Source organism: Herpailurus yagouaroundi, unplaced genomic scaffold, assembly GCF_014898765.1.
Source record: "Herpailurus yagouaroundi ecotype Mexico unplaced genomic scaffold, PumYag 29, whole genome shotgun sequence".
NCBI classification, from domain to species: Eukaryota; Metazoa; Chordata; class Mammalia; order Carnivora; family Felidae; genus Herpailurus; species Herpailurus yagouaroundi.
In genome coordinates, this window is record NW_024412377.1 from 111,014,787 (window position 1) to 111,086,640 (window position 71,854).

General features: G+C 42.6%; 4 long non-coding RNA genes across 7 annotated transcripts in view; 1 reads left to right on the top strand and 3 right to left on the bottom strand.

Annotated features, from left to right (window-relative positions):
• Positions 1-6,842: 6,842 nt before the first annotated feature.
• On the bottom strand, positions 6,843-38,534 carry LOC121015447 (uncharacterized). Of its 2 annotated transcripts, none has more exons than XR_005783834.1 (5): positions 37,414-38,534; positions 33,670-33,859; positions 31,283-31,446; positions 20,067-20,185; positions 6,843-7,032 (listed from the first exon to the last, which is right to left on the bottom strand). It is a non-coding gene; the product is annotated as an uncharacterized LOC121015447 (long non-coding RNA). The 2 variants fall into 2 exon arrangements; XR_005783833.1 differs by having other exon boundaries at positions 20,067-20,188.
• A 7,690-nt stretch (positions 38,535-46,224) lies between these two features.
• On the bottom strand, positions 46,225-59,875 carry LOC121015505 (uncharacterized). Of its 2 annotated transcripts, none has more exons than XR_005783843.1 (6): positions 59,827-59,875; positions 57,260-57,740; positions 56,313-56,524; positions 50,276-50,447; positions 48,202-49,144; positions 46,225-47,139 (listed from the first exon to the last, which is right to left on the bottom strand). It is a non-coding gene; the product is annotated as an uncharacterized LOC121015505 (long non-coding RNA). The 2 variants fall into 2 exon arrangements; XR_005783842.1 differs by lacking the exon at positions 46,225-47,139 and having other exon boundaries at positions 47,947-48,365; positions 49,012-49,144.
• On the top strand, positions 53,297-69,558 carry LOC121015522 (uncharacterized). The gene is made up of 3 exons (XR_005783849.1): positions 53,297-53,466; positions 63,661-63,735; positions 69,283-69,558. It is a non-coding gene; the product is annotated as an uncharacterized LOC121015522 (long non-coding RNA).
• The window catches only part of LOC121015513 (uncharacterized), an 89,740-nt gene continuing 83,934 nt past the window's right edge, over positions 66,049-71,854 (bottom strand). For both annotated transcript variants that reach the window (XR_005783848.1, XR_005783847.1), the window contains exons 3-5: positions 71,623-71,765; positions 70,826-71,070; positions 66,049-67,786 (exon numbers count right to left, since the gene is read on the bottom strand). This is a non-coding gene — a long non-coding RNA (uncharacterized LOC121015513). The remainder of the gene's footprint in view (positions 67,787-70,825; positions 71,071-71,622; positions 71,766-71,854) is intronic.

Sequence of the window (71,854 nt, forward strand, 5' to 3'; positions counted from 1 at the left end):
CTTGTTTTTACTGTAAATCGTGATACTGATACGGTCGCTATTGTGGGAGATAAACCGTATCTCCTTTGACACTTTCACGTCTTTTAAGGTTATTGGCTGGTGTTACCCACCTGCCTGCTTCATTGCCTGGGTTAAAATGAAAGGAAATAGAGTGGGTCTGAATTTTAAAGAAAATCGCCCACCAAAGGCCAAGGCCCAGGGGACCTCGAACTGCCGGTCTTGGCTCTTAAGTGTGGTCAGGCCTTGAGAAGACCCAGGCTGCAGGTCCCTGGGGGATGGGATGCTGGCAGACTGTCCATCGCTACCTTACTTGTTAGGAAAATTTTGATGACATAATATTTCTGTATATCTGTCTGGTATTTGGGGTGCACCTCTCAATGCTTAGGTAAAGGCCTGAGAAAAAAGCTGGAAGAGAATCTTTATAGGCAAATGGGAGGGGAGGGCTCTTTCCTCTAGTTATTACATTTCTGGATCTATTAAAAATAAAAATAATGTTTAAACTTTTGAAAAACATAGGTGATAGGAAAAAAAGTCGAAAAGTAAAATACAATTTGAGCTCTTCTCAAATACAGTCATGATAAGTCTCAGGCATGTGTAATATTGTGTACATTACCAAGTATTTTCATATGATACACACAGAATCGCTTATCTGGAAAGTAAAAGATGACAAAACAGGTGCCCCTAGACAGGGTAAGTGATTTATTCAGGGTCATAGGATGTGTTAGTGGAAGACATTAATTTATATTGAACAGAAAAATAGACACTTTGGAGGTGCCTAACTTTAGAGATCTCGATTTTGTAATGAACCGAAGAGACTAGATTTCAGGCATCATCCTACGTTGGAGGGATCTAGTTTAATTTAAAAAAAGAATCCAGAGCCACCAGCTCCTCTCAGTTTTCCCTTCTGCAGTAGCTTAAGCTGAAACCACTCTCCCTCTTGAATTGCTCTCCCCTGGTTTCCCTGACACTTTACTGTGGCTCCATCATCTCCAACTTATCTTTCTCTGCTTTGTCTTTGGTTTTCTCCTTCTCCAAACTCTTTAACGTATAATACCCTTCCTTACAGCCTATCCTCGTCCTCTTCTGCATTTTTGGTGACCTACCCCTCGTAGAGTTTCCACCATTCCCATCCCCTAGTAACGGTCTCTGCTTCAGCTCACTTCTTTCTTCCTGGTGCCCGTGGCCACCTCAAATCCAGAGTACCACCTTTCCCTGGAAACCAGGATCTCTTCCTTCCCCTAGACTGGCATTACTGTTGCCGCCTGTTACAGGCCCCCAAGCTTTATGTCTCTTTTCCTTTTCCTGCGACTCCCATGTAGGCTTACTTGCTGTGTTGTCTATCCCAGTCCCTCTTGCTGCTCAATTATTCCGCCTCTTCACTCTGCAGGGCCTCCTCACTGGTATGTCTGTATAACCTTTCCTCCCCCAAATCCTCCTCCACCCAGCTGTTGTGCTTCCTCAAGTACAGTTCTGACTGTGTCACCCTCCTGCTCAAGTTCTTTTAAATGGCTCCGTGCTGCCTATTGGCAAAAGACCAAACTCAGATACGATCTTGACCAAACCCAGCTTTCCAGCCTTATCTCCCATAAAAGCCAATAGCACTTCGAGCTTCCCAACAGGATTTTTCTTATGCTCCAACAGGACTTCTCCCAGTTCCCCCAGAAGTCCTCCTCATTTTCCCACTCCCCACATTTGCTCAGGACAAGTCTACTGCCTATAATGTCTCTCTCTTCCCTTGCAACTTGCCAAATTCCTACCCTTCTTTCAAGGACTTGCTCAAATGCCGCTTCCTCTGGGAAAACCCACCTAGAAGTGTGATCTCTCTCTTCAAGCCCTTCTAACACTTTGGATCTTTCCTATAGCATCTATACCATTCTACCTGGCATCACAGTTATGTTTACACTTGCCTGAGCCATTCACATTCTCTCCCTTCCCTGGTTAGAAATCCTCTGAGGATTGGGATTATGCCTCAGCCATTTCTGTGGCCCCAAGTGCCCAGCACCATACTGCAAGGCTTCTGCCTCCCCAGAGGTTAGCTTTACCCCTGAGCCAAGGAAGAAGTAAGTCACCATATGTTATGATTGGTTGGTACTGTGCCAGCTCTAGTTGTGGGGATATTTACAGTGTTTTCCTGGTGTTCATAGAATTCGTTACTAAATTACTTATAATTACCCTTTTCAAACAGGACCCTACCCCAGGGACTAAATCAGGACTAGAGGCCCCTGATTATGCTCCAATATTTGCCATTAGGCAATGGTAAGAAATAAAAGTACAAAACGTCTACAGCTTCCCAAATGATGTGACTCATCATATCACATCACATATCACATCAGCCACTGTGGTCAGGGGCTAGGCTGACAGGCAAACTTCATTAACAGGACTCCCAGGAACTAAACTGAGAGCCTCAGGGAAGAGGCACTCCCTCCCCCAGCACCAAATCTAGCACCTGCTCTGTGTACTTGGATCCCTACATGGATGTATGGCAAAGGAATTTATTTGAAAGGGGCAGTAGAGTCCTATCCAGAGACCTAGCATGGCACCCTTACCCAGGTAAATTTCTAATTTAAAAATGAAAAATTTGAGGTGCCTGGGGGTTCAGTCGGTTAAGCATCTGACTCTTGATTTCGGCTCAGGTCACACTCTCACAGTTCGTGAGAGCAAGCACCTTGTCAGGCTCTGCACTGACTGTGTGGAGCCTGCTTGAGATTCTCTCTCTCTGCCCCTCCCCTGCTTGCTCAAGTGCACTCTTACACTCGCGCTCTATCTCTCAAAATAAACATTTTAAAAAGTGAAAAAATTGAGTTAAATTCAATAGAGATTTATCAAATTCCTGGAGCAGTGGTTTTCAAAGAGAGAACACTTAGAGTGCACCTGAACATAATGCTGGAGCTGGGAACCATAAATTGACCATCAGTCACTCCCCACATAAGGCTTCTTTACACCCAAGTTTGAAAACTACTCTTTAGTGGCAAGAACTTCACACAGTCCAGTGCTTAGAAGGAAGACTCCAGAAAGAAAAAATGACATTGCCTCATCATTATTGCTAGTCATCTCAGCTAATCGAGGGAATAAGTTACAATCTGGAATTTTGAAAAATAAATCATTACATCTCGACATACACAAAATGATCAGGTTAACAATTTGCTTACAAATAAATTTGCTTTATATTTTATAATTTGGAGAGGTGCCTGGTGGCTTAATCAGTAGAACATGTGACTTGATTTTGGGGTTGTGAGTTTAAGCCACTTGTTGGGTGTGGAGATTACTTAAAAATTAAAGTCTAAAAAAATAAATTTTGTATTTGAACAATAATTTCTCTCTCAATAGGTAAATGTTTGCTTTTGTTAAATATTAGGTAAGCTATTATTTTTATTTATATTATGTTAATTTTGAGCAAAAACATTTTAGTGTAAATACAGACTGTATACAATTTTGGTATTGTGAAAACTGACCAGACTGGTATCATTCTGCTATTCATTCCACTCTGAAGATCCGTGGTGAGTCTCATCATATAAAAGCCATCTCAGAACCGGAATGTTTTACTGGCCTCCAACCAGGCCTAGAACCTAGTTGATAGCCAGAAGAAATAGGAAATGCCACATTTAATTAGAGCATTTAGTCTTTCCCCTTTGTAACAGCTGTAACGTTTTACTAGGTCTTTTGTAAAGCTTGTCACAAGATAGACCCAAGAATATGTTTAATTGGATAATGTGAAAATATTTACTTCCATATTTATTTACCTCTGTCAACTGGAGGAAAAAAGAAAACAAACAAAAACTCCTGCTGTTAAACACTGAAAAAGTAGCAATATAGAAGAATTGTCATTTAGAAAATTAATGATTTCTTCAAAATTCCATCACTCTTTTGCAGATGGGTCTGATAAGTGAGATAGCATAAGAAAAACACAATTAAAACATCAACTACTACAGTGTGAACATATTCTCTAGGGAGACAGAAAATGCCCTGACATGTACGGAGGATTTATTTGCAACGCATAATGTCATCCCCCAAATCATTCCATAAACATATAGCATGAGCATTCTCCAAAGTGTTCGGACTGTTTTTTATTCATTCTCATTCCCATCTGGAGGAAGTGAAAACATACAATTCAGACAACCACATAACTTTTGAGAGCACCTTATGCCTGGAGAAAGATTATTTGCATTTAAGAGGTAGCATGAAAATTAAAGTTAAAAATGTGAAAGCCAAACTTTAAGATGTATTTATGGAGCACATTGTATCACCTACAATATTTTTAAATATTCAAGAACTCATTCACTGTCAAGAATAGCACCATGACAATTCACATATGAAAAGCGTCACTTCCAATGATTTTCTTCAAACCCAGATTTCGAGGGCTTGTGAAAATGAAGCAGTTTCAGCAAGAGCTGGTATGTCACATATTTTCTCAGCCCAAAATCTGTATTTTTTTTTTTAATTTTTTTTTCAACATTTATTTTTTTTGGGACAGAGAGAGACAGAGCATGAACGGGGGAGGGGCAGAGAGAGAGGGAGACACAGAGTCGGAAACAGGCTCCAGGCTCTGAGCCATCAGCCCAGAGCCCGACACGGGGCTCGAACTCACGGACCGCGAGATCGTGACCTGGCTGAAGTCGGACGCCTAACCGACTGCGCCACCCAGGCGCCCCCCAAAATCTGTATTAACACATCCACAGAACCATACTACAGTAAACCCGTGGTTACACAGAACCTTGGTAAGAACCATCCTCAACAATTTCCCCAATGACTGAAGATCTACTTAAGTACCAACACCCTTTTTAAGAGCTTGACTCTGTGGCCCAGAAATCCTTCTAAAATATGACTGACTTCTTAAGCATTAAGTCTTATTATAAACACAACAATGCCCTCAAGATCTTAAGGCATGCAAGAAGATTTGTCTGTAATTAAAGCCCCAGTTTGCTTTTAGTCTTTCTCTTTCTTCCTTGCTTTTTTTTTTTTTTAATATAGTTTTCAATTCTTATGGGTTTTTTGTCTCAGGAGTTTTGTTTTGTTTGGGGGGGGCGTTCTTTTTTGGTCTCCTCTACATTTGTACTGCTCCCTGTTACTTTTAATTATTTACATATACCACCCCATCCCTTCTCCCTTTCTAAATTATTGCTCCCTATCTGCTGTGCCCTTGGAACCCAAAAAACCCACTCGTTAGAACTGTGTGTACAATGGAATTAAGTTCTTAATGAGGACCTACCCTCTGGTAAAAATATGTATTTAAAATTTGTTACATTTTTTTGGCTTCTTGCAAACTTCCCAGATTCCAGGTGGGTCACAGATACAGGGGAAGTTATTAGATGGTCAAACTCTGGCTTCTGAGCGGTTAATATATGATGATGAGTGAAATTCATGGTGATGGCTCCAAAGTGCCTGAGTCTTCATACATAAAATATCTTGAATGTGATTTAGGTTTAAAGTATTTCATAAAATTATAATCCTTTGAAACTTGGTGGTTCACATCTGGAATGTATGGCAATATTCTGACGGATTTCAGATAAACCAGAAGCTGCCATTCCCAGATCACACACAAGAAGGGCCTGTCATACATTCCTGTTACAGCTTGAGTTCACCCTGGAATGAGGAGAGATAGACACCAAAGTCCCTAACAAACCCACCCTGCAAGACTAGGCTCTGCACTGAAAATGACCTGGCTCCTGCTCACATCTCCAACTGGCCTTGCCCCAAGTTCATTCCCCTCACGCTCTGGGGTTCTGCCAACACAGGCTGCTCAGGCCTGCTTTCAGTTCCTCGAACACTTGAGGCTCACTTCCTCCAAAGGGCCTTTGCCCAAGAGTTCCCACTGCCTGGAATGTTCTCCCTCCCCAGGCCCTGCAACCACGGCCCAGTTTCCTCCTACTCAGCTTAATCATACTTCCTTAGGAGGGCCTGGCCGCTTTAACAGGTCAGCTCTGCTTACTACACACTCTAGTAGTTACAGGGACTTCTCCTAGGAGCCCTTATCAGAGTTGTAAGTTTTCATTTCGTTGTGTGTGGAATAGATTACCTAGAAAATAGAAGGTGCTCAATAAATATTTGTTCACTCCATGGAAGAAAGGGAACAAGGGCACTGTAGCCAGACTGGCCTCCTCATTGAGGTTAACATCAAGGCTTGCCAGGAGAGCAATTTCCAACAGCTTACTTTCACTTAATTGCTGCCAAGGCCCATGGGTCCCTCCACTCCTTTCAAGAAAAGAATAAAACGAAGTACTCAATGAACATTTAGCAGCACAGCAAGAAGCTCCACTGCTACATTCTGGACAGCATTGCATTCTTCCAAGGAAAGAAATAAGAAAATCTCCCCAAATTTCGGAAACCTGGCCACACTGTCATCCATGCTGTCTGTAACATGTCTCTTGTTAATTTTCTTTTTTCTGGCTTTCATCTGAAGTAGCTCTCCGGTTTTGGCCATTTTGCGTCTTCTGGTTGCCATGGAAATAGCAAACACTGATCTCTTGGGGATTAAGAGGAGAAAAATGGGTTTCTCTTGGGGTTCTAGGGTTTTCCTCCTTTGATAGTATCTGTGAATTGAGAGAAGGTCGATTTGGAGGCAGTGGTTCTGGGTCACCAACAAATATTTTGTGCCTAGAATGTGCCAGCCGACTGTTGCAGGAATGCCTCCACCTCCAAACTGCTGCACTAAAGATAAACATGCCTTGTCCCAGTTGCAGGCTCTTGGTTTATCCTCAAGTCAAATTCAAACTGTTGAGCATCAACTATCCACTCTAAGTGAGAACCTTTACCTCTTCCCTCCAGGCACCTTCATGAAGCTTCAGGTATTTTATACGGCTCTTTCTGACCCCCCGGAAAGTTGGGTTACAAAGAACCATATTATATACATTGTCAATTTTATTTTGTCTTTCTCTGTTTCACAAGTAAGACAAGATTTCTGAACTTCCAGAGCAAGAAGTAAACATTTGATGTGACTTTTTGTTGTTGTTGTTGTTGTTCCATAGTCTTCGTAGTTGATAGTTGCTCATACCCACCGAAAACTTGACCAGTAATAACTGACAAACTTCTAAAAATCTGGGAAAGGAAGAAAATTGTTTGATTCCTCAATAGACAATGCCCACAATTTTACTTCCTTTCAGAATGGCTTCATTTCTTTCAGAAACCGAGAACTATGTGCATGTATATGGCTACATAAGGTTTGGTTTTTAACACAATGTGTGGTATCCTTTATTATAATTTTCTTTCTTTAAAAAAATTTTTTTAATGTTTATCATTTATTTTTGAGAGAGAGAGACATGGAGTGTGAACGGGGGAGGGGCGGATAGAGAGGGAGACACAATCTGAAGCAGGCTCCAGGCTCTGAGCTGTCAGCACAGAGCCAGATGCAGGGCTCAAACTCACAAATCGAATCGCAAGATCATGACCTGAGCCAAAGCCGGATGCCCAACCTACTGAGCCACCCAGGCACCCCTGTAATTTTCCATATCTCAAGTCACCAGAAAGTTTCCAAGTTCCCTGAAGGACGGACATGGAATATTCTAACAACTCCTGGTTTGTTCCTGTGTGTAAGTCTGGCCTGCTGCTTTTCCTCTGCCATCTGACACCATGTTCTGTAGAGCATCCATCTGATGGTTGGCTCACCTCTGCACTCCCCACCCTCCCCAGCCTTCTTTGTAAGGCTTCTACCTTACAAATGTGTTTGAGCAAGGCCACATCTCCACACTAAAGATATTCCTCTCAATTTACAATTCAACCATTAGAGATTTGGTTCTTTGGACCTTAATGAGCCCCCTTTGAAAAATATCACTATCCCCTGAAAGGCTAAGACTTGAAGCCATTACCATTTTATAATCCCAAGGAATTCGTTAAACTGACTGCTACCCCCTCCCCCCAGCCCCCATGGAAAATTAAATTCAGACAGGCACTGTAGGGTGGTCCTAATAGAGGGTGTCTGGGGTGTGGGTGGGGAGCATTGAATGAACGTCACTAATTTCAAAATGTTACCTTGGGTTTCCCATTCTTCAATTCATGTCTGTCCTTGAAGTTTCCCTTTCCTTTCTTTTCCCCATCTTGTACCCCAGGTTGTTCTACCTCTGTTCCTCTTACCTAGGTTTATCTCTGTGTGTGCATTATATCTGTGTGTGCAAATGCCTCTGTGTCCCCCAGGTCTTTGTCTTGACACCGACTTGTCTTGCAGTGTAACCAAAAAAAAAATTAATTCAGATTACTTCTTGGATGATTTAGGTATTTTCAGCTTCATTAACAGCTAATCACCACACAATGAATTACTCAACCAGGGTTTGAAATATGCCTCCAAGGTGGCTAGACTAACTGGAATGATCGTGTAAGGGGACTTCAGGAGGGTATCATATACACACAGCTATTATGTCTTTGTGGGAACATGTGTTTGCGTATGAATTGTCTGTGCATGTTTTTGGCAGGCCCCCTTTCTTATTCTCCATTCCCTGCCCCCTCCCCCACCCTAGCCTCTGCCAGGTCTGCCTACAGATCCCTCAGTCATGAAGCCTCCCGGAGAGCAGTGAGAGCTCATTAGGTCTAGCAGCCTTCTGAGAGGAGTGTCCCAATGTGCCCGCAGGTGAGCCAGACAGGCCAACTGCACCCTAACAGGGTTCAGAGGCTGGCTGGGAAGTGAAAGATGTGTAGCCAGAAGGCTTGGAAAAGTGCCACTGGGGACACAGCCAGGTATCTTGCCGCCCTCAGAAAATGTTCCTCTTGCCTTACCCTAAGGAACAAATTACCATCCAACAAAGAAGTGTGACCTTGGAGCCGAAGTTTTACGTGGACTTCTTCTCCAACCACTGAAAATATTCTGTTTGGTGATGAGGGTTTGGTCGGTGTGGGAGAAGATGAGACCCACCCCTACGTACACACATATAACAGATCGCTGACTCCAACAATGGCTTTGACCAAAGCCAGCTCAGCCTAAGTGGTAGCATACTGAGGTAGGCATCCACATGCAGGTTCTGTTTTTACAGATCTGGCACCAAACACCAAGTCCTCTGGCCACACAAAGTGCTCTGTGGGCAGGACTAGCTGTTTGCCCTCGCCAGAAACCACTTTCATGGCTGGTTGGATTTGTGAGGGATTTTTCTGCTAACATTTGTCAATGACCATTGTCAGGTGTTGCTAGGGTTGCAGGAGAAAGGTTTCACTTGATTGGCTGAGCAACTGTATTCTGTAACCAATCCAAATGCTGTGCCTGGGGGAGGGGAACTCAACATGATAGAACAATATCAAGCATAAGCAGACACATTCCGGGTACTAATAAGGCGTCTGGAAAAATGGAATTATAGTGTGCAGGAATCCCTTGCCCTTCTATAGTTCCAGCCATGGCTTGGTTGCTGTTCAAACTGTTCCAGCCTAAGTTAAAGTCATTCCCACTGATTGGAGGATATCAAGATTTCAAAACCGGGAGTAGCAATTGTGAGGAGGAAGTAAAACTCCTTGCTCATTGTGTTTTACAGCCTTCCTTAGTAAAACTGCTGAATTGTAATTTAAAATATTCCACCCTTTCAAATAAATTAAGTGCAGCCCTTAAAAACAGGAAATGAGAGAGGCGCACACGTATTGTCAACTAAACATTCACAGACCTCGTATCACAGAGCAAAGTTGAAAGTCACAGAACAGTCCTGTGAATTCACTTTAGAAGAATGACAACAAGGGTCACCACCAAGGGAGACGTTCTGCCTCTGGCAGTGCACTCTAGGGCTGAAAACCTGAATGCTAATTAGAAAACAAATGAAAGACAAACATCAGCTTGAAGGGAAATTTGGAACTCAGAAGATCACAGATATTGTGAGATTCAGATAAACCTTATGGTACTAAGGAAAAGTTAGAGGATACTTGACGGTAGCAATGGCTGCCCCCTCCCTTCAGAAAATATAACTGCTAGTCAGCCAGATGTTCCTGCCGAACTCTGGTAAATATATCAAAAGAATTATCTTGCCTAAAAAGTAAGTGAAGCTTCTGTACAGTACTGATTTCCCATTCAGTTATCAGTATAATCACCAAACTTTGGCATTTTTATTGTCAGTTTTTATTCAGTCACAAGAAAAGTTTCTTTAGTCTTCTTCCTTACCATGTCTCTCCCTTTGTTCTCAGACCAGTTCCTTAGAAGATGGAGCGGCAGAATATAAGAATACAGAGAGGGGCGCCTGGGTGGCTCAGTCGGTTAAGCGTCCGACTTCGGCTTAGGTCATGATCTCACAGTTTGTGAGTTCGAGCCCCGCGTCGAGCTCTGTGCTGACAGCTCAGAGCCTGGAGCCTGTTTCAGATTCTGTGTCTCCCTCTCTCTCTCTGACCCTCCCCCGTTCATGCTCTGTCTCTCTCTGTCTCAAAAGTAAATAAACGTTAAAAAAAAAATTAAAAAAAAAAAACACAAGAATACAAAGAGGAAGAGAGGAAGGGCACAAAAGAGAAGGGGGGTGGTGGTGGGAAGGAGGAAGGAAGGAACAGGAGAGAGAGGGAGAAAAGGAGGGAGGAAATAAAGAAGGAAGAAAGAAAGGAAGAGTCAGAGGAAAGAATCAGTGTATGCTTCCCATGGGTCCCATCCAGAATTATCCATTTCTCTTATCCAACCCAGGCTCTTCTGCTTGTAAAGGACCCTGCAGCCTAGCCAATCCAACTGAGCCAAGTGAGTTTCAGGCTGAAACAGGGTTTCAAGGTTCTGCATTTTACTTTATATACATTTTCAAGTAGCTCAAAGTGAAAAAAAGAAAAAAAAAGATTCCAAGACTGGGTTTTGGATACTTTCACCTCCCACTCCCATTGGTATAAAGAAAAATATGCAGGAGCAGAAAATGGTCTTGGGGAGGGTTGGCAACAGGACAGCTTCACAACCCTCCCCACCACTTTCGGGTACCCACTTAAGTCCACCCACATGGCTGGCCAGGGGGACCGACCTAGCTGACTTCACCCAAGATCCCTGAGTGCCTCAATGGAGACAGTAAAATAGCAGGAATCACTATTCCAAAGAAGAAGAAACTTGGGGAGTATTTTTGGTTCCCTTTTTGGTTGCATGTGTTGCTAAATGCAGATATTTGTGCTGTTGGCAACATCTTAGGAAATGATTTAACCTACTTGCATAGCCAGGCATAATTTATCATGTGGCCCTGTGACTCTAACCCCATTCATTTCTCCCTTCTGATTACTTCAATCATGTTTGTGTATGAATTACTCAGGACATATCTTTGTTTCAGAGACCCTGAAATCGTACTTGATTTTTCTAACTCAGAACCTAGACTTCCCTCATCCTGACCTTATCTGCTCTCTTCAGGAATAGATCCAGGAGGCCAGGAAATCTTACCACCCACATCTAATCTTCATACTCCAGCAACTGGACAAGGACTGGTGGGTTAGGAAACTCATCGTTAGCCTAGATCCTCTCCAGGCCTGGCAGGCACACCCACATAGTCATTGGGGAATATTCTCCAGGGTTAAAACCACCTAGAGCTTTGCTAATTGGTGCTCTCTCTCCATAGTTCATATTTCCAGATAATTTCCAGTGAGAATCATACAATCAGTAACCAAAGGAATTGGTTATAAAAACCTAGAGGATCAATGAAACCCAAAAATCCAACTGCTCGTTTCAACCTGTAGTCAAACAGCAAAAATCATCCACTCAAGTCTCACCCCTTTTCTTTCCTGAATCAGTCTCTAATAAAGAAGGAAATCATTTCAGTGATTTAAAAAAAAAAAAAATAGAGGACAGAAGACACAGAAGGCCCAGGGTAACCCACAACTAAATAAGCAGTTTCAGAACATTAATGATCCCAGGAAAAGATGGAATCAGAGAGGGAAAGACACGTAAGGGAGTTGGCATGAAAGTTTGAAAGACCACATTCAGCCCACACCCTCAAGAAAGTGTCTAAGAGAAAGTAGGCCAGAACAACAATGAAGATAGGGTGAAAAAGATGTGAGTTTAGTTTTCAAAATGTCATGTCCGTATTGAGTGTCCCTTAGGTCCCAAAAGGAAACAAAGGGAGAAATCAAACAGCTTTAGTGACAACACAGCATTTGGCAAAGAGTCTGGGGTGCAATCTTGGGAAGATGTGGAGCCCAGTAACAGGTTGAAAGAATCACAACAGGTTGAATGTCTCTTCAGCTGGTTTCTATTTTTCCAAGTTCTGCTTTTCTCATTGTCGACCATTCCCCTCTTCAATCTGCTCTTAATTTTGCCCCATGCTGTCACTAACACCTGGGTCTCTCTGTAGATTTCTTTCCTTTAGTTCAATTCCTTGAAGACTTTGTGGGGAAGACTTCATCCATTCATGCCATACATTCAAACTGTTTATAATATGATTTCTCGGGGCGCCTGGGTGGCACAGTCGGTTAAGCGTCCGACTTCAGCCAGGTCACGATCGCACGGTCCGTGAGTTCGAGCCCCGCGTCAGGCTCTGGGCTGATGGCTCGGAGCCTGGAGCCTGTTTCCGATTCTGTGTCTCCCTCTCTCTCTGCCCCTCCCCCGTTCATGCTCTGTCTCTCTCTGTCCCAAAAATAAATAAAAAACGTTGAAAAAAAATTTAAAAAAATAATATGATTTCTCAATAACATATGATTAATTAATTAAAAAAAAAAAAACATTTGTGATGCCCATAAGCCAAAGGACTGACTTGATACCATAACATGACTTTGACCAGGTGGTGACTCTTTCCACCAATAAAACAGAAGACTCAGTCTATGGAGCATGCGACTCTTGATCCCAGGGTTGTGAGTTTGAGCCACATGTTGGGTGGAAAGATTACTTAAAAATAAAAAATAAAAATCTTCGCAACGAAACAAACCGAAAACAGAAGTCTTGTTATTGTAGTGCAAAGTAGCAAGGGAGGTCTAGAATTTGTTTCATCGTCTGGGATACTGAGAGTGAGTGTTTACAAGTCACCAGGTTTTCCTCAGTTGTTCCCAAAAATGCATGTAAATAGATGTTTTTTTTCAGGAAGACACATCTATTGCAATTAAGCCAGTGAAGCTTTGAGTGTTTTTGAGGCTACAATAGATTTTTGGGTACACCATTTATTGAGATCAATGTGCTTTGTTTAGGTCACAATAACCATAAAAGAAAACACTGATAAATCAGACTTCATCAAAATAAAAAAACTTTCCATCACTAGAGACCATTAAGCAAATGAATAGGCAAGGGGCGCCTGGGTGGCTCAGTTGGTTGGGCACCAGACTTCAGGTCACGGTCTAGCGGTTTGTGGGTCTGAGCCCCGCATCGGGCTCTGTGCTGACAGCTCGGAGCCTGGAGCCTGCTTCAGATTTTGTGTCTCCCTCTCTCTCTGCCCCTCCCCCACTCACATTCTGTTACTCTGTCTCAAAAATGAATAAACATTAAAAAAAAATTTTTTTTTTAAGAAAATGAATAGGCAAGGGACTCCTGGGTGGCTCAGTCTGCTAAGTGTCTGTCTCTTTGACTCCAGCTCAGGTCTTGATCTTGCAGTTTGTGATATGGAGCCCCTGTCAGGCTCCGTGCTGAGAGCAGGGAGCCTGCATGGGATTCTCTCTCTCTGCCCTTCCCCCGCTGGCAATCTCGTTTTCTCTAAAAAATAAATAAATAAACATTTAAAAAATAAAATGAGGAGTACCCGGGTGGCTCCCTCAGGTAAGTGTCTGACTCTTGGCTTCCGCTCAGGTCATGATCTCATAGTTTGTGTGTTGGAGCCTCCTATGGGGCTCTGCACTGACAGACCTGAGCCTGCTTGGAATTTCTCCCTGTGTCTCTGACCCTCCCCAGCTTGCTGGCTCTAAATAAATAAATAAATAAATAAATATTTTAAAAAATTTAAAGGAAAATTAATAGGCAAGTCATGGACTGAAAGAAAATATTTGTGAAACATAAACTCCACAGAGGACATCAGTCCAGAATGTATAAAGGACTCCCACTGAACAATAAAGACAAAGAAAATTTTGAATGAACAGAAGTTTTGAACAGATACTTCACAAAAGAAGATGTATGAATGACAAATAAGCACATGACAACGTGTTCAATGCCCTTATTCATTGGGAAACGGCAAATTAAAACCACAATGAGGCATTACTACACCCTCACCAAAATGGTTTAAAAGTAAATAGGCTGACAACATTAAATGTCAGCAAAGATGGGAAGCAACTGGAACTCTCCTACATTGTTGGTGGGAGTACAAAATGGTGCACCCACTTTAGAAAGAGGAATGGCAGTTTCTTTGAAACAAAACACACATTCATCCTGTGATTCAGCAGTCAACACCAATGGGTCTTTTCCCACAAATGGGAAACGAAAACATAAATCTTTAAAAAGACTTTTATAAAAATGTTCCCAACAGCTTTAGGCACAATAGCCAAAAACTGAGTATGGCCCAGGTATCTATGAGCAGGGAATAGCTACACACACTGTGGTATAGTCATATAATGGAATACTACTCAGCAACACAATGGAACAGATGAATTAGTGTTACACGATAACATGACTGAATTTCAAAAACAGTAGGCTCAGTGAAAGAAGTCTTACATTAAAAAGTTCATCCTATGTGATCCCACTTACATGAAATTCTAGAATAGGCAAAACTAATCTGCAGTGACAAAACTCAAAACAGCAGTTGCCTCTGGGAAGGGAAGTAAGGGTGAGGATTGACGGGAAGTGGCACGAGGGAACTTTCTGGGATGATGGTAATGTTCTATGTGTTTACAGAAGCTTGGGAACACAGGTATACATTTGTCCAAACTCAGAAAATGTACACTTAAGATTGTACATTTCATTGTATATAAATTTCACAACAGAAAAAAAGAAAGGAAATATTGAAGTTTTTAAGTGGAAATTGATTGATGCTTACAATCTACTTTGAAAGGATTAATAGAGGAGGGATGTACAGATATGTGATAAAATAAAAATGGTTAAATGTTAAGGGTAGAATCTATGACTAGATGGTGGGGCATATGGGTATTCACTGTAAAATTCTTTCAACTTTGTTTGGAAACACTCATAATAATGTGCTGGGGAGAGACATCGATATGCTAGTCTGACCTGTGGATTCTCCTCAGTTGTTTGTCAGATCTGAATGCTCTCTCTCTTAATATTCATATTAAATTATAAATAGGGTAGATAAAGGCTTGGATTTGGAAGAATCTCACATCTGAGCTCTCTTCCTTTTCAAATCTAGTCTTTCGTACCTTTTTATTTTAGCAGACAAAAGAAGCCAGGAAATGGTTATTATGAGAGGAAGGGAGGGGGAGAGACCTGTGACCCTAAAAAAAACCCCACAAAAAACTCCTACTGCAAAATATTGAATATCAAGAGCAGGCACGCACTCCAGACTAGCAGAATCAAGAAATTAATGAAAACACCCAGACTGCATCCTCAGAACCACTGAGGAATGATAATTACAGACAGTATTTCTGGAGCAATACATAACCTTGATTCCCAGGACACCCCCTAAAGCAGTCTAATAGTATGCTATTTGTGGAAGGTTTTTCCACCTTTAATAACAGAGAAATAATGTTAGAAGGAAAGAAATCCCTTATTTAGCCACTGGGGTACCATTACTAAGCCCCAGCTGAAGGCCCCCTTAAAAGCATCCATATGGTAAAAGAACATGTTTCCCAACGAAATCAAAACTGAGTACATCTGAGACTTCTGAACATCTTTTTCCTTGGATCTTAAAATGGATTTGTGCATATTTGTGAAAAAAAATTTTATGATGTGCTATCTTCCAAAGTGAATGGTTATTTATAATTCATAAAAGACCTGAGCACAGGAAAATTCTTCCCTTTTATTAGCCCTGTAAAGTTAGACCAGCTGATCTTTTAGTGCATATTACAGACATCAAATTCTCCGTCTGGTTGAAGTTTCTCTCTTCGCACTAAATGCAAAGAGGCAGGGCTACTGAAGCTGTTGTTCAAAAGCTGGCAGGGTCCAAATCTCTTTTGATTAAATGTTAAGTAAACAAAAAATCACCCTCAGAGCTAGTCTCTAAAGACACAAAAGGGAAAATACTTGGAATGCTAAACATGCTTTTTAAATCTTGCACAGCCTTTATAAAATACAACGGCATACTTTTTTAATGGATTTTCTTTTCTATTTTCAACATTTAGCCATCATCTTTGGACACAGTTGCCACATCATTTCCTCTCAGCTGCTGCTGGCTGCCTGTGAGTCATAGTACAGGTCCATGAGCAGAAGTGACTTGAGCAGGAGAGCACGGGCACCAGGGATTTGGACCCATTACAGGGAGCCCTGCTGCCAAGGGCTCCCACCCAACTGCACCTGCACATCCCCATCATGATATCATAGAAAGTTATTTCCTTAGAAGAATCCAGCTTTCTTAGCTCACCCAGCCAGGACCACGTCCACCTCAATTACTAGCATGCCATGGACCCACATAAGAGGGTTTCACAGAATTCTTAGAGATCTACGTTCATTCTGATAATAACACATGGTTTTGCTTTCTTTGAAGTTCCCTGCCCTCTAATATTCCAGATGAGCCTTTTGAGCTCCATGATAGAATTATCTGGAGATAGAAACTCTTTCTGTATTCTGACTTTTAAGTACCTTGACTTTAAATTTAGATTTCTAACTGCCAAATACAAAAAGCCAACTCACTTATAGGACAGGATCCTTGGCCAGAAAGGATCACCTTGGCTTGAAGGGACAGGGGTAAATGATACAAATGCTTTTTGAGGAAGTTTTTCACCATCTCGTGCTGCCTGACTCAGAAGATAAGAATGAGGAGATCTCAGCCTTTCGAGGATACGTCAGCTTGCACTATGTAGAACCAGCGGTGGGAATGGAAAAGGCAATATTTATTCTGAGGGCCCTGACAACATCATCATTAATTCATTTGTCCACTCCTCAGTGGTTTGCATTTTACAAGATCCAGAATGAGAGAGGCCCATGAGCTATAATTCTAGTCCTCCTTTCCCCCTTCTACCCTCACGCTCATTCAGCATTAAGCACTGCTCAAAAAAAGCTAGAAAGATGACAAAACTAAATATGCAATCATACTAGTTTTAACTTAACACTTCCAGAATTTATTTGCCTATCACATAAATGAAATCTTTCTCCAGCCTTTCCTTGCCATCACCCACCCCCGCAAAACATCATTACATAACCCAATGTTAATTAATTATCTCCTGTGTCCTGTGCCTCTCACCTGCCCTCCATTCATCCACCCATGCTACAAATATTCCTGGAGTACTCACCACCCTCCAGGCCCTATTGTGGACATGAGAGGCAAATAATTTCTAATCCTTGCTTTTAGGGAGCTTACAGTCATATAGAAGATGGTCTCGTCTGTGTCTCCTCTGCCTTCATTGACTTTCATTAACTTTCTGCTGCTACTCCATCAGGACAAGAAAACAGGAGATCTTACTTTGCTCAGACAATGCCCCTAGGTTCACGAAATTTGCCTACCCGGTTTTCTTTGCTTGCGACCCACCGGGTCTGTGGAAACCTGATATGCAGTCGTCATGAAAAAAAGTAAAGTTTACTGCAGTGGGAGCAAATGTCAGGACATATTTTGGACAGGGCACACAATAGTGCCAAATACTCACTCTACACCGAGTACAGTGTATTTGGTTTTCTCTCCCCTTTCTAGGCTACTCACCTCTCCTCCAGAACTAGGCCTTTGGGGTTGCAGTTCATTTGGCCAATCACCCCTTTGCGTCCTTCAGTCCCATTATCTCTCTCGTCTCCAGAGATGAGCCATGGGATCCTTTCTCTGTGGAGGCCCTAAAAGTGTAGCTTCCTTATCCAACATCCACTGAGCTGTGTTCTTTGACATAGTGTTATACGTTTTTGGGAATGGGTGTGTAACTGAGTCAGAAAGAAACCTCACTGAAGGAGAGGATGCCAAGAAGGTACCCAAGGCTTCCCCTTCTGCTACAATCAGCAAAACCTCTAACACTAGGGTTTGTTTATCACGTTTCACAAACAGACCAGAAAAACTCCCTTGGCTAGTACTCCTTGAAGAAGTTTCCAAGCTTTCACCCCCCTGGGTAAGGCTGGAGGTCCCCACCTGCTGTCTGCATCTCACGGAGGCTGGGTTCCAGGTATGCAAATATGTTACTGGTGAGTCAAGCCCTGGCTCCTCTCAGCCCCAGAGGTTGGAGAACAGAGCCTGAGGCAGCTGGGGCAGCCACTTGAGAAAGATAACTCAGTGTTGCTCACGGCTGGGCTGATAAGAGTCTTCCGGGGAGGTGACTAAAGACAGCGCCCCCTGTTTGCCTAGAGACCAAAAATTCTGGTCTGCTCCTCAGCCCCGCGTGCTGGTACTTGGTGCAGAGGCCTGTCCCAGTCCTCGAGTTTTACCCTTATCCTCAAAACCCCCAACCTTCCAAGTCAGGTTCTCCCTCACCCCTCATTCCTGCTCACCCTGCACCAAAGGTGAACCTTTCTGTCAGGTCCTCTGCCCTGTGTTTATGACTTTCACTTTGGGCAGCACTAGCCCTAGATTTCCATAGCCGCTTCACCCTTGGTTGCTTAGCCCACAGGCTTCAACAGAATATACTGCCATCCACTTAAGTAATTTTAAATTTTCTGGCAGCTCATTGTTAAAAGTTTAAAATAAACAGGTAAAATTAGCTCTTTTGCCTCCAAAATTTTTAAATTATTTTAAATGGCTTTATTGAAATATAATTCACATACCATATGATTAACCCATTTCAAAATGTACAACTGAGGGGTGCCTGACTGGCTCAGTTGGTGGAGCATGTGACTCTTGATCTCAGGGACGTGAGTTCAAGCCCCACGTTGGGTGTAGAGCTTACTTTTAAAAAATTAAAAATTAAAAATTAAAAAAATAAAATAAAATAAAATAGAGTGTACAACTAAACAAAAATTTAAAGATAAAAATAAATAAGTAAAAAAGAAATAAAATATACAACTGAATATATTCACTGAGCTGTGCAACATTGCCAAAATCAATTTTAGAACATTTTCGTCACTTCGTGAAAAAAAAAAACAAACAAACATACCCATTAGCACTCACTTCCCATTTCCCTCCAAACCACTCCCCTCCCCCCAGCCCTAAGCAACCACTCCTGTACCTTTTGTCTATGGATTTGCCTATTGGCCACTTCATACAAGTGCGATCACAAAATGTGTGGGTTTTTTGCATCTGGCTTCTTTCATTTAGCATGTTTTCAAGGTTCATCCCTGTTGAAGCATTCACTGTAATAATATATTTTGTTTAACTGAATCTATCCGAAATATCATTTCAACATGTAGTCAATCTTAAGAGCAATTAATGATGTTTTTGGCATCCTTTTTTTACTATAAACTCTTTTGAACTTTAGTGTGTATTTTACACTTACAGCCATCTCGTCAGACCAGCCACAATGCACCCTCTCAATAGCCTCCTGTAGCTGGTGGCTACGGTATTGAACAGCACAACCCTAGCTAGATACCTCTCTGTTACTCCTTTTGTATTTTTATTTTATTAAAAAAAATTTTTTTAACATTTATTCATTTTTGAGAGACACAGAGAGACAGAGCATGAATGGGGGAAGGGCAGAGAGAGAGGGAGACACAGAATCCAAAGCAGGCTCCAGGCTCTGAGTTGTCAGCACAGAGCCCGACATGGGGCTGGAACTCATGAACCTTGACATCATGACCTGAGCCGAAGTCGAATGCTTAACCAAGTGAGCCATCCAGGCGCTCCTGCATTTTTATTTATTAAGTTTATTTATTTGAGAAAGTTTATTTATTTTGAGAGAGAGAAAGAGAGAGAGAGAGAGAGAGAGAGAGAGAGAGAGAGACAGCATGAGTGGGGGAGGGGCAGAGAGAAAGGGAGACACAGAATCTGAAGCAGGCTCCAGGCTCCGAGCTGTCAGTCCAGATCCTGATACGAAGCTCAAACCCAGAACCTCGAGATCATGACCTGACCAGAAACCAAGAGTTGGACACTTAACCAACTGAGCCACCCAGGTACCCCTGTTACTTTGGAAAAACAGCAGCTCTCTCTGTTCACCACTGCACTCCTGCATGCCCTCTCTACCCCATCAGCACCTACACCACGGCTTACAGGTGGCTTTAGGATTTTAAGGCAAACTCTACATTGTACTGTTAAATTCCCCCTTCGCATCCCTTGTAGAGAGCCCTGAGCTCACGCTCCCACCTGGGCAGTAGACGCTGAAATTAATGCCTCCACACAGGTAACCGGAGCTCACTCTTGCTCGTTCACTTTCCTCACCCAGACGCCATGGTTGGACGATGTATTTTGCTAAGTGAAACTTTCTGCTGAAAAAAAAACAAACAAAACAAAAAAACTTAACAAAATTTAACAAAAGAAACTTTTCTCTTTCTTTTTAAAAACAAGCCTGTCATTTCTTAATTTTCTCCTTGGTACATTTTCCAGCCATTGTTTTGCTAATAATAGCTCTAAGAACACAAATAAAGCTCACTGGTAGTGGTAGATTTGGGGAAATTGCTACAAGCTTCCTGACAGCTTTATCCTGCTCCTGTCAGCCATTTCCCCCAAGAAAATGGACATTTAATCAGTGTGAGGCTGCATCTTATTAGCCTGGCTCATCAGCTTTCACCTCCTTCCAGGCTCCAGAGAGAAGGCAGAAACCTGCAGCGCTGCCCCCCACTGCCCAGGATGCAGGGATTTCAACAGGAAGCGGCACCTTCATGAATTAAGTACATTATTCATTTCAGTGTGGCTACGTCTTTATGGTAACCTGTAAGTTATTTCTAAACATTTGTGATTCTGAAGATTGGCACATGGAAATGTTTGAAATTACCTTTTTGAAAGAAAAGCTTACAAAATTGGGGTTATGTAGCCCACAAAATGGAAGATTGAGGGCAGATTTTAATATGTACGAATTTAATTGGGGCCTAAGAATAGCAGTATCAGCATCTTATTTCTCCTTGGAACAGGAGAGAGAAATGAGCTAAGGATGCTGGAGGAGAGATTTAGGGTTGACTTCAGGAAGAACTCCTGTTGAGAACATTGAAGAGCTGGACAATCTCGCAAGAGGAGCTTCAGAGTTTTGGTTAACCTTCATTCTGCCAACATTTACTGGGCACCTTTTGGGGATTTCCCGGTCGTGTCTAATTCTGTCCCAGAGCTAAATCAGGAAGATTTCACCCAAATGCTTTTCTGGACTCTGGCTTCCCTCACAAAGTAATGCTCTCTCCCCCACTGCCCCCATCCCCATGCCAACACTTTGCCCCCAAGAACTTCTCATCTTAATCTCAGCCACTTAGGAAGGTTCACAGAGCTCACAGTCCTGGAGGACCTCCCCCCCCCCCCGCTCCCCACACACACCTACACAAATACCAAAAACAACAACAAAAAACCCTTTTAAAATAAAGAATTATTCTGAAAGCAGAAAATCAGACCCACTACATTAGTCAAGACTTAGGCCTCTTGATCAAATAGCCACTCATAAGGCAATGGCATTTTGAGAAAAGCAGGCAGAAATGGAGGCCAGCTCAGAGGTTTGGTGACTCCCTGTAAGTTTGTTTATATTGCCTAGCTCTTTTACTCAACTAAAACTTTCTTTGCTGCAGAAAATGGCCTCACCATTGCCATTCTAGGATTCCCTGTATTCGGCCTCACCTAACAACTGATTGACTATCTATCCAGAACAGTTAAAACACCCAGTGCTGCAGGGAATGGCATACAATTTCATCATGGCAGCGATGCCCTGTTCAATGAATTGCATAGAACCAGATCTTCTCGTGTGCACCTGGGTATGAATCACTGACTCGGTGACCTCCGTTTGGAATCTGTTTTCCCATTGGAATCAATTTATCCTTCATGAGATGGAGGCACCTAACCTTTCTTAGGGACGCATGCCTAATTCCACAGAACTCTGGAGTGACTTCAGTTGTTTATATGGCAATCTTGTGTGATCCAAGCATCTCCACTACTGCTGTCATTTTACGGCCATTTGAAACATCGTAAGAGTCCTGTTTTTTATTATTTTTTAAAATTCTCCTCATGCTCATTTCCACATGGAAGGAATTCTTATGAGGTAATAGGGTGGTGGGGAGACAGCCTGCTTTAGCTCCTGCTAGTTATTCCATGTTATGCCCCAGTGGATTATTTGCATCTGGTCTCTACTTGTTAACATCAATGGGCTATGTTTGCATAACTAGATTGAATTATAAAAGGACTTCCATTTTGAATAGTTAACTCTCACCAAACCAAACCAACCAAACAAACAGATAAATAAAATAGAAAGTCTAAGCTAGAGATACCAGCCTGGAGAAACCTGTGCTGGGAAAAAAAAAAAAAAAAAAAAAAAGAATCTCCTAAAGTCTGTCACAAAGCCTTTCTGGTTTCAATTTCCCCTCTCCTTTTGAAATAAGATCCAGTACCCCCAGACCTCCACTCAGAATAAAGTTGCTGGGACTTGGCAGGAAGTGGCATGGCAGACCACCCAAGAATTAGGGGCATCTGACGTGGATGGGAAAAGTTAAACGAAAATCTGAAGATGATGTCAAGTAGATGAGAATGAGTCATCGATGCTCTGGCTCCCATTTCTCTCCAGCCAAGATCCTTGTGCTGAAGCATACAGTTAACCCTCCAGCTAGCAAGGGCTGGCCTAAGTCCCTTTCCAGTTCCTACCTTAGCCTCCAGGCAGTGTACAACTAGCCCTTTCGAAAGACCTCCAACGCTTTCAAGTTCTTGAGAAAGGTTCCTGTTTGCTAAACTCCTCAGGCTGTCTTCTGTCAACACACACCTCTTTTCCTTTTACTCACACACATTTCCTTATCACCGTCTGATGTATTTTGTCCCTTCCAATACACCGTGAGGTTCTAAAAGGCAAACAAGTCTGGTTCCACCTCAGTGCGCCCGGCACCTCCATGCCAATACCTGGGACAGAGCAGTTACTCAATCTGCATCCCTGGGCTTTAATTACTTACTTGTTTTATTATCACCCCGGATCAAAGTTCTCTCTTTTAGATTGCAAGATTCAAGAGGGCAGGACCTCAATTAGTGAAAAGTACAAGTGACTTCCTGCCAGGGTCAGCGTCACTGGTACGTGAATGAAGCAACTACATCTGGGGGGGGGGGTGATTTGAGGGGTTCTAGAAACACCCTTCCACCCCCTCACCTCCTGAAATTTTAATAAATGACACCTTTTCACTTAAGGTTCTGAGTCTTATTAAGATACGAATTCCCCTGGCAGACTAACCTGATAAGTTATCTGTGGTTTACAGTAGATAAAAGAAAGACATTGAGCCTAGGGAAAGGAGACCTTACTCAGAAAGGTAGGGGAAATGTGGCACAGGAAGCTAGGGTGTCAAATGGCCCCATTCACACCAAAATCTCTTCAATAATGTGTGATGGTGGTGTTGACATGAAGAATTATTCTCCTTCCAAAGGCCAGCCCCTCTGACTCCTTATGTAGTGATTAGAATATAAATAAGGATGGGGGACAAAAAGAGCACTTATTATGCCACAGACAGTGCTCAAAACACTTAACCAATAGTAACCCATTGTACCCTCCACCTCTCTGAGCTTGGCCCTATTACCATCTCAGTTTTGCACGTGAGGAAACCGAGGCATAGACAGAAGGTGACAGACCCAGGGAAAGAGTAAGAATTATTGACATTTTTAAATGATTAAGCTCCTTTCTTCATCCTCTTCCCCATTCACTCCCCCCTAACCCATGTCAAAAGACTTACTTTCAATGATTCTAAGGAATCTTCAGTGTGGGGAATAAACAGGCATCTAAGAAAGCAGAAACAGTGTTCCAGGCACATATGAACACTTCTACAGAGAAGCATTTTCAAGAAACGGCAACTGGGGCGCCTGGGTGGCGCAGTCAGCTAAGCGTCCGACTTCAACCAGGTCACGATCTCGCGGTCCGGGAGTTCGAGCCCCACGTCAGGCTCTGGGCTGATGGCTGATGGCTCAGAGCCTGGAGCCTGTTTCTGATTCTGTGTCTCCCTCTCTCTCTCTGCCCCTCCCCCGTTCATGCTCTGTCTCTGTCCCAAAAATAAATAAACGTTGAAGAAACGGCAACCAATGTGCTGTCACTGATGACCTTACAGAATATGTACATGGTGATCCAGCTTTAAAAGTAGCCAGGGATTGGGGCGCCTGGTGGCTCGGTCAGTTAAGAGTCCAACTCTTGGTCTCAGCTCAGGTCATGACCTCACGGTTCATGAGATGGAGCCCTTGTCAGGCTCTGTGCTGACAGTGCAGAGCCTGCTTGGGATTCTCTCTCTCCCTCTCTCTGCCCCTCCCCTGCTTGTACTTGCTCTCTCTCTCTCTCAAAATAAATTAATAAACTTAAAAAAAAAAAAAAGTAGCCAGGGATAAAAAAAAAAGGAAGGAAGGAAGGAAGGAAGGAAGGAAGGAAGGAAGGAAGAAAGAAAGAAAGAAAGAAAGAAAGAAAGAAAGAAAGAAAGAAAAAATAAAAGTAGCCAGGGGTTCCTCTAAATTGCAATATGCCCATTTCGGGTGCTTCCCCCAACACTGTCAATGAAACAGAGATGATAACCATGGCAGTCTTTATATTGCTTGACCCACACAGATGGAGCCTACCTTCCTGAGAGAGGGGATGCCACGTCTGTGTATGTATATACATACATAAGATGTGTGTAAACTTCAAACACACACAAGACTGGCAACAACTTTGCCTTGAGGAGGACGAGTTGAGAAAGTTCACCTTATGCATTGGACTAGAGAAGGTAGACTCCTTATTCATCTTCAGATGAGAAGGGTAAAATAAGCATTGGTTTCCTGGAATTGGACATGATTGCCCAATAATTGGAAAGAGAGTGTATGAAAGAAAAAAGCAGATAAATAGCAGAGTGAGAAGTGGGATGGCATATATTTTCTTAGTGTTTGTAGGGTTTCATCAAATAGAAGGGATGGGATTGGGAATTGGATCGGTTCGAGGACATCCTCACAGTGCTGCTCGTGGGCAACATGACTGGGAGATGACATGGGCGCCCAAGACCCTACCTCCGTCAGACAAGAAGCTTCAGAAACAACCTTGCCCACAAGGAAAGCCAGTGCTTCAGCCAGCTGTGGCCAAGCTGAGTGGTCCCATTTTTAGGAGTAGAGGCCACTGAGTTTCCCTGCACAATGGCACTGTGCAGAGGTTCTGCTGGGTCCTTCCTGAGAATAGATCCTTACCCACCAGCTTCAGAAATCAGCAGCAAACATCTGGGCCAAATGCCTGGGCTTCCACTCTAAGCTCTCCAATCTTCCTCGTGAACCTGAGGTGTTCTTATGTGTCCTGTGACTTTAAAACTTTTTAATGATCTTCACACAGCTCATATTAAAGAAGTAGCTCTTTGAAGTGCACCTCTTAAACCTTCAAAAATTGTATTTATAATCTAAGGACTTTGGATTGATAAATTTCTAGGATGACCTGTGCAGAGAATTTCCCAGATTTATTCTTTCCTCCTGTTATTACCACTGAAGGCCACTTTTTATGTTCTTGTATATACGTAGTGGAGGTTCAACTTGGTGAGATTTGTGGGGCCTGTAACTACTAATAAAGCATTGATAATTAACTGTGAATTTACTCTTTCACTTGTAGAAGAGAACAAGTATATTTTTCCACTTTGAAAGGAATTTCACATTCCTAATGACCTTGGCTGGCACGTAAACGCCATGCTACAAAAAAGTACTGACACCTCCTTCAGTTGGGCATCCCCTGCTTTCTGTCATCCGTGCTTAAAATTAGGAAGACACAGTAAGGCTTCTACCCAGCCTAACCGATGGGGTAAAGGAAATCTGTTCATACCTACTCTGGAGAACTTTTGAACATCCCATGAGGTCTTATGATTAGGTCTGCGTTGGAATGTTTGCTTCTGTCTTCAGGATCTCTAATTACTGATTTCTTTCTTTTTGGAAGTACTATGTTTAGGTACTAAGTCTTTATCAACTTATTCCTGGGGAAGGCTTTGTGTCACTGATGTAGCTGACTGACACTGCAGCTCTTGGTGTCTCTAACCTGGGCACTCTGTGCTCACGACAACATTCTCCTGGGGAGGTCAGAGTTCTCTCTGAGATCACTGTGGCAACGGCAGGAGCACTTTGAAAGCCCTACTTCATGGTGACAACTTCTTCACCGGAAGAATTATGAATAAGATCATTGACTACACTTTGTCTCTCACCCAAGGTATTGCTATTTGAATATTTCATGTTCAGTATCATCTTGACTATACAAACACCCAAGGCCTTAAGGAAACCTTGACCTACGCTACTGGTGAGACTGGCGGGAGGGGCGGGGGCGGCGGTGCACAGCCAGGTCATTTACCCAGCTTACCAGGACCCCTCGGGGCATGGCTGCCATTCTGTAGCAAATCTGTGCCCGAAAGTGTATCACCTTTTTGTGGATCCAAAATTAAATCCTTCAAACATTTGGCTCTCAGGGTATCTGCAGGAGAAGGACCAGAGCCAGGAGTAAGGAGTCTTAAAATTTGCAAGCCTCTTTGCCCTTTCTGAGGCTCTTGGATAGCCCAGATACCTGTTGATGTGGTAATACTTTGCCGATTCCTACAGCCAGACCTGATAGGACATTGTTATACCAGCAGCTGTCAGTCAACAAATCTCTCTTGTGGATAAGGTGCATCGAAGACCTTGACAATACTAGGAATGACTTTTCAGCGTCTCCACAGCAAAAGGAGGCATGCATCACCCACGTTGCTGGCCTTTTGGTAAGAAACAGGGCATATGGAGAAGCAGTGCTGGCCAAACTGAGAACTGTAGACTGATGAGTGCCCGCTGATCCCTGGCAGAGTTCTGCTTTACCTCGAGGGGAGAGCCAAGCTCTGGCTCTTGGAAGAACTGCTCTCTGCACTTGCAAGCAGAGGCAGGGCACACAGGAGAGGCCCCAGGAGGCTGGGAATGTGCTCAGGCAAACGTGAAACTCAAGCTTTGAAAGCTAAGCCCCAAATCCAAATATGCTGTTACGCAAAGTGTTCGCAGATTGGCTGGCGTTTGATTATCGTATGAGGTTACTTGTTGGCATGTGCCGAATAATTCCCTGGCATGCCCGTGGCTCGTCAGTGGCATTCCTTCCTGAGTCACCACTGGACCAACAGGCTGGCTCAGGGAGCAGGGAACAGAGCTGTCCAAGAGGCTATCTTTTCAATGAAACTTAAAGCCCACGGTCCTGATTTGCTGACGTGACCTTGCCTGCTTCTCCGTCTTCAAGGATGAGCTGGTAGTCTCTTCCCATGAGTGTTTGACAGACTTGAGGAAACATTTTGGGGGTTGCGCATAACTGTTGAAGTGAGGAATATTTGTCTGTCATCAGCTGGATGAGAAAAGTTAAAATCCTGGCCAGGACTTTGGAGGCCTAGGCAGATGGCATCTCTCACGGGAGCAACATTAGGCCAATTACAGCGCTCAGCATTTTCCCAACACTGTAGGTTCAGAGCTCTCTGCGATCCGTTTGTTTCTTTAGCTGAGTTTCTTAAACACACACCACCCCTTGTGGAGCTCTCTGGGCCTCCACCCAAAAGCTAAAGGATACAAAGAGGAAGAAGAAAAGAGAGCAGCCAGCTCTACCCAAAGAGAGAAACAAAGCCAAGCATTTCAGCGTTTCATTATTCTCCAAAAGCCTGTCAATACTTACAATGGGGGAAAACGGAGAACAGCCAAAATGTGCAGCAATGCAAAGTTGGCCACATACAATATGGAAAAAGAAGCAGTCATTAAAATCGTGCTGTAGAGTGTAGAAGAAACTTTAATGACATGGAAACATACAAACAATATATTGTTAAACGGAGCTAATTATAAGACAGCATGGACAAATGTGATTCCATTTTGTAAATACGTATGTATATTTCTATGCTATAAACATATAGAAAAAAGACTGAAAGGTTGTAAATTAAAATGTCAGTAGCAATATTTCTATGTTGGGGGAGGGTTATAAGTGATTTTTCTTCTTTTCCCCTCCAAACTGTCTACAATAAGCATGTCTTAGGGGTGCCTGGGTGGCTCAGTTGGTTGAGTTTCTGATTCTTTCTTTTGGCTCAGATCGTGATCCCAGGGTCTCGGGATGGAGCCTTGTGTCGGGCTCCACCCTAGGCATGGAGCCTGCTTAAGATTGTCTCTCTTCCTCTCTCTCTCTGCCCTTCCCCTGCTCACTCTCTCTCTCTCTAAAATAAATTTCAGAAAACACATTTTAGTTTTGTTCACATCTTTAGTATTATTATTTTGATTATCAAATAAAACAAGCTCATAGTATACGTTTCAAACAATACAGAACTGTGTAAAATGTAAAGTAAAATTTCTCTTAATCCTGCCCAAGAGATAATCCTTGCATACACACATCTATATTTTTTAAATTATTCTTGAATATTTATTCAACAGAATTATTTCTAGTTCTTCAATTTGCCTTTTTTTCACTTAAAATATCTGGGACATCTTCCTAGGTATGTGTTTCTTTGTTCCTTCCTTCCTTCCTTCCTTCCTTCCTTCCTTCCTTCCTTCCTTCCCTCCTCCTTCCCTCTCTCTCTCTCTCTCTGTCTCTCTGCCTCTCTGAATCCATCACCTGGGGCCCTGGCAGGCCAGAGGGGATGGGAGCTACAGTCACAAGCCCACCAGAGTGAGGTTCTCTGCCCTCCTGCTGCAGTCAGTCAGGGGGATGACTGGGCACTGGCTATCAGAGCTGAAAAGGATGTTAAAGGGAACTTAGTTAATGCCCCCACTGAGTGATGAGAGATGAAGGTCCAGAGACCGGAATCTAAGTCTTTTTTTTTTTAATGTTTATTTATTTTTGAGCGAGAGACAGAGACAGAACACAAACAGAGGAGGGACAGAGAGAAAGGGGGAGACACAGAATCCAAAGCAGGCTCCAGGCTCCAAGCTGTCAGTACAGAGGCCGACACAGGGCTTGAACCCACAAACTGTGAGATCATGACCTGAGCCGAAGTCGGACGCTTAACCAACTGAGCCACCCAGGTGATCCCAGAATCTAAATCTTTTAATGAATTCAATGTCAATAATTGTTTTTACTTCATCACACTGCCAAGGAGAGAATAGATATTATTAAGTACTTTTCAAAAAGCCCTCATTTTGCTAACCTTTGGCTGCAGCCTTAGTGTCCCTTGAGGGACCTGGGAAGGTTATCTCTCTCAATTTACAGATGGTAACACTGGTGAACACTTGCTGGGTGCTGGGTGCCTGGTTCTAAGTGAAGCTATCTGCCTGCATGATCTCATACAGTTCTCACACTGAGATGGGTCCTACCATTACACCTACCAGCTTCTCTGAGGTGGGTCCTACCATTACACCCATTTTATAGATGAAAAATGAAGATCCAGCAAGATGGAGTCACTTGCCAAGGGTGCCACAGCTAAGACATGATGGAGCCAAGGCTTGAACCTATGTCTCTCCGCAGACCCCCTACTTTCAAACATTACATTGTTTCTCTCAGGCTTAGCACATAAAGTCCTCACATAAGACAAATTTGAATGACTCTTTCCCTTTCCCCTTTGCTGTTTTCCAGTCCTTCTCAAACAAAGTAACACAGGAATGACGTTAGCTAACACAAGGTTTGGTGTCAGGCAGGGTTCAGGGGCCCCACTCGGTGCTCAGGATTCTGTGCCAAGCGCCGGGGTAAAAACAAAACAAAACAAAACACCCTGTCCAACCACAGCTATTCTCGCAGTTGGCAAAGGAGTGGCCTGGCACTCTTCCTCTAGGGATTCTGCATGTCCCCTGGAAGGCAGTAGACTGCTTGCTCCCCAGGTATTTTTGTTTCTTATGTAATTGTGCACTCGTTTCAACTCAGCCTACACGTTCGCACTTGCAGGTAAAGCCGATCTTTCTTTCAGTCAGACACACAATACACACTGAGTCATGTGTAGAAGGCCTGTACAATGTTTTTATTGTGAACAGAGCCCCAAGGGCCTCGTCTTACAATCCTCACGTGTGCGTCACCCCCACAGAGAGGGGGCTGCCTGTGGCCATCTGCACAAAGCCTCAGGAGGCCTTGCATGAGCAGTGAGCTGTCACCTTGCCCACCCAAGGCTGGCCTTCCAGGAGCTGGTGGCTCCAGACTTTCCCAGGCACTTATACCACAGCCTTCTTTACAGTTTGTTCACCTTCTTCTCTTTCCTTGCACTTTTATTGTCCCCTTTCCTCTGTCCCCATGGTTCTGTTAAAACTCTCTGCCTCGTATATTTTCTGATTTGCTTCGTCTTCTTGTGTCCTGGAAAGCTGCATTAGCTCACTGTTGTTCTGTAAAGCACAGAGGCTGTCCCCTTTCTCTTTCTTCCATACTCCCCAGAGCCTCTTCTGTGCTCCCACCCCAACCCCACGTGTCAGTTCACCTCTATTCTCTGCCACCAACCTCTCTCTGTCGCTGTTATAGCCATTCTCGACAGTCTGGAGGCGCCATCCTGACCAGGGAGACTCCGTGTGTTGAAACGATTCAGTGCGTGGGCCCAGGGGCCCGGCTGCTTGGGTAAACTCCGGGAAGCCATATAGCATCTCTAAATCTCCCGTTCTCCGAAAGTCAAATGGGATAATGAAAGTCCCTACTTCTTAGAATTGTTACAAGCCCCACATTAAGTTGCGTAACTCCAGGGTTTGGTTTCCAGACCAATATGCGTTACTGGTTGAGTGATCTTGGCCAAGACACCGAGCTTCTCTCTGCCTCACTGTCCTTGCTTCTAACATGAGAGTGCTAATAATAGGACCTACTCTGTTGGTATATTGGGAAGATTAGTTAATAAACATAAAAATGCCTGGGATAGTGCCTGGAACACAGGAGCCTTCCCCAAAGTTGTCCAATGTGACACTGATTCATGAATGTAAGATGCCTAGAATGGCTGTCTACAATAGCTGGAGACCCTCAAGAGGTGGTAGTTACTCATTTGCTGGAAATTTTTATTCCTTTTGCTCTCTGTTCTTTGGCTGCCCATCTCCTGGGAAGCCCGATCATGACCATTCTGATCAGACTCTGCTTTCATAAGGGCTTTTCTCTGCCTTCTGCACCAAATGAAAACCAAGCTGTGCAGAAGCCCGGCCGGTAAACATACAACTGAAAACTGAAAGAAGGGAATAATACAGCAGGTTTTCTCTTATAGTCTACTTTGCTTTTCTGTCATTTTTATCAGTGGAACATGTCCTCCTCTTTCTCAATAGTTTTGTAAAACACCCTTTGCAAATTACATCATCCTTAATTTCTCTCCTTAAATGAGAAAATGTATGTAAAGAGCTTAGAGCAGGGTTTCGGACTCCATAAATTGTAACTCTTACTTGTTTTATCCTTGTGAGTCTACTATAGCCACATTATAGAATACTCAGAAGAGAAAGGAAAGAGGAAAGAACTTTCCTAAAGTAACCACCTCTGGTCATTTTATACTCTCAAATTTAAATGCACTATGAGAACTCACATTTTAAAGGAACTCTCCTGGGACACCTGGTTGGCTCAGTCGGTTGAGCATCTGACTCTTGATTTCCACTCAGGTCCTGATCCCAGGATCGTACGATTGAGTCCCGCATCAGTCTCCACATGGTGGCTGCTTAAGCCTCTCTTGCTCTCCCCAGCTCATATGCTCTCAAAAAATAATAAATAATAAATAAATAAAGTAAATATCCTGAGAATAATTTCAGAAAGTGAAGTTTCTTTTTGATATGAATTAGACCCTTCAAGATTGCAAGATAAGGATGTAGCTACTTGGTAATATGAGGAAGCTCACATTGAGTATCATCTCCTCAAGTGATCTTCAGGTCAGAACGTTCTTAGCATCTCTTTGAAGATATCCTGGACATCAGTGTCCCTGCTATTTATATTTTCCAAGAGAGAAACTGTTCATTTGTCATCAACCAACTCAAAGGATAGAATATACCACCAGATCGCCTCAGAAGTACAGGACTTCACTTTTCTCAGAGGTGAGGCAACGTCATGAAGGTTAAAGCTCAGGAATCCCACCCCCCCCGTTTTTTTTTTGTAAAAACAACAGCCATCTTGGTGTACCTTCTGTAGGAACTCAGCTTTTCATTTAAGGGGTTCCTTTGAAGTGTGGTACACGGGGATAGCTCTTCTGATTACCAGAGCCTTTATATTCTGTGCCTTTACTGCCCCTCCCCTGTCCACACTAAAATATTCCTCACATAAAGCCACTTAAATCTTTTCTTTCACAGCAAGAAAGAATATGAATATGACTAAGAAAACCTTTGAATTTAGAGAAATAATTGAAACTCCTTAGAGTATAGTGTCCTAATGGGTAAGAGAACTTCACAACAGCAATAAAATTGTCAGCTTTTAATAATAAACTGCATTTTCATGGCACTTTGTCATTTGTAAAGCATTTTTTAACAGTCATTATAATATTTAATCATTTGTTTACTTATTTTTTCAACACCAGGACCACATCATGACTTTTGTGGGCCCTAGGCACTTCTCCGTTCTTGGGCCCTTCCCCCATTAAAAAAACCAAAACATTAAAATAGTCTAATAAATTTTTGTGGCCCTAAGAATCCTTCATTTTTCTGATATGAAGAAAAAAGTAAAACAAGTTCTATTCTAGGGGCACCCGGCTGGCTCAGTCGATGGGATGTGAGACTCTTAATCTCAGGGTTTGAGTTCGAGCCCCACATTGAGTGAGGAGATTACTTAAAAATAAAACCTTTAGAACTAACTAACTAAATAAATAAAAGTTCTATACTAACAGTCCTGTCTTTTTCTTATGATTTTAAGAAAAATCAAACATTTTCACGGCCCCCTAAAAAATATTGTGGACCCTGAGCCTACCATGCTTACTGGATAAGGCAGCCCTGCTCCTCAGCCTGTGCCAGATGTGGGCTGCGGGTTAGAGATACAAAGATGAACGTACATGGCTCCCATCCTAAGGAGCTCAGCAGCCTCGGGGAAGCAGACCTCCAAACAAGCCAGTGTGACACCCCACAGTCAGGGCTACCAGTGAGGCTGTTAGCAGGTTTCCCAAGAGCATGGGGGGGCCAGTTGTAACTCGGCACAGAGCGGGAAGATGGCTCTGTAGAGGAAACATAGCCTGAATGGCTCTTTAAGACAGCATTTTTCAGCAATTTTGGGTTGAAGGCCCAGTTTCAAATTTTAGAATTTTTGGCAGGCCACTTGAGGAACTGAGAAGTAAACACTGGGCCAAAGAAGCAAGTTTCACAGAATTGTAGAAACTTGCTATTAATCTCAGTATATGGTGACAGAACATGATTTTATATTCTGATCAATACTCAAGGTTTAATTTTGCTACCACCGTGGGTGCATACCATTGCCTCAGTGTCAGCCAACTGTGTCAAACTGAGCAGCTCCTGTGGCGCTAGATGGAGGAGGACCCTGAGAGCGAGTGCTGGGAGACTCAGGGCATCTAGCTGGTTCTAGGGGGAGACCACAGGCTCAATGGAGGGTGAAAAACCTTTCCTTTCTGATTATATAAAAGACTAGTCAGGGCAGAAAATAATTCTCAGTGCTGGGGAAAAAATAAAACCAAAACAAACCAAGGCGATACCATTTAGCTTCATTTATGAAAAAAAAATTGTATTCTAGACATCAATCAAGTTTGGCAAATTTTGTCAAATCAAATTTGACAGCTGCGACGTGTTCAAGATACGCCAGCTGCCAAGCTACAGTGTTGAAATCTACTACTGTCAGGATAATAACAACAGACACTTACGGCGTCCCAGGGACCATTCTGAGAACTCTGTATTTGTTTTTAATCTTCATAATAATCCTACTAAGTGTTATTATTATCCCCATTTTAAAAATGAGAAGACTGAGACACAGAGACTTTAGATGACCTACCTTAGTAATTGGCAGAGCTGAGATTTGAACGCAGGCCTTCTTGGCTCCAAGATCTGTGCTGTTAATCACTGCACTTCACCCCCTGTATGAATGCCTCTGGCACATCCTCCACTGTGTTGTATCTGGCCACCATTACTAGATCAGCCTCACACAGAAGCAGCTTCACAGCACCTCACAGAAGGCTTCTTACCTGACCGTGCAGAACGGAGTAGGAATCTGCTCACCCCAGGTGAACAACACAGAAGGCCTTTGAGAAGTTACAATCCATGGGGAACATTGATTTTGCCAAACAGAGAATGTGGACAAATGGCTCAATCCCAAGACAGATTTCATACAACTTCTCAGACAGTCCTACAGGAACAAGCAACCCATCACTAGTAACAGTGGCAGGCCATCTGAAGTATAGGGTGCTCCATTGACTGCATTTCAGATAAATGACAAATAATTTTATTTGTTTATGATAAGTTATGTCCCAAATATTGCATGGCACATACGTATTGCAAAGGATTCTTTGTCGTTTCTCTAGAATTCAGAGTTGAGTGGGTGTTTAGTATTTTTATTTGCTAAATATGAAAACCCTAAGCAGTAGCCAACTTAACATGCATGCTCATACAGGCCACAGGCCCTGACTCCTTCCTCCATGGTTCCTCCATTTCTCATCCAGGTCCCTGGAATCCCATGACCATAAAGAACGTGCATGTGAGCCTTTGTCTCAGCCCCAGCTTTCTGGGAGCCCAGACTACAAACCACCTGGGCAAAGATTTTGTCAGGCAATGAGGTAGCCATAATGCTCACCATCACTCTGTAAGACAGGCACTGTTACCACCATCATGGCACCCAAATTACAAATAAGGAAACTTAGGTTCAGGAAGTTCTGTCCATTTGCCAGAATTCACCCTCAGCTGCTCTAGGTCCACCAGCCTCTTACTAGAGAAGAGCTCTCCAGATTCTTCGTGAGAGACACTGAAACATTATTGGAATGAGCATTAATTGGTTTAGATAACCATTGATTCATTTAATAATGAACTCCATTTGTTGAAAGAAACTCCCACGGCCTTGCAGTCAAAGGGATGAAGTAGCATAACGCACTGAGAGAATCAGTCTCAAAGCAGCCATAATATCAAGGTGCCCAACTTCTCTTGCTTTGTGCTAGTTGGAATGATCAAAGTGAAAACATGCAGTTTTCAACCTCAGCTCTTCACAATAAAACTAGCAGCACAGTTTTATTTCTATGTATAACTAAATATCATGTGTTCATTCTAAAAGTGAGGACTGACTGCAGAGAGAGTTTCAGCAAGTCTTGAAATTATACTTGCCTTTAATCTGCATCAGAAAGTTTGTTTTCTTTCCCAGTAGCCTTCTAATAAGCCATATATATATATATATATATATATATATATATATATGTGTGTGTGTGTGTGTGTGTGTGTGTATAATCAGTTGGAACAATTAGAGAAAAATAACAAGGTTAGAGAAAACCTGTGTCAAAGCACTTGTACCTAGTGGGTTTACACAGGAATGAAACCACCTTGCAAACTTTCAAAGATGAAGCCAAACCTTGGTAGTAAATAAACCTAAAATGAGGAGGAAGTTTTCTTTTCTATATACACTCTATGAAATGGAACCTCTTTCTTGTCCCTCTTAGTCTGCTGGGACCTTCCTTAGGTAGGAAGGAAGTTACAGGAATGAACCATCTTGTGGAGGTGAGAAAAGCTCTCTCTGCGGTGACTGGATTTGCTCCTGGAATTGGCGCCCCCTGTAGCTCTCCAGTCAGGCTTGTTCTTATAGCCCAGAGAAGCAGGTGGATTGGATGGCTGGCTCCAGTGACCTATGGCTGCCTGCCCAGTCCCTTGGGCATTGCAAGGCCCCACCTTCTACCTGGCCTGTGGCCTCTGACCCTGGCCCTGTGGCCAACATGAAAGTGGGGGCGGTAGGGGGAGGATAGGTATCAGGCTGCCTGGGCCCAGGCCACAGATGAAAGAGTCACTTGTTTCCATTCCTCAAGCTCACTTGTGAGGTCCTGGGAGCTGCAGAACTGGTATTTCTCCAAATCCTGGCAGCTCACGTGGCCGTGTAGACAAGCTGTCCTGACAGTCGTACATGTGTATTGTGGTGCATGGGTGGCGCCAGTCTGGCTTCCAGTCCCAGCTCTGCGATCGACTCGCTCTGGGACTTCAAGGAGCCCCCTTTGCCTCTCAGGAGCCTCATTTTCCTCATCTGTGAAATGGGACTGTTGGATCCCTGTAGGTGGTTGGGCAGGGGTAGGGAGTGAGGTGCAGGGCAGGGGGCTGCTAAGTAGGCAGTTCCCAGGGATCTATAATCTTCCTCACCACCACTCCCAGAGTGAGCTAAAATCATCCCACTTTTATCTGTCTTATGTTGTGTACATGCACATAAGGTTTTCTTTGAAAAAAGGGGTTCCATTGCTTCTAAAAACCAATAGAGTAGGCTATCCCTAAGTGACCTGCCAAATGTATTATTCTATGATTCCATGTTTCCAAAACAAAAGTTCAGACTTCGCTTTTTTAAAGGGTTGTGTGCTACTTGTGCGGGTGAGAAATGATGATACGTAACGATATGTTTCTGTTACTGAAGACTCTTCTGTGGCCTCCCCAAGGGGACCTATAAAGTTTCCAGAGCCCGAGCCCCCTCCCTTGTTACACCTGATAAAAGCTCCCATGTTAATTATTTAGCCACTGGTGCTGACTGGAACATAGTTGTATAATGAAACTGCCTTGAAAACATTTCCGCGTGTAACATACGGCTGTGGCGATTTAAACATATTTTTTCTTCTTTCCTATCAGCAGTTATTTTATGGACTGGGCTTAGCTGGCTTGGCAACAAAGGGCACTGGATTGGTGAATTATTCATGTAATCTACATTTCCTGGCTGCTGTAGATAATTGACAGGTGTCATGTCACCTTTTACAAACGTCCCACAATTAGGGACTATATATCAGTGTTTGACTTCGAAGTAAAGCTCCCTTTCCAAGCCAGTTTCATATTTTATTTACAGCTTGGTGGCGTTTTTGACTTGGCTGTCTATTTCTCTCACTTTCCATTCCAAGCCTTTTGCTCCACTTAATATAACCAGGAACATTTAAATAATAAGACTCCCTCTCAGTTTGCTAAAGGCAGTCACTCATTGCTGCCGTGTTTTATTCATTCAGCCATTATGTTAGTCAATTTCTTGATTTAAGAAACCCAGGATAAAATGCAGCTGTAAGGAAACCATGATATAAATCTGTTTTTATGACTTGTTTGGTTCACAGGGAGAAAACTAAAAGCAAATCTTCCCGGGGTCTGACACAAGTTGTAAACTGTGGGGAAAGTTAGCTAGTTAAAGAATATGATTTACTTAATAGGAGCAATGGAACATTTCAGATCTCCACCAGAGCTGGAAGTTTTCTAGCATCAGGAATAAAGCCAAGGTGAGTTCTATTTAGGCCCAGTGAGAAAATCCGGTATGAAAATAAACCTGGAATTGATAACCCTGAAGACTAATGAGAGGACACAGCCATAAATTAAACACGGTGAGTGAAATGGAACCTTCGAAATTGTCTAGTCCTACCCTTCCACTTTACCTAACAAGAAACTGAGGCCTACGGCATGCAAGGGCTTGCCCACCATCCCAACCCTAGTTAGTGGAAAAGCTAAAAGCTGGGTCGGCTCATTCCTATTCCAGCACTTTTACTGCCCTGCAAGGCCACGGATCATTCTTGTTCCCTCTTCAGTATCCACTCACCTCTTCTGCTGCCGACAGTTACTTGCTGTTCCTTGGGAGAAGTCACCTCATTCTCAGTTAGGTGATTTGTTTGGAATTCTCTCAGGCCTACTCTAGGTGTGAGCACAGTTGACTAAGTCCATTGGTGAATCCATGTTCCCAAAGGGATGTTTCAGCAATGGCCATGTGACCCAAATCAGACCAGGGAGAGGCAGTGAATCCCAGCACTTGCACAGGCTACTGGAAGAGATTTTCTGCCCACTAGATTGGGTGGTATGAGGTTATGGGGTCTGCAGCTTCTACAGATCTTATGCTCTCTGCATGGAAGAGGCTGGAACTGCGGGGAACGGGTGGGGAAACATGTCTTGTGATACCTGAGGGTGAATCCTGCAACACAAAAAAACTGAGCAGAGAGAGCAAACCTTGGTTAAGTAAACATATCATTTATCTTCTAAACTAGGACAACTTCGAGAATGAAACCGGGCAAGACATACACCAAACAAGATAGGATGCGTAAACAGGACTATCCTGGGCAAACAGGAACATATGGTCCTCCCGCTCTACGATGGCATCATCTGACCTGCTGGGTTTAGCCTGGCCTCTGGATTAAGCTAGCTGAATTAAGCTGGCACTCTCTCTGGCCTTTTAGTTTAGGTGACAGTGAACTCACTTCACCGTTGAAGCCGGTTGGAGTTAGGAGTTTTGTAACTTGCACATAATAGCTTTAACCAACACAAAAAGGCTGCTTCCTAATTGTTTTGCTTTCTGAAATCTTGTCCTATATCATATTTGAAGCTTGCAATGAAAGGTAATAATTACACACTTAGATTTTAATAAATGTTAAAGCTTCATATTTAACATTTTATTTCAAATAATAAAAACTAACACATGTAGAAACTTTACAGGTGAAAGAGGACTTCCAAATTAAGTATCTCATTTGCACTAATCCCCTTGTGAAATAAGTATCACCCAAGGTTCACACGGCTCATGTGGCATATATGCAAAGGTGACTTTTGGCAGGGGGAAAAACACCCACCACACTGAGCTTTATTGTTTGCCAATTTCTTTTTTAACATTTATTTATTTTTGAGAGAGCACACACAAACAGAGAAAGGGCTGACAGAGAGGGAGCCAGAGGATCTGAAGCAGACTCTGTGCTGACAGTGATGTGGGGCTCAGTCTCAAACCATGAGATCATGACCTGAGCCCAAGTCAGATGCTTAACCGACTGGGCCACCCAGGTGGCCCTACTGTTTGCCAATTTCTGTGGTGTGAATGTTCCAACAATAGCCAATTTCAAGGCATCATCCTGACATCACTGGATGTGGAGTTGGGAAGAGAGGCATTGGCTCTAGAGAGCCCACTCCAATACTCCACTGCATGGAATGTGACTCCAAGACTTTCAACTCCATTTCTTTTTTTTTTTTTTTTAATTTTTCAAATGTTTATTATTTATTTTTGAGAGAGAGAGGAGACAGAGCATGAGCAGGGGAGGGGCACAGAGAGAGGCAGGCACAGAATCTGAAGCAGGCTCCAGGCTCTGAGCTGTCAGCAGAGGGCCCAAGGCAGGGCTCGAACTCACGAACTGCGAGATCATGACCTAAGCTGAAGTTGGACGCTTAACCAACTGAGCCACCCAGGTGCCCCACCACTTCTTAAATTCATCCTATTTTTCTGTTCCACATGTTTGGTGTGAGGCAGTCGCTTCTGAATTGTGGTCTCGTAACGATGGCAGATGTGCCTCAGGGCCGGTGGTACTTCAAGCCTGCAAAAGAGATTTCTCCAGAGCAGAGCTGCAATGGCAAGCCCAGCCCAGACCTTGTGTTTCCGAAGCCTGTCTTCCCGGATGCCTGCCCTCAGCATGTCTCTGGGACTTCAGCATTTGCTATGCTCCCCACTTGAATGTGGCTACTCGCCTGCCCCCTCCCCCTCCTCCCTCCGCCACTCGGCTTCTGCTTATCCTGCAGCTGGTTAGGTGACTTGTCCATGTCTTTTGCTCCTCCAGGGCTGCTACATGTAATAAAGAGCGGTACTGCCTCCCTTTACCACAGAGTGAGAAGCCGAGGCCTTGGAAGGTCTTCTGTCCTAGAGTCCTATGGGCTGGCTCAGTGACAGCAACTCTCTGTGCTATTCTCTCTCTGGTTGCTGCTGTCAGACCTAAGCTCCCACAGTGAAGGGGACACTTACAAAGCCTGTTCCCAATTATGATCTCATTTGAAGGCATTGACCGGATTGTGAGCTAAATGCTTTGCCTCAGCAGAGAGAGTTAGGAGAAGGGTTGAGTCATGTGAAAACCCTAGTGGCAGTAACCTAATTTCCAGTCCTGGGGCTTAGGGGAAATTAGTCTAGCTTTGGAGGGCTTGCCTTAGAAGCTTGAACTTACTGGCTGTGAGCAAATGCCACCATAACCTTAATCGTCAAAAAGTATGGAGCCATTGGACTGCATGGTAAAAATAAATTTGCATCTTTGACATGCAAAATACATAAACATTGAAAATTAAGAAAGTCTTCTAGTAATATTTCAACTCAAATATTTCGAGACTACTTTTCAGTTGCGACTGATATGCCCTGTGAGTTGGGGAGGAAGAGAACAATGATACCACGGTAGTGACAATGGCTGGTTGTCACTACCTCTGTGGTGGGTGCTCCCCTGTCCACTCTCAGAAGAATGATTTTAAAAATCACTTAGGTTTCATTTTAGAGTAGGTTTTCATACTTGCGCTTGAATATGAGGCACATCAGAGCACCTGAGCATTCCCTTAGAACAACTTAAGGAAGCAAGTTTGTGGATAACTGGAAAGCTGCCCTCTCTCTCCAGGCTGCCCTCCTGCAAGGGCAATTCCTGGGGGAATAAAGGGTCCTTTTCCAGAACGATTCAAATCTGGAAGGTGATTCACGCCCCCTCTAGTTTTTCCCATAGAAGAGATTATAGTGACTGTGCTTCCTACCGCTTTTCCACATGCAAAGAAAATGCAGTTGCAGTATAGCAACCATAACTTTTCTCTTTTGTGTATCAGAACTAATGTGCAAAAGATGTGGAGCATAAGCTCACAGTGAAGACCATAGTTCAGTTCCGTTTCTGAGCTTGTGATCTGGTGGAGGGTCTGACCTGCCAAATACAGGCAACAATCCATTGCAGTTTGTAATAATGAGTTAAGTTGATACGGATGGCTAAGGCTGTGAGAGTTGAGAAGAACTGGAAAAATCAGAGGAGAATTTGAAAAGAAGGGAAGACTTACGCTGGGCCTCAACAGCTGGCCAGGAAAAGGAGGACATTCCAGCAGAGCAGAATGAGAGCATTATGCACCACACGGTGGCATGAATGTCTTGGTGGGGGGGAGGGCTGATGCAAAAGTACCATTAAGCAGGTAGGGTTCTCTCATGGAAAGTAGGCAAAAGGTTTACAAAACAAGCTTCTCAATAGAGAAGGTGTGAGTAATTCATAAGGTTAAGAACAAGAGGACCCTGCCCTGAAAGATAAAGTGGCAAATCCAGCCACCATTAGCTGGGACTTAGTTAACATGCATTGGACTGTGAGGAAGAATTATACTTCTTGGAACATATTCAGACTGAAAAGTCCTCCTGATGTTTTCAGCTGATGAGCAAACTGGATTTTGCACAACTGACTTGATTTGCTATATAGTCATTGTTGTCACTAAGATGACCCCCAAAAGAAACTAAACATTGACAAATTCGTGAATTATTTAAAATTTTGGACTCTGTGTGGCTGGTATTCTGGGCCCAAAGAATATAGAAGTAATGAAAATGAGAAGCATTAGGGGTTGAAATGTCTGCTTATTTCTGAAAGCCTGAAGTGACTGATAAATGAAGGACAAGGAGAACACGGTGACTTAAGAGGTGTCTACTGTGGTAGAACCCCCATGGGACCTACATTTCCATCAAGCTAATCACCAGTGTTCCCTTGCAGGACATGGAAGGACCAAAAGTTCTGGATCTCTCTACAGCACAGTATGTTTGTTGTTTGTTGTCATGTTTACAGTTTAAAAAGTTTCAGCTCATGTGTAGGAACAGGCTGATATGCTCCTCCTATAGCCCCCAGATAAACAAGCCTCTAGTGTAGGGAACTGAGCCCTAAAGAAGGAAGCACTGAGTGGAGACGCAGTGCATGTCTCAGGCAGAAATCAAGTCAAGCCAGATATTCCACCCACAGCAACTCGAAAAGGTGGAGAAAACCCCAGTATATGCAAATATCAGACAGTGGGGCCTCACAGTAGATGAGTTCCACTCTTTGTAAGAAAAGTAAGCAAGCCGTTGGAGGAAGTTAGCGAATCTCCTTTCGTAAATATCAAGGAATTTTTAATATGGTATTTAGAGACAAGGAAATGGGAATAATAGCCCTTTCTGTTGGTTTCCTTCAAACTTCTGCTCCCAAATATCTTTTTATGAGATAGAAAATTTTAATATTATTGGGGAAATGAAAAGCCCAAAGTGATCAAGTAAAAACTTTACAAGTGAGTAAAAACAGGAAAAGAAAATGCTTTGACACATATTGAGACTCTGAACTGCAAACAACAAAGGTTCTGCTAGGTTTCCTTGGAGAAACGGGAGGTTGGCCAGGAGAATGCATGTGGACTGGAAGCAGATGCTGAAGTTTCCAGAAAGAATGGCAGTTCTGGGTCCTGCTGTTGTCCCATATCTATCCGGTAGGCCCACTCGACTCGTTCCCTTTTCTCCCCTGACCACGTTCATGGCTTCCTTGTAGTCTCTACTTCCTCGGCCAGTGTGCACATGCCATTATGGCTCTCTGGACCCTCCCTAATAGAGGTCCTTCCCATTGAGCTCCCTCTTACTAATGAACACATTCTTGCTGCACCTTCAATTCTCAGGAGACAGAATCTGACTGGTCCCGTTCACCTATTGGTTCCAGGTTACATTAGAGGCCATTTCCAGCCAATTCAGTGGTTACCTTCAGGTCAGGTGTCTGCCTCTGGTCCAATTCCTAGGAGCAAATGATTGGTGGGAAGTAAAAGGCTGTGTTTAGGGCATTTCTCACTAGGAGTGTCTGGGGTGTAAGCAGGCTCTGATTGCTGTCTCTATTACAAAAGAATGATAATTAGCTTTTCTTCAGAGCTAGCAAATTTTCTCTTAAACTTGAGCTTGAGGACATTTTTATTATTTTATTCATGCATTTATCCATTCTGACTCATTTTCTATCATAAAATATTTAAGGTGATTTACAAATCTATATATAATAAAGATCAAATAGTTGAGAAATGAAAGCAAGTTCTTATTGTCCTAAGAAAAATCAAAAGCCAGGAGCAAAATTATCACTGCATAGTACATAAAACTTGACTTTGGAAAATAACCAAAGGTGGGCCTTGAATTTGTCTCTAAATCTGAAACCTGCCAAACTTAATAACAGTTGACTAGGTACAAGGCAAAAGTCCTGACAGAAAATGCCATTTACATTCTATTAGGTTACTAACCAAGCCAATTCTGTGGAAGCCTATCCCTCCAAAGAGACATATACACTCTCACTCTCTCATTCTCTTTTTGGTAATTTATGGGCCACCATGATGGGAAAGGACTCTAGATTATGTCTCAAGGCTTCTTCTGGTCCTGATTTCTTAAGGAGGGTTGAGATTTCATTGACCAAGCAAGAAAACAAATCATAAAGAAGGCAAGATTTTACATAGTTAAAACCAACCTCCAATACAATTTCAGTACATTGAAGCCTTATCCCCCAGCCCCTTAAAAAACTGGAGACATAGTTTGAAAGTTCAAAAGGCACATCATAAATTTCTCATTTCTTTTTTATTGTTCATTGTAAAGCAAGAAGTACATAGGAAGGCTGACTCAGTGATTTTTCCACTCTCCAGTTTTTTGCTTGTAGCATTTTTGACATTCTCAGATTTTCTGAGGCTCTTTATTTACAATTTTTTTCCTTCTTTTGATTATAGAGCAGCAAAAAGTACTAGAAAGCTTGGTCCTGGTGCATGAACAAGGATGAGCTCTACCCTAGAGCACCAGGCCTGCCATGCTGGATGAGATGCACTGTGGGAGCTCGGGAAAGTGAAAGGGATGTTCCCTCGAAGACTGGACCTGGGAATCATTCCATTTAAAAAGGAGAGCTATTTGTCTGACTCTTAATTTCAGCTTATGGTTTGTGGGATTGAGCCCCGTGTCAGGATCTGTGTTGACACTTTGGAGCCTGCTTGAGATTCTCTCTCTCTGCCTCTCCCCCGCTCATGCACGCTCTCTCTCTTGCTTTCTCTCTGTTAAACAAATAAACATTAAAAATAAAAGGGCAGCTATTGTTTCATATTCATTGAGCAGCCACCATGTTCTAAATACATATGAAGCACGTATGTGACTTGACATTTGACAAGAGGAGAGTATTTTTTATAGTTACTGATTTGATGATTGTATGGAAAGGGGTAGAAGGGATTCTTGGTGCTTTAAGTCTTGCTAACTGACAAAAATGTCACAAGATGGTGATCCTGAAAAACCATTTACAATATTCAATTAACAATAATTAAGGCACTCAGTGGGAAGCGCCTTACTGACTTGCTAAATAGCAAAAATTGGTACTTGGCATTCCCAGGGGATGAGAGAAAAGATAATAAGTACCCAAAATGTAAAGACAATCGAAATGAAACCAATTATGACCAAATTATATTACTCAAATAGAAACACAAGTTGAATCAGGAATATTTAAGTTTTTGACAAGAAATATTAAAAAGAGATACAGTAACATTTTACCATTAATTGATCATCTAATCTAGTTTAGCTCTGGGAAGGGAGCTGCTTTATAAATGTTCAAGTTTTATATATGTTGATAAGGGACGACCATCTCTTATAAGAACCTCATATTTTTAGGAGCTAGCAAGGGCTAATTTTCTGTTAATATAGCTAATAATGAACCCTAATTGATTCTATTACCAATAGTCTTGAAAAGACAGCTAGTTTAGTCCATCTTTTCATAATCACATACTCACATACTAATACTAATTTGATTTACTTTATTCAACATTAGTAATTTTCAACTATTCTCCATCAGCTAATTTTCTATGGCATTAAGACAAAGATTATTTTTTCCCTACCTTTTTACAGTTTTTTCTCAACTGCTCTGTTTTTACTCTTCGCTTCCTCATCAATTTCCCTTCTTCCACCTCCTCCATAGATTTGAAATTGTACCATCAACTTCAGACTTAATATAATCCTCCCATATCCAACCCAGTGTGAGTCAAGGGTTGCCTGTATATGCTTATACTGTAGTAAACCTAAAGCATGGAAGACTTTTTAGATTTCATCTAATCCAACCTCCCCATTCCTACATGAATATGTACATATCCATATTTCACAGAGTTAAGTCTAAAAACCTAATCCAGTTTGATTTCTGGCAAGGAAAAAAACCAATTAGTACATTTCTCATTACTCAAGCAAGCATCTATAGAATTCTCCTTCAAATCCTCTGGTATCCTCTTCTGTATATCATTTTATATTTTTTTTTTCATTTTTCATTTTTCATTTCAGAGAGAGAGAATAAGCAAGCAGGGGAAAGGGACAGAGGGAGCGAGAGAGAATCTTAAGCAGGCTTCACACTCACCACAGAACCCAATGCAGGGTTCAAGCCCACGAACCTGGGATCATGACCCAAGCCGAAATCAAGAGTCGGAAGCTCAACTGACTGAGCCACCCAGTCGCCCCAACATCTTAGGTTTTTAAAGCTTTTAAGTATGTTTGAAAAAAAAATTAAAACATATAAATAAATAATAAAACCGTATAAGTTTGAACAAAACCCTCATATTTATATCACAGAGCTAAGCTCAATGAATCAAAACAACTCTGAGGAAGGGATAAATCATGGTTACCTTGCAGAGGTAAACCTATATGTTTGTGTGCGTGTGTGTGTGTGTGTGTGTGTGTGTGTAAATATAAACAGATATGTATATGTATAAATATGACTTTCAAAAACTTGATCATACTTTTCTGTGGCCTGTTTTTTTTTTCTTAATTATGTTGTAAACATCTTTCTCTTCAAATTAATAGATATCAATTTTATCAGTTTAATAGCTGCATGAAGGAATGGATGGAGTTTTCCTCATTTGATTAGTCTTCTGTTCAACAATTAGGGTCTTCTGGTTTGCTTGTACACAGATCTTTAAATATTTGTCTGGGATCTACTCATTCAATTGGGATGAATTTCTGCAGGTCATACAGTTAAACCTTCGAATATACATTGAATATGTATTGACAGTAATTGACAATTTGCCCTCCGGAAAGCTGGTTTTATTTTGCATTGGCATGGTCAGTATATGAAAGCATCAAATAACCCATATCCAGGACAACTTGGGTTTTTCTTTATATGATAAATGAAAAGAGGTATCTGGTTCCATTTGTATTCATTACTGCTCAGCTTGAAAATGCTTTCATATGTTAAATAGTCATTTCACATTTTGTAAATTTCCAGATTAAGTTCTTTGTCCACTCTTCTTTAGTAAGGATATAGACCCTTTGTTATTTACATCTACAGTCTTGCAAATGATTTTCACAGTCTGTATTTGACTTTTGAATTTGTTCACTGTATTTTTTCCTGGATATTTTTATGTACTTGTTTTTTAAAAAATAAATATTAAAATCAGTTGTTATTTTTATTTATTTTTAAATGTTTTATTTATTTTTGGGAAAGCAAGAGAGAGTATGAGCGGGGGAGGGTCAGAGAGAGAGGGAGACACAGAATCCAAAGCAGGCTTCAGGCTCTGAGCTGTCAGCACACAGCCTGATGCTGGACTCGAACCCACCAACTGTGAGATCATGACCTGAGCCGAAGTCGGACTCTTCACCGACTGAGCCACCCAGGTGCCCTAAAGTCAGTTTTTAATAAATTTCAAAAAAATAAATCCATTTGGGAGACTGATAGAGAGGTTGTCAGTTTTTTAAAACTGGTTTTTAAATTTTCAGGATGGACTGTGGACTATGGAAGCTCCTTTGGCAGCTTTGTCATTCATGGAGTGCCTCCAGATGAAAAGCACTAAGCTAGCCATTGTGGGGCTACTAGAATGTTTACATCTGATCCTCGAAGTCAGATCTATGCAAAACAAACAAGTGAAACAACTACCCACAGGTAAATATGAGTAAACATAAGAGGATAGGAAAGCAGTAGCTTTGGAGTTCAGAGTTTGAAAAACTGGTTGTTGAGTGGAACTTGTGGGAAGATGTGTGGTTGTTGGCGAGCCAGTTGGTTTGCTTCGGTGGCATGACTGGTTTAACGTGGGGATTAGATGAAGGTGCCACCTTCAATTACACCCTCTGTCTCCTTTAGGGCATATATCCCTTCTGATGCAGTAATGAATTCTCCTTTGGAGCAGAGTACTGACTTGGTGTTCCTAATCCTGGCCATCAGGATATTTTCTTCACTCAAATAAAAGCAATGACCTGATCTAACGTACTTTACTAGGGAGAACGCCTGCCGACCTCTAAGATTTCCATCAAAATTGTAGCTTGCCAAGGTGTAAGCTGACCGCATCCTTTATAGGCGTGTGGATCAGCCAGCTGGCAAGTCCTGGCCACCACTCTCGCCAGGCAATCAGCCAACAACCCAGCACTCCAGGCAAGATTCATTCCCACTGCAACATTTATTCTATTTTCTTTTTTTAAGGTGTTAGCTGCATTCTGCTAATTGGGACCTTTTGCAAAGTCTTTCAGGCACTTTGAAGTGTCCGTTCTCCCATCAATTTCTGGTGAAAATTTATAGTCCTGTCACATGGGTCTTCAGCAAGAAATCTGTAAAAAGAGTGAAGGTGATTTTTTTTTTCTTTACCTAACTCAGTGTAGCAGAAATGAGGCAGGGGAACTGTCAGTCATTTCTAAGGATGACAATTTTCACTGCTTGACAATCGCAAATGTAAAATTCCAGTTATTTGATGATATGCCTGTGTAGAGCCCATCCCCCAGATCCAATGATAAGTGTTGAACAGCAGGTTTGGGGCCTTTTGCTTAGGCATGATAATTTAGGGAAATAGTTAGCTCATCAAAATTGGCCGGGTGCCCTGTTTTCATATTATCCAGACAGAAGTCACTGAACCACAACTTTGCTGCTTAGAAACAGGCACTAAAAGGGAGGGAGTGAGGAACTATGAATAGTTAGCCGGTCACCAATCATGAAGTGTACTTTACACTCAAGGATAAACTGATACATGTTAAATTATGCCTGAAGGTATGTCTGGAAGAGCACTACAGAAGATCTGCTGGCTGAATTCTGGTCTTTCCCCGCCAGGTGACCTTAAGGAAGACCCAGGACTCTCGGAACCAGGGGTTCTTTGCGTGTGAAAGAGAGAGTGCTGATAGATGGCCTGCAAGTTCTAAAGGATTATGTTCTGAGGACTTGATTGAAGAGCCACATCCATCATTTCTCCATCCGGGTACACTTTACTTTAAAACATCATTCTTGGGGCGCCTGGGTGGCTCAGTCGGTTAAGCATAGGCCTTCGGCTCAGGCCATGATCTCATGTTTCATGGGTTCAAGCCCCGTGTCAGACTATTTGCTGACAGCTCAGAGCCTGGAGCCTGCTTCAGATTCTGTGTCTTCCTGTCTCTCTAATCCTCCCCCTCCCTCTCTCTCAAAAATAAATAAAACTTAAAAAAAAAAAAAAAGAAATAAAATGTCATTCTTCAAAACTATACACCTACAATTCATTAAGCAACAACTATTTTTTAGTCTATACCTGTGGTTCAGCAGAGTACACCCTCTGTGTCGCCTGAAGAAGTTTCACGTGCTCACCATGGGTGAAAAAAGGCCAGGAGCAAATACCCACAGATGAGATAAATCAGAGAGGTACAGAGTACCGTGGGGTTTGGAAAATCAGATGCAACCCTCTCCAGATCCCTTGTTCGGATACTGACTCCAGGAGAGCTGGTTGGAGACTGCAGCCTGGTTTCATGGAGCAGCTGGCATTTGATGAGAACCTTGCGTGAACGTGAGCTTTCTGAGAGACGGGACTGGGGAAATTCTAGGCAGAGAGAGCAGAATAAACACAGATGCAGACACAAGAAAGTTCAGACAATATTGAAAGAATTCCTGAACTCAGACACCTAGGGACCACAAATCCAATGTGCTTGCAATCCAGGTTAAGGCATGAATTTATCTTTTCCACAAATATTTATTGAATACCCACTCTGTAGGACATACCACCCGTGGCGTTATAGGACATCCAAAGATGACTCAGGACGTTCAAACACAGGTTTCAACTAGGATTTTAAATAACAAAAAGAAATACATGCATATTTTGCATAAAATATGGAAGACAGAAGAGGACAAAGAGCTAAATTAGAAATCACCTCCCTTATTTAAGTTTATAGACTTTGAAAGTAATGTCTCATCTAGCACGCAGAAGCAAAGATATAAATTTGGATGAATACAGAAGCAATCACTGATTAGCTCAAAGCAACATTTAAATTGATCTTTCCAGTGAAAAGGCATTAGAAAAAGCAATCTAAAGAACACCTGTTTAGATGCACTAGCATCAACAATTAGGTTCTTCAGGGAATGAGGAGTTTTCAGCTGCCTTTACTCCAGTGAGAGGCAATAGAGCTTAGCATTTTTATTACTGTAATCAAGAACATATAAGGGGGCCAGAGGAAAATATTCACACCCACCTCTTAATCTTGAAGAGGAGGCAAGTCCCTTAAGCCACTCACTTAATTAAGCACAGGCTGGGGCTGGGGGGAGGGGATCCTCTATAGGATTCTCTGTGACTCTTCTTCCTCTTTAAGAAATCTAAGCTTTAGACTTTAGAGTAAAAGGGAAAAAAAAAAATCAGTTTCAACTTTGGGACCCAAAGAGACCCAAGCAGTGAATGTGACTGATGGAGAGGTGGAAGAGGCAAGCTCAGTGCCTCCAGATGGCCTCTAGGCTAGAGTGGATGGTGCCATTCCCAACAGGTCAGTTTGAATAGGCACTGCCCAACTCCAGGGAGCGCCATTCGTGGAGACCGTGATGGGCATGTCAAGTGGGAAACCATGTCTTTACTCCTTGCTGCCCCCTCTTCAGATACCTTCCTAATAATAATAATAATAACAGTAACAATAACCACTAACATCTATTTAGTGCTTACTACATGCCAGATGCCATGCATTTTACGTGTGAAATCCCATTGATTCCTTGCGAAAACTCCATGAGCAGGTAATATGAATACCCCATTTTGTAGATACTAGAGTAATCACATGATAAATGTATTATCCCAACTGGGGCACTTTTGAGAGCAAAAGAAGGTGCCATTACTACTGACCCTGGGACAACAGGTATAAACCAGGCTTGATTCAGGTGAACCAGAGCATGTGGTCACCCTACAGATAAGGCTGCTCAGGTGCAGAGTCAAGGCCAAGGATACTTTGCAGTGTTAGCCTCAGAAAGTTTCCACTGAACAGCTTTTGTCTCGTCCCAGGACTTCCTGACCATCAGGGTTTTCATCTATAAAATGGGGGTAATGACACAGCTTCCTACAGTTACGTCAGGATTTAATCAGGGTGAAGCACCTGAGCTATGGACAGGAGCTCAATGTCAAACCACTAAAAACCTCAGCTGCCTTCCTCCTTCAGCCTCCCTGTGGAACCCAGGCCTCTGTGTAGCCTCAGGCAAAGCCTTTTCACCTCTTCGCCCTCAGTTGGTTCTTGGATGTAAGAATGAGGATGGACCGGGGGTAAAACATCACTTTCAACTCTGACATTCCTTTTTCTCTTATTCTTCTGGAATCCATCTCTATTCACCCACATGCAGCAAGAGGAATGCCTATCTCTTCTGCTTTTAGTTCAGAGAAAGGAGTGCTTCTGTTTATGCTGACCTTCATTCTCTAGTGCTTTCCCTAGATGGTGGGAAAAGGTGAACCCGGAAGCCTTTTCTCTCCTCTCTTCTTTGCATTACCTTTTGCTGGTGCTGGAGCTCCTTATGTGGATTGCTTTTCAGTATGGGGTGGTAATACCAGGGAGCAAGCTGACAGTCTGGTCAAGCATCCCATTTGGATGTAGCTGGGGGGAATTTATTCCCCTGCAACCTCATGCCTAGGACCTTGTCCTTCCTTGGAGCCACAAAATGTCTGCATGAGAAAAAATATGCCACAAATTGCCTTCAAAGGTCACATTATAATGCCAATGTGAGGACCTTTCTTCCTAAGAATAAACACTTGAATTTAATTGTGAATGAAACACATTAATGAATCAAAGGCAGCGAGAGGAGGGAAGAGCACACAGGCTTGTGGTGGGAGAGGTTTCCTTGAACCCACCACACACCCTCGTGGCAGATTGGCCTCCAGAACAGTCAAGGACATTTGGGCACACCTTTTTCTTCCCTTCCCCCCTCCTTCCCCTCCATATCTCAAAGATATTAATTGAGCACGCACAGTGTTATATTCAGGAACTATGCCAGGCTCTGAGGGTTGGAATAAATGGAAAATAGACATGGTCTCCACCTTCACAGAGCTTCCACTGTAGGAATGAGAGAAATGTAAATCTAATTACCCCATGAAAATGTGTCAGAGGAGAACCCTGAGAAGTGCCATGGAGGAAAAAGACATGGTGCCATAGTGAGGGCTGACCTAGTTAGGGAGGCTGGGCAAGGTCTCCCTGAGGAAGTGATGAGGCTCCTGTGGAGACGGGAAGGATGAGTCGGCATTCCGGCATTTCGGACAGAGGAAGCAGCTTGTGTAAAAGCCCTGAGGTGAGAGGAAGCTCTGAGGGTTTGAAGAACTGAAAGAAGGTCAGAGAGTCTGGAGCTCTGAGAATAGGGGGATGGGGTACAGGATGGGGCTGGAGAGGGAGACAGGGCCCAGCCCAAGCCCAGCCCTGTCAGCCTCTTTAAGCATTTAGGGTTTCTCTAAAAGCCACAGGGAAATTCTCCAAGTGTTTTCAGCAGTAAGTTGAAGGATCAGTTTATTTGAACATGATTTGCTCCAGGAAAATAGGTTCAAATGAGTCAAGAAAGGAAGCAAGGGAATAAGGATATAAGGAAAAATGGTAGCTAATGTTTATGTAACATGTTTTACTACGGACCAAGTATTGTTCTATGACCTTTATACACAGCTTATTTAATTCTCACGCAGCCCTATGGGCCAGATGCTACTGTCCCCCACTTTTCACAGAAGAAGAGATTGAGACACAGAAAAATTGGGCCAGCACTGTTTGGCTGGAAAGTGCTGGAACCAGACTGTGACCCAGAGGTCCATCTCTAGATAGCACTGCTTGGACAGCACAGATGCTCCTTCCTGACCTCAGGTCAGGCAGAAGCTGTGTTGGTGTGGGGGGTGGTGGTGGCACGGGGGGGGGGGGGCGGGGGGGACGGCTTGTACCAGGTTAGCAGCTGTGGAGAGACAGGCCCTAGAGCTATTAAGTAGTAGGAGCTGTAAAGACTCAGGCCGGTGGTTGGGTGAGGAGAATCCCAGGTTTCCCTGTGAGTAAGAAGGTGGGAGGGGTTGCAGCAGAGGAAGCTACAGTGTCCGGAAGGGGCCTGTTTTGAGGAGGGGAGCTTGGGTGGATTGTGGGGACATCCATACACTTGTGGACTTAAGGAAAAGAAAACCGCTTCGAACACTCCTGTTTTTTTGTTTTGTTTTCCTCTTACTGGGAATTCTGCGAGGTCCGCTAACAACTCACTACTTTAGTTCTCTTCGTTTCACAGCTAGGTCAACGCCATTTCTTTTGCTGCTTCATTTATTCAACTTGGTGTTTAAATTCTTTTCATTTCTAAAAGGTCTGCTCTCACTCTGACTGCATTCCTAGAAATTCTGTCTGAATTTTGCTTGGATTCACAAACTCGTTGATTCCATCCCCCCTTCTCAGAATTAATCTGAACAAACAGCCATGTTTTCTAGCTTCCAAACACTTTGTTTTCTGCCAACAATCGACACTTGTAATTCTGACACTGGTCAGCCTTGAGCCTTGGAATGTGTATACTATTTGATTTCAACAGTGCACTTCAGGTGCCTATGTGTTAAAATTTCAGAAATACAAACTGTATGTGTACAGCAGCCACGAAAATACATTTTTAAATACACAGTTCCCACTGTCTTGCCTCAAGATTATTTTTGGAAAACTTGCTAAAAAAACAATCTTCTCACAGATTTTTTAGTTCAAACTACTGGACTACAAAAACCAATCTGGCAGAGTTGTTCTCTGACACACATATGTGCATTTTACACACACAGGGTTTTAAAAAAGAAGACGAGGGGATGCACTATTACAAATTTTCTGTAAATTTTAATATCTATCACCAGAGGGACAACACTAACAAATTAGTTAGAATTGTAATTCTAACTCCATAGGGTATTTCTGGCTAAGCTACTTCCTCCATAATGATTCCACAAAAGCAAAGACTCTATTTACACTTCTTTGTTAAAATGCATTGTGAGGGGCACCTGGGTGGCTCAGTCGGTTAAGCATCAGACTCTTGATTTGGGCTTGGGTCATGATCTCGTGGTTCGTGAGTTTGAGCCCCACGTCAGGCTCTGTGCTGACAGTGCAGAGCCTGCTTGGGATTCTCTCTCTCCCTCTCTCTCTGCCCCTGACCCTCTTTGTCTCTCTCAACATAAATAAATAAACATAAAAAAAGTATTTTACAAAATGCATTGTGAAATGGGGGATGGTCATGCATACATCAGTTCCTGCAAAGGTTATCTGGTACTTACCAGTGGGAGGGGGCACAATGATGTTTTAGGAGGGCATAAGCTCCGTCTTAAATTTGAATCTTATTGGAGGAATCAGAACTAAAGAAACAAGGAAGAGAGGAAGAGAGCTTCAAGCCAAGACCTGAAGGATGAGTAGAAGTTATCCTGGAGAAGAAAATAAGAAGAAAAAAGAAGAGGCAGAGGGAATGCCATATTTAAAGACTCAGAAGAGGGCAAGAATGTTAGGCATTAGAAAACTATAGCAAGTTCAGTAGGTCTGGATCTTAGAATGCAAGAGGGTGGTTAGTGAATGAGACCAGGTCACCAAGGGTCTTGTAACCATGGTAAGGAATTTGGAATTTATCCTAAGGGTAGGAAGAAGCCCTTGAAAAGGGCTATAGCAGGCAGTGTGGAGAACTGAATGAGAAGAAGCTATTGTAACTGCTCAGAGAAAATGGTGGCCTGAGCTAGTATAGTAGCTTAGGAGGAAGATTCAAAGGGTAACTGCAAGGTTGGCCACAGAGGGCAGGGGAGGGGCACAGTGACAGGGCCACTCCCGAGTCTCTGGCTTGGCCAACTGGTTGGATGACAGAGCCATTGCCTGAGAGAGAGAGAGAGCACTGGGGACAGAAAGTTTTCAGCATGCTGAAGCTGAGCTGCCCACAAGACCCCCAAAGTGGATGACCAGTACCAGCAGTTAGTTACTTAATCAGTTACTTACTTGTTGAGGGATCTAGACAAAAGATATAGGCTTGGCAACTGAAGCTAGCTGGAGGAGCAGACGAGAATGCTCGAGAAGGTGTCCGGTGATTTTAGCAACACGGAAGTCACATGAGATTTTGGAGGGGCAAGTTCAAGGATTGTGGTAGAGACAGAAGGTAGGTTGCAGAGTGAGCACAGGGAGGGGAGCAGATAATAGGCAGTGTAGGCAACTCTTTCAAGAGGTTAAACCCAAAAGAGGAAAAGAGGGTCTGGGGCAACTGCCGAGTGGTGGTTTAAGATCCGGGAGACTCTGGTGAATTTAAATGTCAGTGATAAAAACTCATGAGGGAAGGTGGGGCTATGTGCTGAGCAAAGAGTGCAAGGACCTAGGGGAAGCTGGGGACAGCCTCCAGAGACTGAGGAGGATACAGAACGTGGAACGATGAGTGTGAGGGAGGAAAGAGCATATGCTTGGCTGTGGGGACAGGTTAAAGGTGTTCCCACTGAGGGTTCTATTTCTCTGTTAGTGCAAGGCAAGAAAATCTGTTAAGAAGGAATTCATTCTTTCCCTCACAGTTAAAAAAACCCAAAGTGAAACAAAATTTCATTTTTCACCTATCAGATTGGCCAAAATAAAAAATATTCACTAATAAATTATATTATCGATGACTGGGAGGAGTATAACAGTGTAAATTCATACAATCTCTTTAGACCGCAAGTCTAAAGTCAGAACCCTGTTGTGAACCAGTTTTTCACTTAACCCGTGTCTTGAAGATGGTTCCACAGCCACACAAATAAATCCACCCCACTGTGAAGCACACCTTATTTAATCCGTTCCTTGTGCACACTTCTTGACATACATATGAGAGTGTCTACTAGGGAAAATGTGTAGCTGTGAACTTGCACTCTGTTCACATCATGATGGTTGGTATTACGGGTCAAGTCTACTGGCCATGGGGGCCTAGACTAAGCATTATTTCTAAGTATGTCTGTGAGGGCATTTGCAGATGAGATTAGCATTTGACTCGCTAAACTCAGGAAAGCAGATCATCCTCCCCAGCATGAGTGATCATTGTCTAATCTGGTGGGGGCCTGAATAGAACAACGTGCAGAGGAAGGAGGAATTCGCTCCTGTTTTTCTTTTTTCTTTTTTTTTTTTAACGTTTATTTATTTTTTTTTGGGACAGAGAGAGACAGAGCATGAACGGGGGAGGGGCAGAGAGAGAGGGAGACACAGAATCGGAAACAGGCTCCAGGCTCTGAGCCATCAGCCCAGAGCCCGACGCGGGGCTCAAACTCACGGACCTCGAGATCGTGACCTGGCTGAAGTCGGACGCTTAACCGACTGCGCCACCCAGGCGCCCCTGCTCCTGTTTTTCTTGCCTCACTGCTTGATCTGGGGCATTTCATCTTCTCCTGTCCTGGGACTGAGAGTTATACCATTAGCCTTCCTGGTTCTCAGGCCTTCAGGTTTGGGCTGAATTGCATCACTGGATTTCCTGGGTCTCCAGCTTACAGACAGGATTATCTTGAGACTTCTCCATCTCCATAATCATGTAACCAATCCCTCATAATAAATCTATTTATCCATCTGTCTATCGTTCTGTTTCTCTAGAGAACCTTGACAAATATAATGTCCTTGCCCATTTTTCTACTAGGTTGTTGGTTTTTTCCCTATTGATTTTTTTCTTTTAAGACTTTTTAAAAGTTTATTTATTTTGGGAGAGACAGAGAAGGACAGGGGCAGAGAGAGAGGGAGAGAGAGAATCCCAAGCAGGATCTGCACGCTCAGTGCAGAGCCTGATGCAGGGCTCAAACTCACCAACTATGAGATCATGGCCTGAGCCGAAGTCAGACGCTTAACCAACTGAGCCACCCAGACGCCCCTTTTCTCTACTGATTTTTAAAATATTTTTTTAACTGTTTATTCATTTTTTGATAGAGACAGAGAGTGAGTGGGGGAGGGGCAGAGAGAGAGGGAGACAGAGTTTGAAGCAAACTCCAGGCTCTGAACTAACAGCACAGAGCCCAATGCTGGGCTCGAACTCACGGACCGTAAGATCATGACTTGAACCGAAGTCGGACGCTTAACCGACTGAGCCACCCAGGCGCCCCTGTACTGATTTTTAACAATGGAGAAGGTTTGAAGTAGGCTCCATGGAAGAGAGAAAAGGGCTGAAGAGGATTGGTGTTTAGGGCACCGTCCAGGCTCCTCCCTCACTGCTTCGGGAGCTAATAATAGAGCTCTGCAGGCCTCCTTGAATTGAACAGATTTTCACTGAATTGTCTGTTTGCAGCCCTCGCCTGTGATTTCTTTCTCCAAAAGGTTTACAATTCCCTGAGGCCATTACTGACCAACAGGTCTGCAGTCAGAGTAGGAAGGAAGGAAGGCCCTATTCTTTGAGTTCCCATTGTCGGCCTGTGAGTGGGTGAGGGGAGAAGCTGCCTAAATCTCTGAATCAGCTCTGGGAATGGACTTGAGGGCCTCCGCGCTGGGTTTTGGTGTTTACTCTGGGCACCAGTTTCCCCTACTTGATCTAAAGGGTGTGACCTTCCAGACCCCCAGTGAACCGACCCATGTCCCCTCTGCTGGATGCTGACCTTCTGGATGCAGGTCTCGATGTTGTCCACCCCCAGCTGGGTGCCTTCATACATATAGTGACAGCTGCTCTTCTTGTTCACACATAGTTTTAGGCCCAAAGGCGAGAGAGCAGAGGGCTGAGGATACAGGGTGGGCCTGGTCTTCCACAGCAGGTAGCCATTTCTCTCCAGCTCTTTTGCATTTTTTAGAGTCCACAGATGAAGTTCAAGGCCTGGAGGGTGGGAGAGACCAATTATTTCCAAAACTCCTCCACAGAAAGCCAACAAAGTACCCTTTCCCAGGGCAGAACTCAGAGCTTCCTACTACACATGAAACCTCAAAGTGGTGTGAATTGTTTTGCAAACTGTCATCACAACATACAAATGACACATTTAAAAATGGTCTAAGTAATAAAAGGATGTAAACACATTTCAATCATTTATTAGCACATGTGATGTGCCAGGTGCTGTGCTAAAAGGCTTTACATACATTGGCCCTTAAACAGCCCTGTAAGATAGCGACCATTATTATCTCCATTTTACAGATGACCGAAGTGAGGCTTAGGGTGGTTAAATAACTTTCCTTAAACCACAAGGCTAGTAAGTGACAAAGCAGGCATTTGAACTTACATTAAGGTGGAAAACTGTAAACACAACATTAGACATGGGCATTGTTCATCCTACGGATTCCCCCATCAATGTAGCTGTGGCCAGGGAGGCCCTGACTGGCAACAAGTTGATGTTTCTCAATACTCTGCAGATTCCTCTTTTCCTAATAAAGCGCACTGCCTAACACTTCTGCACCAGGAAACTTAGACCCATCACATGTTCTCAAAAACAGCCCCACCTCATTAAAGAGACACTTTAACTAAGTCCACCCAAGCCTCCCTTGTCTGGTGACCAGATGAACGACTTTCCCTGGTGGATGATCTCAACCTACTGCAATAGTTATGAATAGGGACATTCACATCACAGCTCCTAATATCCAAATGCATTAGAAAGTCTAGTATTTTTCAGCTGAAGTTTCATTACTATTGCTTGTAAGTTCCACTTCTTTAATTAGAAATAATTTTGGGGGCACCTGGGTGGCTCAGTCAGTTGAGTATCCGACTCTTGATTTCATCTCAGGTCATGATCCCAGCGTGAGGCTCTACACTGAGCGTAGAGCCTGTGTGGGATTCTCTCGCGTGCGCTCTCTCTCTCTGCTTCTTTCTCTAGAGAGCTCTCTCTCTCTATAAACAAACAATTTCTTGTCCCCACCTCCTATCCAACCAACCCTTTTGCTTGTGAGTAGAGGTTTAATCTTGGAATCCAGGCATCCATGGAGTTTTGACTTTGAGTTTACAGGTGCTGGGGTGCGGAGCCATAACTAGAATCCAGAGGGACAGATTATTTTCTTTTTCAACCGCCTTGATGGCTGAAGGTGCAAACCATGTCACTATGTAACAGCTGGAAAGGAAATAGAACACAAAGAAAAGAAAATGACACACCCCTTAACCTACTACTTAAAAGGACAAACATTCAAAACATGTGGACTGTGGAATTCTTTTTTAACCTTTTACTTCATAAACGTTGTTAATGAGAGGTCTCACTAAAACTGTTTTTTAAAGTTTTAACTTTTATTGTTTAGGTTGATGCTGACCTTGACATATATTTTTAAGTGTTTATTTACGTTTGAGAGAGCGCTTGTGAGGGAGGGGCAGAGAGGGTGGGGAAAGTAGCATCCCAAGCAGGCTCTGCTGACTGGCAGTGAGCCCAATGTGGGGCTGCAACTCACAAACTGAGAGATCATGACCTGAGCCAAAGTCAGGTGCTCAACTGACTGAGCCACCCACGTGCCTGCCCCCCACCTTTCTTCATAATACACACTATTGTAAGGGACATTTATGAATAGTGAACCACATGGAAATGAGAACGTGCTGTTTTCAGTAAATTATTGTAGCCTATTAACTTCCCCAAAAGACTGGCAATTTTGTAAAATTCTTCCGATATCTGTTTTAATTTGTTTCAAGAACCCAACATTTAGAAAATTCTTTCAAAATTTCTCAAGCTACAAGTAGTACGTGACTTCTGAAATGCTAAAAATGCCCAAATAGTACTCTGTTGTTCAATGCTCTCTCTCCATTGCAAGTTCCCAAGTCATTATTGTAAATGTCTTCAGGGTGGGGAGAAATGAAGCTTTTTTTCCACAGGCGTGGAGGTGACTCCAATCATAATTTTTAGTTACTAATAAAGAAAAGGGCAGCCAACTGAAATGGCCCAAGATAAATGGTTGTTGAAACTAGCATTTCTTAAAATTGGTATGGTTGGAATCTCAAAGGGTTAGAACTAATTTACAAATGGTAAGTCATAGAGGAAGCTAAAATAGGCCTAATAGGAACACAGCTTGGCATCCCCTGGTTGGTGCCTCTTTGAGCAAGACAACAGTGACTGCCCATCGGAGGTTTCCAAGTTTGAGGAATACACTTCTTAAAATTCTGTTTTGTTTTTTCTCTTAAGGGGGGTAGGTGTATAAGGGCATAGTAGGAAGGGAATGTTGCCAAGTTAGAAAACTTCGCAGCATAATATCCAAATGGATGTGAACTAAATTTAATGGCAACTGCGCCCAAAGAAGGTCATTTCAAGAGGAAAATTCCAGTTTATGCACGGCCAGGGTTACAGAGCTCAATGGCAACTCCTTTGAAGTTCTAAGAGCTGTTCTTTTGGGTTTCTTCCCTCCCCTTCTTTCTCCACCCCACCCTCATTCCTAGGGTATACTGTGATGTGATGTAAAAGAAAGCCATGTGTGGAGTGCCTCGGTGGCTCAGTCGGTTAAGCGTCTGACTTGGGCTCAGGTCGTGATCTCGTGGTTTGTGGATTCCAGCTCCACGTCAGGCTCTGTGCTGACAGTTGAGCTGTTTCGGATTCTGTCTCCCTCTCTCTCTGCCCCTCCCCTGCTCACTCTGTGTGTGTGTGTCTCTCTCAAAAATAAACAAACAGTAAAAAAAAAAATGTTTTTTTTGAAAGAAGGCGATGTCTGAAGAACATGTCCTCCCCCAAGAAAGGTATCACATTGGCTATGATAGAGGAGCCAAAAGTGTCTTTGTAGACAGGACGGGGTACAAATCCTGGCTCTCCCAGGTACAAGGTGTGTGATACAGTCAAAGTATTTAACCTCTCTGAGTTTTAGAGTGTCATCTGTGAAGTAAGGACAATAGAACCTATTGTGTAGATTGTTGAGGGGGACTGTGAAAAAGTACACAAATGCAAGACTTTGGAGTCACACTGCGCAGATTCTCATTTTTCCTGGACAAGTTTCCAGCTGTGTGACCTACGAAGTAACTACTTTATATGTGCCTTATACAAACACTTCCTTATTTATAAAGATAATAATACCCACCTCATAAGGCCTTTTAAAGATTAAATGAGATGTTGGTAGACCTCTTGCAAGTAAGTATCTGGGACAGAGTAAATTCTCAATAAATTTTGACATGTGCATAAAGTGCCTAGGATTTAGCCCAAAAGGTAAGTTCTATAACTGATTAATTATACTTACTAGTTTAGGGGCACCTGGCTGGCTCAGTCAGAAGAGCATGTGACTCTTGATCTTGGGTCATGAGTTTGAGCCCTGTGTCAGGTGTAAAGATTACTAAAAAAATAAATAAATAAACTTAAAAAACATTATACTTACTAGTTAAAAAGCTGTACCTGGTTATATACTTTGATAAATCTTCAGGTATTCAAGTTAAACACACAGGAACATCTATTTGTAATTTTTAAATGTTGTATTGAAGTATAACACACATACAGCAAAGTGCAGCCATCTTAAGTATAAATTTAATTATATCTTAACCCATGACTTTAAAAGCTAGATTTCTCTGTTGATTCTGTCAATCAGAAGAAAGATTGCTTTATCTAATTAAAATGACAGTTTTATTAAGAGAGAGAACCAGAAATACAACACTGAATATACCCAATTTTTTTTAACCAACAAACAGCACACATTTTATTCATATAATTACTTACCCACCATCCTCACTCATATTCTACAGATTCCTTGGATTCACTACAACACTGGCAGTTGCCAAGCAGAGGTGACACATTCATAAAAGTGCCTGTGAGTTTGACCTCTGTAAGCACCTGGTTTTGAATCTTAAATTTTTTTTTCTTTAATTGATTACATCTTACAGGAAGTTCAATAGCTTCTCTTGAAAAGCTTGACAGACAGATGTTTTGCAACTGAGTGAAGCATAAACACCAATACTTCCTGGCTTTGAAAATTCTTTATTCTGAAAGATCTGGCTGAATTCACCCATCACAAGCAAATGACAATTCCTTTTAGCAACTCCTATACCTAGCAGTTGACATGTTTATTTTGACAAAGATTCTAAAGCTCTTTCTGATTTCCAAAACGTTCAAATGTGAAAAAGCGAGTGTCTTAAAATTGAGGAAACATTATTTTGATACTTGATACTTTGCAACTTACATTTCATCAAAAGCAATATGGGTTGTCTATGTGTAAAAAAAAAAAAAAAAAAAAAAAAAAAAAGCCTGTACAGGACACTGTGATTAAGACTCTACTTGGCCTCATGTTTGGGAGCTAAGTTGTACTGGGAGCAGGAGACTCAAAGTGATGAGTCTTGAGTATTTTCACCAATGCAAACAGCACTCCAAGGCAATTTATCTTTCATATTAATAATCCTTACGTCTTTGGAGTGTCCACTCTGTGATAGGCACTATGCTATGTACATTATCTCCCCTACTCTCTTTTTTTGTATTTAAAAAAATTTTTTTATGTTTATTTTTGAGTGAGAGAGAGAGAGAGAGAGCATGAGTTGGAAAGGGGCAGAGAGAAGGGGAGACACAGAATCCAAAGCAGGCTTCCGGCTCCGAACTGTCGGCACAGAGCCTGACGCCGGGCTCGAACTCACTAACTGTGAGATCGTGACCTGAGCAGAAGTCGGATGCTTAACTGACTGAGCCACCCAGGCGTCCCTTTTTTTTTTTGTATTTTTTAAAGATTATTTATTTTGAGAGAAAGAGAGAGAGAGTATGTGTGTGCAAGCAGGGGAGGGGCAGAGAGAGAGAGAGAGAGAGAGAGAGAGACAAAGAGAGAGAATCCCAGGAAGGCTCCATGCTGTCAGCACAAAGCCCAGAGTGGGGCTCAAACTCATGAGCTGTGAAATCATGACTGAGCAGAGATCAAAAGTCATGTTTAACCACCCAGACTGAGCCACCCAGCTGCCCCTCTCCCATAGTCTTTATAAGTGTTCTATACAGCAGGTATTATTATTTACAGACAAAGAAACTGGGGCTGAAGGAGATCATTCTTTAGGCTAACTCATCTGTTTGGAAGGTCCTGAATTTGAACCCAAGCCTGTCAGACTTCATAATAATGTTATGAAGACTCTTTCCAGGAGTAGAAAGAGGATGAATGTTTATATCCGTACATGTATGTTTATGTCCACATATTTCATTAGGGAATTTCCTTTCACTGAAGCTTTATAAAGCATAAAAACCTCACTGCTATAGGCAGTTGGGCAGAAGGTCAGATTGAATTAGTGACAAGTATGAATTGCAAATTCATTTTAAATAAAATAGATTTTCCTAATACCATCCGAATTTCAAAATGGATTCCCACCCATTCTCTTCTTTGTGTGTTCATAAAAACCACTTGAACTGGGCAGATTTGGTGTTATCAGCCTAATGTTACAGGTAAGAAAAACAAGGGCTGAAGAAGTTAAGTGCCTTTCCTATGGTCAGAGAGCTGTTTAGTGATAAACCCACAGCTCCCTACTCTGCAGGGTGACCTAACAAATTCCTCCCGAATTACCAGATAATTATTGGATAAGGATGATATGTATTCGTTATATTAATTATTCATATATAAGAGATTGCCTGAAGTGCTCAAAGATGTATTTCAAATATGCTCCTTGTAATCTCATTTATATCACTCTTTTGTACTACTTAGCAAGACAGAGTTTGCTAAATGAAGGAAAATTTCTGCCCAGATCCCAATCAACTTATTATAAATTCCAAATTAATAGGGTCTAAATAAATAAGAGCTTATTATGGGGCTAAAAGCTAATAATGTTATTTGTTTCTGATATCTTTTTTTTCATTTGCTTTGGCTCCAATTTGAGTATTTCATCTACTGCATATTTTTTTCTGTTCCTCGTTAGAGATACAGGGCAAAAGAGGCACACAAGGAAAGAATTACTTGTATATGAATAAAATTAATAACCTGAAATTATAGAAGGGGGGAGAGGCATCTTTTTGATAATTTATCATAATGTTTAGTAACAGCAATTTGCAGTAATGAAATAACTGATCTTTGCTTCTCCTGGGTATATGTTGCATTTATCAGTTTATGCTTTACTTACATTTTTTTTTAATTACTCTACTTGTTAAATTATTTAAACTTAGAAGGCAACTTCTAAGTTATTAATAGTACGGCAGTCTTCTGAAAAGGGAGTCATGCAAATAGTTATTTCATTTTTTTAATTCAGATTTTTAGGAATCAAGATATGTTTGTCATTTAACCCTGGAATTTATAGAGACTAAAAAGCTCAGGATCATTCACCACCCAGAACAGGGGGCTCTCAGCTTTAGGGCCTAGGCGAATGTATCTCTGTAAAATCAACTTTATATAAAAGTCATCTGGGTGGAAATGTGGTTCCTCATGCTGGGTCTCCTTACACTTCTGAAGGAGTCCTAAGGGAGTAAGATGAGTGAGAGCCAGACTGATAGCATGAAAGGCCTGGTGCTCTTAGAGCTATTTCTTCCATGATTAAAAAATAATGAATTTTTTGTTTGCTAGGTGCGAGGAATAAACACTCCTGGATTCCCTCTATTCTGTCGTTCTCCCTCTGGTCTACAAACACACCACAAAGGCTTCTCTGTTCCTTCCCTAAGTCACATTTCTCATTCAGACGTCCTTTCTATTTGGGGTTCCATTACTTACTTCCATTTGGTTCTTTCCTTTCCTGTATGGGCTTCTCTGTTTGTTTTCGGGCTTCTCCCATGTTTCTATTTTTGAATTGTTCCTTTCTGCAGGACCATCTCTGCGTATCACTTCTTTATCATCTTGCTCCCTCTTTTGTATCTGGTATTATTCATCGTCTTTGTTTCTATTTATTTCTCTTCTTCTAGCTCTGATTTCTTTATCTCTGGCCCCCTGTTTCCTCTCCTTGATTCTCCTGTTCCCATCTCCACGCCCTTTGACCAAACAACCCCTCCCTACCTCCTACTTAAAGTCACTGAAGAGGCGCTCCCACTAGACTAGAAGAGAAAGAACAGAATAAAAAGAGAATTGAAAGGTGATGTACTGAACCTGGGAAGGGCAAGTTTAGTCATGCTAACGACTTCCCCATCCTCTTTTGGTCCCCAGGCAGTCTCCTCCACTGTCTGTGTCACAGCCAGGGACCAAGGCAGCACAAAGAGAAGGAAGCAAGAGGAAATAAAGGTGAGTTCTGGGGCAGCCACAGACATGAAGCTATTCCTTAAATACCGCCCGGTCAGCATTCATCTAAGAAACTGTACAAAACAGGATTGTGTTTAAAGTATAGAGCCACTCAGATCAGCTTCCCAGCAAGCTAGAAGCCATTCTCTCTAGAACCTAAAACCGACGGTAAGAATAATCAGATACCGTAGGTAAGTACTATCAGTGTTTCCACCTGACCCTAAATTACTTCAAAACTCTGTCTGCCAGGGTGTTAATGCCCACCTCCAGGATACACATCTTGCTTCTCATGACTTGGCTATGACCCAGCCCCACCCTTGGCAGTTTTTATTTTTAACTATTTCCAGATATGTTTATAAACAAATCATGCCTCTTAGAACCACAATGCTGCCACTCAGTCGTACAGCGGAGGAAAAATCCGGGACAGTTAACACTGTGGAAAGTCTGCATCTCTCTTATCCTTCAGGAAGAAAAAAAGGAGAAGAAGAAAAAGGAAGCATAACAAGTTTTTAAAAGCCAGACGAACAAGAAGCTCTCAGAAAAACCATTTTACCAGCCTAGTGGTAGTGAGATAACCAAACGTACAAACAAGGCGACCTTTCTTCCTTCCCCTCCTGACACCTGGCGTGAGGACGCTGGTGGCCAGGGCAGGCCAAGGCGGGTCGTGAAGCATTGTGCAGTCATTAGTTTGGGGGCAGCAGGGGCCGAGGACGCGCTTTTCATTTCACTTGGGAGCGCTGTGAGGAAGGATGAGGACAGAGCTGAGCTGACTCCATTTTTCCTTTTTTCAGGCAGTTAGCTGCCAGTTTGTTGATTTTGAAACTGAGTACCAGGGAAAACACCTCGACTGTTCAAATTCTTCAAAACAACAACAAACCTGCACTTTTCACATGTTTTTTTTATTTTGACAAAAGAAGTCTTTTTTTTTTTTTTTTTTTTTTTTTTTTGTGAGTGAGGTAAATAGGGGAAATTACCCTAAGTTTGTAACATTGTTTGCTAGGAACCTCTCTGATGTCAGTCCTTCCGCTCCTCCCACCCTGGCCTGCTCTTAAGACAAAAGAGAGAAGAGCTGGGTCTTTGGACAATGAAAACAAAGGCCCAGTGCCGAGGCCTTTGTCTAACCTTGCAGAGATCGAGGTTAGGTCTGAGCAGAGCATGTCCCCAGACAGCCGGGAGTCCTTCCTGGCAGGACAGCTTCAGGCCTGGAATCTGCCCACTCAGGGCTGCCCTCGTGTGGGGACCCCTTGGTCCAGGGGCTTCTCTTTAATAACATCTGAGCTTTTTTTTTTAATAATTTTTTTTTAACATTTATTTATTATTGAGAGACAGAGAGACATGGAATGTGAGTAGGGTTGGGGTAGAGAGAGAGAGGGAGACACAGAATTCGAAGCAGGCTCCAGGCCATGGGCTGTCACCACAGAGCTGGATGCGGGGCTCAAACTCACAAACTGCGAGATCATGACCTGATCTGAAGTCGGACACTCAACCGACTGAGCCACCCAGGTGCCCCAAATTTTTGTTTTTATTTCCTGGCTTCAAAAAGATAACAAAAGGATGAGCTGAGACTGAATCCATAGAACAGAATGACACACATACACAGAAATAAGTTATATGTTCACAAATATACATACAAATGTATAACTTCCCCCCAAGGAAGTTTTAAAATAAAATAAAAACAAATAGAGCAAAGAAAACTCCTTTGCCAGATAGGGTCCAGTTATGGGTATTCCTGAGATGTTGCAGGTTCTCTTTTGCTTGTGAGCCCTCTTGCCCCTAATTGCTGTCTCCATGGTTGGCATTAGAAGGGTCACTGCCTGGTCTCAGGACTTTCGTTCCCTTTGGGGAGCCCCATACCTGTCTTTGTCTCCATTTGGTAAAATGTGGGGCTTGAAGCAGCTGTGTGCACAGTGTGGGCCCCTGCACAGAGCCAAGCAATGGTCCAAGGTAGGACGGTGTGCTCCCTACCAGCCTACACTGGGCTCTGCGCCTCTCCTCTCTCCCAGGCTGCAGAGGGAGGGTTTACTGGCTTTCTGCATTCTATGGAAAGAGAACTATCTCCAGGCTGAGTGTTCTCAGAAAAATCTACCACTAGAGTGGAAAAGCCACTCCTGTTACTTTTTTTGTCCTACAAATACCCATTGCTGGAAGGATATGTGACTGTGGTGCATGTAGTAGTTTCCTAGGGCTGCCATAAGAAAGTATCACCGACTGGGTGGTTATCTACTTAATAAATAAAAACTTACTGTCTCACAGCTCTGGAGGCCAGAAGTCCAAAACCAAGGTGTGGGCAGGGCTGTGCTCCCTCTGCAGGCTCTGGGGAAGGATCTGTTCCAGGCCTCTCTCCTAGCTTCTGGTAGCTTCAGGCATTCCTTGGCTTATAGATGCATCATCACTCCAAATCTCTGCCCCTCCACGGTGTTCTTCCTGTGTCTCCACATCTTCTTCCCTCTGTATGTCTGTGTGTCTGTCTCTGTATTCAGATTTCCCTTTTTTAGAAAGACACGAGTCATATTGGATTAGTGCCCACCCTAATGGCCTCGTTTTAACCTGATTAAATCTGTAAAGACCCTCTTTCCAAATAAGATCACATTCTGAGGTTTGGAGGCTAGTACTTCAGCATATCTATTTTGGGGGACACAATTCAGCCACTACTGGTAGTCAACCTTGTCATCTAAATATCTTCTCAGCTTACAAGGAACACTGCTGTCTCTTGCTTTGTGCGCCAGCTTGTGGAATCTTCTGTAACTAGAGTAATAACAGGGTTCAAACAAAGAGTAAAGAAGACCTGCACAGTATGTAGGGTTAAGTCATCGCATTGGCTTTAGAAATCTCTCCTTGGCTACTTCCCCTCAGCCTGCTCAGTCTTCTCTTCCAGTTCCACCCAAGGTTTCTTTTCTAAACTCCCAGCGCTCAGACACATCTGAGCTGCTCTTCCTTCCTGTTATAATGGCTCTCACCAGTAACAAGAAACGTATTATTCATGATGGGGAGGGGGGGAAATGCTGGAAAATGTGTCAACACTACTATTGGTGGCCTAGTAGCAGCCCACACTCATTATGGGGCAGTTGTGATGGAAGACTAGAAGAGACATTTTGAGATCCTCAGGTGAAAAGTCATTGAAAAGAGAAATCATTCGGGTTGGATTGTCACAGCATTTTCTTCGTAAAATCAAAGCACGTTTGTGTTAATGAACATCTTGGGTTCTCCTCATTTTCTAGGCAATATTCATACCAAACCCACAATACAAATCCTGTCCTCCAGGGCTCACAAGATGATATGACTAATCACCTTTTATTTCCATAGCACTGCTCCTGCCTCCCCAGATTCTCTTATCAGCCTCCCGAGTTAGAGTAACAGATAGGATGAGCAGGTGAGAAAAATGGTGGAGTTCAAAAAATGGCAGGGATGCACTAGGGCCTGGGTCTCCAGCCTGCGTTTCCTTTCCTCCCAGTGGGCTGCTAGCTCCTTGCACAAACTCATGGTACTCGAATAAGACATGTTGGTTTCGTGTACAGGTTGGGCCAGTTTTCAGTGTCTTGTTTGAACGTACTGTTTTTGACTTTTATTTTCCAGTTTTTCTAGTTGGGTAAGCCTGGGGTAGATAAGTTGGATCAGAGGAGAGATCCCACTCTGACTACAAAGGCTTCCCTGGCAGGTGGGATTTAAAAGGGAAGGTGGTGAGAGTAAGCTTGGAGGAGCCAGGTGATAGGCGGAGTCAAACCCTGTTTTTGCATAGAGCAGACCAGAGCACTTCATGCAAGCTTCATGCAAAAGGGCGTTGGGAGAACTGGATTTCCTTTCTTTCTTTCTTTCTTTCTTTCTTTCTTTCTTTCTTTCTTTCTTTCTTTCACTTTTTCCCCTCACTTGGAAAAATTTATGTTTTTCTTTCTGATAATTCACTAGCACTGTACAAAAAAGTAAACAGTACATAGAAAGTGAAGGTTTCTACAATGTCAGTACTTCTCCACTCTGGCTGTGGGGCAGCCGCATAGATGGTAGTGCGAGTTATTTTCATCCAGACTTCTTCAAACACTGTGTATGTCTGCATCTTCATCTAGATAGAAATAGCACCATTAACAGAGTCATAACATTGTGATTTTTCTACACTTTCTCCTCTTACAGTGCAGAAAATTTCTCGTGTCAAACCATGAAGATGTAACCTATTCTTTTTCTTAAAAAATTACAGTTCATATTTTAGAATAAAGCAATTCTTGCACAGATTCAAAGCACACAGAAAAGTACAAAGTGAAAAGTAAAGTCTTTCATGCTTTACCTCTAGTCCTTTTCCCCGAAGGTAACCAATGAGATTGCTATAACAGTTTCCTACATATCCTTCCAGAAGTATAATTACTAATGTCTCCATACATGTGCATATAGATAACATTACTTTGTTCTGTAACCTGCTTTGTGTATGCAACACATCTTGAGATTAAAAAAATTTTTTTTAATGTTTATTTTATTTTTGACAGCGAGAGAGTATGAGCGGGGGAGGGGCAGAGAGAGAGAGGGAGACACAGAATCTGAAGCAGGCTCCACACTCAGAGCTGTCAGCATAGATCCCGACCCGGGACTCGAACCCATGAAGTGTGAGATCATGACCTGAGCCAAAGTTGGATGCTTAACCGACTGAGCCACCCAAGCACCCTTTTTTAAATTAAAAAAAAAAAAAAAAAAATTTTAATGTTGAGAGATTTTAAAAAATCAATATATACAGAGATACTTCCCTTTTCTGACAGATGTGTAATATTCCATTGCATGAATACACATTTCTTTCTTTCTTTCTTTCTTTCTTTCTTTCTTTCTTTCTTTCTTTCTATTTCCTTTTTTTTTTAAATTTTTTTTTTTTAACGTTTATTTTTGAGACAGAGAGAGACAGAGCATGAATGGGGGAGGGGCAGAGAGAGAGGGAGACACAGAATCGGAAACAGGCTCCAGGCTCTGAGCCATCAGCCCAGAGCCCGACGCGGGGCTCGAACTCACGGACCGCGAGATGGTGACCTGAGCTGAAATCCGATGCTCAACTGACTGAGCCACCCAGGCGCCCCTCTGTTTCCTTTTAAGTAGGCTTCATGCCCAGTGTGGAGCCCAACACAGGGCTTGAACTAACCACCCTGGGATCAAGACCTGAGCTGAAATCAAGAGTCAGACGCTTAACCAACTGACCCACTCAAGCGGCTCAAACACACCATTATTTAGTAAACATTTAAGTTGTTTTAAAATTTTGTACTAAAACAAATGGTCCTAGAATAAACATCCTTATAGATTCATCTCTGTATATAGAATAACACATTAGTGCTCAATTCTCCACCCTCTCACCAGCCCTGGGCATTAGCACTTCATTTATTGATTTATACTTTTACAAAATCTTTTGCCGATTTTTTTTTTTATTTCTTTTGCCAATTTGACCAGTGATATCTTGCTTTAGTTTTCATTTCTTTGATTATTAAGGCATCTAACCCTATTTTATATGGTTTGTTACCCTGAATTGACTGTTCATGACTTTTGCTTAGGTGTTCATTGGAATAATTATCTTTTATCCTTTGATAACAGGAGGATCACATTTTCATGGAAACATGCCCACAGAACTCCAAGGATGGATCCAAGGTTTTAAAAAGTAATTATTCTTTACATATTCATAATTTTCTAATAAACTCAACACAGACCAGGCTAAAGTTTACATCTGTTAAAGAAAAAAACAAAGATACAGGAGGAAAGCACAGCTTGTTTTCCAATGTCTCTTGTCATCTGAAGAGCATTTTTAATTTTTTTTATGTTTCTTTATTTTATTTTTGAGAGAGAGAGAGAGAGTGAGAGGTGGAAGGGTAGAGAGAGGGAGAGAGAGAATCCCAAACAGGCTCTGCATTGTCAGCACCGAGCCTAATGTGGGACTTGAACTCACAAACTATGAGCTCATGACCTGAGCCACCCAGGTGCCTCTGAAGATCATTTTTTTTCTTTGTTTCTATTTTTTTTTTATTTTTAAAAATTTATATCCAAATTAGTTAGCATATAGTGCAACAATGATTTCAGGAGTAGATTCCTTAGTGCCCCTTACCCATTTAGCCCATCCCCCCTCCCACAACCCCTCCAGTAGCCCTTGGTTTGTTCTCCATATTTATGAGTCTCTTCTGTTTTGTCCCCCTCCCTGTTTTTATATTATTTTTGTTTCCCTTACCTTATGTTTATTTGTTTTGTCTCTTAAAGTCCTTATATGAGTGAAGTCATATGATGTTTGTCTTTCTCTGACTAATTTCACTTAGCATAATAATCTCCAGTTCCATCCACGTAGTGGCACATGGCAAGATTTCATTCTTTTTGATTGCTGAGTAATACTCCATTGTATATATATACCACATCTTCTTTATCCATTCATCCATCTAAGGCCATTTGGGCTCTTTCCATACTTTGGTTATTGTTGATAGTGCTGCTATAAACATGGGGGTGCACATGTCCCTTTGAAACAGCACACCTGTATCCCTTGGATAAATGCCTAGTAGTGCAATTGCTGGGTCATAGGGTAGTTCTATTTTTAGTTTTTTGAGGAACCTCCGTACTGTTTTCCAGAGTGGCTGCCCCAGCTTGCATTCCCAACCTGAAGATCATTTTTAAGGAGGTAGTGAATATGCTAAGGAAATCATTCTTATCAATTTAACACAGATTCCTCATAAGTGACTCTTTGCTATTTTAGCATACACATAAATAAAAGTAATAAAACAATTGTACATGATAGACTTTCACTCATTCTGACTGATTCCCCCTCAGTTCAAATTACTGAAGTTCTCTTATAATACTGAAAAACAAATCCACTTACAGAGTCAGTGACATCATAATGATTAAGACTGAATTCATTTGCACTCCCTCACACATTTTCCTACTGGATGAGCAGCTTCCTTGTTTAAATATGGAATTCTGTGATCATAAAATGGATTCCATCCAGATACAAAATACGAAAAACTGAACTCATGGGAAATGACCCTTGCAGGGGACACCACCCTCAGGCTTGAAGGGATTTTCTATTTCATCAACTGTAGATGAACCATAATAATAAAACATAAAATATTACACAAAGATTAGAAAATCAAGAATCACATACCTTACAGCATTGTCTTTATAGTCAAACTCATTCTCAGCATCGATAGCCAGTCCACTTGGTCTCTCCCCAGGAATCATCCCTCAGTAGAGCTGAGGGATCCTTCTCTGTGCTTCCAGAACACTGCATGCCTCTCCTTGCTTACTATACAATTTTGAAATGACATGGGATGCCGGTTTGCTTGCTAGCTCTCCAAGTCAAGGCCCACGTGATGTTCACTTTTGTGTGCCTGCTAGTTGTCACAATACCTGACACAGAAAGGGTTTTGTTATTACTTGCTTTGCTGTGTTGCTGTTAATATTTTGAACTATGTGAGTTCGAGCCCCGCGTCGGACTCTGGGCTGATGGCTCAGAGCCTGGAGCCTGTTTCCGATTCTGTGTCTCCCTCTCTCTCTGACCCTCCCCCGTTCATGCTCTCTCTCTCACTCTGTCTCAAAAATAAATAAACTTAAAAAAAATTTTTTGAACTAGGTGGAGAATAGTTTTACTCTCCATTTTTTGGGTCACCTGTGGCAAACACAGCTGACTGCCTATCTAACAGCCACCACTGCCACTTTCCCCTTTACCCTTGCTGGTTGAGCCTTGATTTTGTTTGACGTTTCACTCTCCACAAAGTTATGTGCTCAGGAAATGACTCCTCTTGCCAGAGCAGAAGTGGGAGCGGGGTATGAATGGTGACTGGTCTGTGCAATGTGGGCTGTCCTCTTCCCCTGGCCTGTGGCCCAATTCTAGCCAATGAGGTCTGAGAGTAAGCCACCAGGGGAATTTTGGAAAAGGGCTTTTCTTATAGAGAGACTCACGGGAGGAGTTGTCTTCTTTCCCCTGGGGTCCCATGGATTATCTGGAACTGTGGCAGACATCTTGCAAATGAAGGTGGACATGAGACCACAGAGACATCCTCCATGGTGTGGTTGAGCTGGAGTCACTGGCCTGCCCGCTTTCACTGAAAGAGAATGAACCCCTGAATGCATCCCAATAAGTGCATCACCACATGATAAAAATGGGAAGACGCCAGAGGGGAGGAGCCTCTAT